This window comes from Euprymna scolopes, chromosome 8, assembly GCF_053919585.1.
Source record: "Euprymna scolopes isolate OS-2025 chromosome 8, ASM5391958v1, whole genome shotgun sequence".
In the NCBI taxonomy this organism is placed as follows: Eukaryota; Metazoa; Mollusca; class Cephalopoda; order Sepiida; family Sepiolidae; genus Euprymna; species Euprymna scolopes.
In genome coordinates this window covers 107,038,294-107,110,382 of record NC_136489.1, presented here as the reverse complement: position 1 = coordinate 107,110,382, position 72,089 = coordinate 107,038,294, and the positions used below count along the sequence as shown (strand labels likewise).

Below are 72,089 nucleotides of genomic sequence, written 5' to 3'. Positions count from 1 at the left end.
CCGTTAATAGTTTTTCTTTTTTTTTTGTTTTCGCTTTGGGTTTTTTTTTATGTACAGGGTTGGAATTCATTTTCTTTTTTGCCTGATGTCTTTCTAAAATAACAGAAAATACAAATCAATAAGAACTTTTAAAAAAAAGTGCATGGATAAATAAATCGAAAATAGTGGGTTGGAGAAGGGCCACGAGCATTACAACACTAAATAAATAAGCAGTTATTTTAATTACGGAAACGGGCAGCTCAAAATAAAAAAAAGATCGAAGCACGCAAAAGACATGGCAGAAAAAAGCGACCGAGAAAAGAGTGGATAAATACAGAGAGGGATTATATATATCTACTGGGAATTACAACTTTCTAGTATTTAGATACTTCTCTCTCTCTCTCTCTCTATATATATATATATATATATATATATATATATATATATATATATGTATATATATGTGTGTGTGTGTGTGTGTGTGTGTGTGTGTGTGTGTGTGCCCCGGATTATAACTATAAATAGTAATGTATATACGAAACTATTATATGTTGACTATAGTACTTTCGTGTGTGTATTCCCTTTTCTTTTCTAATCCTGTTTCTGTGTGCCTCGTTCTCTCTCTATCTTTCTTTCTTTCTCTCTGTCTCTGTCTCTTTCTCTGTCTGTCTGTCTGTCTGTCTGTCTGTCTGTCTGTCTCTCTCTCTCTCTCTCTCTCTCTCTCTATTATATTTATTATTCCTTCTAGGTGGGTAGTTCCATGACTTTTGCTGTCTCAGGTTTTCCGTTTTTCGTCTCTAGTTCTACACACCAGATTTCATTTGAATGGATATTTGCAGACCATGTTGGTAATGTCCATCACCATTATTAGTTTCTATTAGTGATTTATTTTTTATAAATAGCATAAACAAAAGCTAATATGTTGTTGCTCATGTGAGTGTGAACTTGCATCCTGAATTACACTTCCTGAATAGGTTTTCTAAGTAACAATGTAACTATGGTAAACAGTTGTAGTAATAGAGTGTCTCTCTGGAGAATGACACATTTTAAAATGAATTAGTTCCAAATCAATGGAATTTAATTACAAGACCTCGTAGCACTGGTACACTTTCGACATTTGAAAATGTGTCAAGTCACATTTATTTGTGTTAGCGACATAAGATTGGTGAAAACTCACAATCTTTACTGATTGGTTGATCTTATTTATTAAAAATGTGTAGGGAAAGTGATAAATTATGTCCGATCATGAAATGGATTACCATACTATCATATAGATTATTTTAACAATTCAATCCAATAAATGGTGCTTATATTTTATTATTATAAACTTTAAGCTATATATGGTGTTGATCCTGAATAACTAAAGTCAAATGAACTTCATATGGCGTAATATATTTTTGCAGATCCTGCTGGATGTCTTAATTTGTTTGTAACTGACATCATAACGGCTGGATCGTAGATTTCATGAAATTTACCTCACCTTATACCACAGAACGATGTGGCACAAAGTGTAGAAATAACACAGTCAAAGCATCAAGATTGTGCCCCAGAATACCTGAGCAGTTTCGTTGATATTCGCAATAAAAACGCCTCATGATACTGGAGAAAAAACAGCCCTAGGACTAAATATAAAGCCTGGGATAGTAGACACCCTAGGATTGAGTAGAATAATATATTTTTTTAACGGAACTCAGCAACTGGCACTACATCTGCTCACCAATCGCCTGGAACCAATCCGAGACTGGTATGAAGTGTTATAAAGAATTTTGACAAATTGTTTTTATACCAGGTTCGTTTTGCGAGCATTGTTGTAACTTAGGAACTTAGTGGAATTGCTTGTATTAAAGCACCGTCCTAAAACCCCAGAAAAGCAGGTCTGTTTAAAACGTCTCGTTTATCTTCGGACATCAGAGCTGTCGCTAATAAGTCCTGCATACGCAGGTAATTAAGACACTTAGAAATGAACTATTACACACTAGACGTAGACACATGACGATAGTAATTTACCTTTTAAATTATTTAATCTCTGGTCAAGTAATTCAACTCTTAAATTAAATCTTGTTTCACTTTTTTAAAATTTATATTGAATAAAGTTCAGTTTCGATATAAAACCTTGTTTATTTTTAAACATTCAATGCTTTTTTAACGTTTTATAACATTATTTTCGAAACGTTCTAATTCATTATCGGCAGTCTGTTTTTTTTTTTACCTAGGAGTCACCGCTTATCAAGGCACGGAGGGTACTCGAGGCTAAGGGTTACTGAGTGTACAATAGTCAATGGGATAACAAGGTAATCGTCAGTAGTGGAAATTTTGTAAATTGAATTACTTAAGATGACGGTTCATCATAAATTTGTTTAAGTTGGACTTGAAGACAACAAATTTTAGTCAGATGGAAAACAGGCAAACGTAAGAGAGTTCCACAGGCATGCAATTCTAAGAAATAAGCTTTGTTCATGGAATCTACGTTTTGGTTTAGGCATAGATAAAGAGTGGGGGAAATTCTTGACATTGGTTTCAGTTAGATGAGTGTTTTTCGTGAAAGTTTGGCGAAGGTGAGCCATAGATTAGAGCTCAGACGAACACGTACCATGGAAATAACGATAAAGCAGAGACAAGCTTGACAGATCTTCGTTGTACCTATATGCGTGACGTCGCCTTTCAATAAAAAGGCCTTCTTTACGGAGGTCGTGACCGTCATTGATATTACCTTATCCTTGCTTTGTTTTATTGCCACCCATTTCAGGTGTTCCGACCAGCTAATGATTTCAAGGTTATTTTTGTTTACTTTTATACCAGATCTTGGGGAAACTCTTTATCTGCATATTCTTGTCTTTTGCCACACTTAGCGATAGTGGGGATTAAGTAAATGCCAACGGTCATTTAAAGAACATAGAGGTAATTTGTATTTTATATTGTTTATTTATTTGTAAGTAACTGATCAGTACCTAACACGTCACCTGCCTTTGGTGAAGAGAAAGATAGGAACTTTACCACAGTACAAAAAAAGAACGTCTTCTCTGCGGAGTTAACGAAAGACGAAAGAATGTCGTGCACCTACCTTTTATCGCTTCTCATCCTCTTCTTTCTGTCACTTTAAAAGATCACATCCATAAAGCAGGTTTTGTTAAAAAGAAAATAAATCAAACGAAAGATACTGTCTCACAATTATTCAACATTTAGCACCTTCGCCTCCGCGTTGACGCTTTTAAATGCTAATTAAATAACAATTGTTATTTTCGCCTGAGTGAAGTGCGAAAGATGCTTAGAAACTGTGAAATTGATTCATGTGTTTTAGACAGGAACTCTTGCTTTCCAAACGAACCGATAAAAAATAAGTTAAACGTGTAGAAGTTTGATTCGATCGGTGTATAATTAAACATGTTCTTGTTATTATGTTGTTTAGCGTAATTATGACAACCTTTTCTGTTCGGGGAAATAAATATTCTTTTAACTGTCCCTTTCTCTCTCTTTATCTCTCTCTCCCTCTCTCTCTCTCTCTCTTTATCTCTCTTCCTCTGTCTGTATATCTGTATCTCTCTCTCTCTCTCTCTATATATATATATATGTATATATATATATGTATATATATATATGTATATATATATGTATATATATATATGTATATATATATATATATGTATGTATTATGAATTCGAGAGTAAACAGTTACATTTGGTCGCTACAAACAGCCATTTGTTTCAGTCAATGAGACTTCGTCAGGAGACCCTGAACCATATATTTTTTCTTATTGTGTCTATTTCTTTTTTATTAAACTCTCCACCCTCTAACCTTCAACTCTTTCTGACACGCGACTTGTTGTGTAAACAAACACATTTGCAACACCCTTTTTTCGACACGCAAAAATTATCTTATAAACAGACTAGTTTACCTCCTCCCAACCACTCATGCGATCTACTCTTCTGGTAAAATACGACCCACTTAAATTATTTCAAATTTATATTGCCGATAAATTCAGCTGCAGTAATTTTTGAACACTTTTCCAAAAAGCTTGTAATGCGATTTCTCTATTTTATCCTTCTTTTTTAGAGAACACGCAACTTTAGTTGTCAAAACAAATCTTTCTCTTTTACTATAGCGTTGAATAGTTTAGGGTCGCCTGACAAAGTTTCATTGACTGAAACCGATAGCTATTTGTAGCGACCAAATGTAACTGTTTATCCTCGAATAATAAAAAAAAAAGTTTGCTCTTGCTAACAACCTCGTTGTATTCATTAGTTCTTACTTTTGAACATCTCAAACATATATATATATATATATATATATATATATATATATATATATATATATATATATATATATATATATATATATATGACAGGAAAGAATAGACACTCAGGGGAACAGTTTGTTTTAATAAACATATAATTTATTGAACAAAATAAAAAAAATAATAAATGGTTAAAAATGAATTAACTAAATCATTGACAATTAATTGACATTCGCGCTTCTGTTTTTGATGCTAGAATCCTTCGAAGTATGGCATTGATCAGTTGACTAATATCATCTTAAGGAATTTCTTGCCATGTCTGACGCAATAATGCTAGAAGTTCACGCTTAGAAGATGTCTCTCTTTTCTTTTTGCGAAAGTTCCGGTCTAATATACCCGAAGGTTTTCAACTGGGTTCATATCCGGGGACTGATTTGACCATAGCAATTTATTAATCACATTTGGGGTCAAGCGATGTTGTGTCGCTTTAGCAGAGTGACAAGATGCTCCGTTTCTCATAAAAAGAGAGCTTACTTGATTCATTTTAGCACGTGAGAATATTGGAGGAGTCTTTTTTGGCTGCAGTTTTTTTTTTTTTAAGTCAAACTCTTTCTGAGGGGCCTCTTTAACCATGCCTTTCCACTGTGGTGAAATAATGCAAATCATGACTCATCAGAGAAAATGATATGGTCGAAAAAGTCATAGGTCTTTTTATCATCTCACGAGCCCAATCATTTCTGAGCTTGATATTGGCAGGATGAAGAAGAGGGTTTCTTTCTCGCAGCTCTTTCATAGTAGCCCAAATTTTAAAGATGCCTGACAGCTGCGCTGAAACTGACATCAGCTTGTGTTACAATATTTGATGTTTGCATCGAGAATCCTCCTTAACATTATTTTTTCACAAAATGTAAGGTTCTTTCAGAGGGTACGGGTCGCTATGGATGAGGTATCGTGCACTCTTTGTCCTCTCTTCTGAATTGTATGATCACTCTATAAACAATAGAACGGGGTAGTTTTCTGCTTATTTGCGTTGACTAAGATCATTTTCATGTTGGCCCACGATTCGACCTCGCAGAAATCCTGATAGGTGTGACGCTCGTTTGGTTCTTAGCATGCTTCAATGTGGTTAGATGCAATTTTAAAGAAATAAGAAGTTATTTCAATTTCCTATCTACATAAATGCACTGCATGTCAAATTATTAACGAGGCAACATTTTCTTTTACCAGTTTCTGAAACTTACCGGTAGTTTCGTATCAAAATCTTCGGAAACATTGTCAATGCTGAGCTGCGCGTACTGTGAAATTTTCATATTGTTCCGCGCAATGTAAACAACTTGCCATCATAATTGCTGAATCCACGGTATTTGGGGTGTGTCAAATTATTAACAAGGCAGTTTGTTTCGTCAATAAAGTGGGCCGCAAACATTGTTTGTGTAGTTCTGAAAAGAGTACTATTACAGAACAGTAAGCAAAAGGTAAAACTAGCCTCGAAATATCAACAATGAGAGGAAGGTACCATCAAATTGTGAGGAACTTTGTCAAGGATACTACAAATGTACGTAAGAGATCTGATAAATGTAAATCTAGATTTGTTTCACGCCGTTCTCTACTCCAAATTAAACGTGAAGTTGTTAAGAACCTTGGGCAGACAAGTCGGAAAGTCTTTGGCCAAGCCGGATTGAAGAATGTCTTAAAAAAGTACTCAATGTCGCCTTCTGAAATAAGTGGCAAAGTCTGTTAAAACAACATCACATACAAAACCGATGGAAATGGGCAGAGGACAACATAAAAACGGATATTTCCAAAGTTTTGTTCAGGGATGAAGTGCGTATCACACTTGATGACACAGATGGCTGGAACAATGAATAGGTTCTAGATGGACGACATCGTTATCAACGTTTAAGGGGGCAGCAAGGTGGTGGTGGTATAATGATTTGGGTTGGGATTATCGGAGGTATTTTAGTTGGCCCATGGAGAGTTCCAGAAGGCGTAAAAATGACGTCAAATGCTTACATAGCTTTTCTGAAGGAGCACTTTGAACCATGGCTGAGGAAACAAAGGTTGACGTTCAGAAGAACCATTATTTTTATGCAGGATAATGCTCCCTCGCATGCAGCAAACAAAAACAAAAAGTATTTGCAACAACTGGGATTCTCTGGGCTACGGAAGATGGAGGCGCCTGCGAATTCATCTGATTGGAACCCAATTGAGAACCTTAGGAGTATCATGAAGCAACGCCTCTATGCAGGTGGAGGCCAATTTAAGAGCAAAGATGAGTTGTGCGATGCTCTCTAAGAGGTATCGCGGGAATAACTGTTGACGAAATCACAAATTTGACTAATTCTGCAGAACAACGTTTTTTACAAGTCATTCATAAAAAAGGATCGTATATTCCCTACTAATTTAAGTCAACATAGAAACTGCTATGTAGTTATTGTGTTCTAAGCATTTTTCGTAGTTCATGTAATGTATCAAAATTATTTCAATAAACAAGTTATGGGTATATTATGTTTTTTCTCAACCTAGTTAATAACTTGAAACGCAGAAATCAACAGATATTCCTATCTTCTGCCATAGTTTCGCTAATACTGCTTTAAATACTTTTATTTTCTGACTGAAGGAGCTGAATAGTATTGTAAGCACTTTCTCAAAGTTTCATGGTTTTTATTCACTCGTCCCTTAAATATTTAAAAAATTGCAAACGCGTTAATAATTTGATACGCAGTGTAAGTGCATATCAATCTTAGGAAAAATATTAATCCTTCTGCCTATTTTTTGCTGTCATTATATATATATATATATATATATATATATATATATATATATATATATAGTAAGTTATGAAAATACATTATGAGAATTAAGCTAGACAATGTAATCTGCCTTCTATTTCCATAATTAGGTAACCGCATGGAATTCTTTTCTTTATAATCAGGAGCCCAAATTCTATGCATATGGCCGACACTTTTCTACAGGTATAAAACATCGATGCCTCGGTTTAACTTAATTATCATACAAATATTTTCAGAATGTGATGCCAAGTTTTATTATATTATCAAACACTGTAAAAGTATATACTGAAAATCGATACATAATATATCATGTTTTCTTAGATTGATATATGTGACTAGAGAATTATATATATACATATATATGTATATAAACAACTTCAATTATGAAAGTTACAGGAGTTATCTCTCCAGCATCATTTAATATTCTTTTTTAGTTAGTTACGTGAGATCAATTTTAAAATCAGAATATTTTTTAACTTGTTTTTCGAAACCATCCCATCAAAATTAAATCATATAACAATTCATTGATAAAATTAATCAACTTTTGGAATGAATAAAACTCGGATATTTATTGAAAGCTAAAATTTTATTCACATCAATTTTCTTCCTAAATATCATAATAATTTCTTAATATATTTGATATATTAATTGAAGCGTTAATTAGTGTAAATTAATTCATTTGTTTTTTATTGTTATTATATATCTATTGCTGTTTTCGTTTATTCATTGTTTAACTTTATTTTTATATGCATTTATTTTTCTTTAAATCAATCTATTTATCTCTATATATGTATCTTTCTATCTATTTATTTATTCATCCCTTTTCTGTATCTATCTATGTGTATGTGTTTACACGTATCTGTGCATATATATGCATATCTACCTTCGCATATATATGTGTTTCTTTATTTATTTATTAGTATTTATTTATTTTTGTCAAAACTATTCATGTTAAATCTAAAGGGATTTAAAAGTTATAACTATTTCGTTTAAATTTCCTCGAAAACCCACAAAATATATTTTAACCATAAATAGGACGTAATCTATCTTTTAAAAATCTATAAAGACTATAACCAAATAACTACGCGAGTATGAATATTAAACTACGTTTTTATCTATGATTAACTTAAAAGCATAGAAGCCTACCGCTAATTAATCATCAGTTTTCTAATATTCAAGTCGGTACAAATATTTTTTCCTAATGATTTAACTATACGCTTCACTACGCACCTTAATTATAATATCCTGTTTAGTATTAAGGATGATATAATAAACAAACTTGTACAAACACAAACTTTTCTCATATTTACCTTATACAATTAACTAAAGATATTTGTATAGTAAATCTTGTTATGATTCACCTTATTCATAGAAAACCGAATATTAATTTTTTTCAGGTTCAGGTTAATTGGAAAAAAACAAAGTATCAACGTTATTTTTATTTTTTTTTAAATTCCACTTTCACCCCATACATGGCACAGTGCAACTTTGATGTAGGGGGCTACTATCAGGGACACACGTTCTAGGGATATTATTAAAGGAGATAAGCAGCAATATGTCTGTTCAAATTACAGTTGGGAAAGAAGAATCCCGGATGGGAGTTCCAAAGTCTAGTAGTTTTGGATCAGAAGGCTTTCTTGCACTTAGCCATTTCTACTGTGTAATGGTGGGATTTAGCTGCTTCTCGGGTTTTTCGGGAGTGTTTACATCAGGGAGTTACAAGTGCTTGTAGTTCGTCAGAGCATTCACCATACTTGTAGAGCAGGCAGAGGGATGCAACATTTCGTCGATGAGACATATGGTGAAGCTTAGATAACAGTTCTACACCTGTCAGGTTTGCGATTCTCTTTTGAATGCTGTCCAGGAGTATAATCATATATATATATATATATATATATATATATATATATATATATATATATATATATATATATATGTATATATATATATATTAAGTAATGTGATTGATATTAAGTATCAATTATAATTAAGTAATTATTACCTATCGAGCTTATTATATATCTAAATTACAACGACCACTTTCTCTTTCCTGTATTTTAATTAAACTAGTAATTTCACTGTTACATTGAAATACACTCAGCTCTTTAGACTATTGTTCTAATCTCCTTTAAATTATATATATATATATATATATATATATATATATATATATTCTATTAAACAACCTACAATATACAGCATAATTTTACTTTATTTTGTCTTATTAATATTTATATGGGTTTGGAAAACCAGCATAGACGGCATTCTATGGTGAGCATTTTGTATGATTGCTTGCTTTTTATAAAGCAAATTCTCATTAGAAATTAACATATTGATAGATTCCAGATGCATGAATTACATTTTCCTCTTTTTGTGGTATATATTTATTAGTTTTGCATAATATTAACCACTTTAATTGATAGTGAATATTATTTTAACTAATTCCCTTACATGTTTAGCTAAATAAGTCGACGCTTTATCAAATATAGAATTCTACTTTGTTTTGAAGCGACACACACATATGTATACATGTATGATGTTGCCCGGGATTAAATGATGATCAATGAATGTTTCACACCCCCATACATTTTTTTATCATCGAAATCGGTGAAATCACCCATTTTTTTTAATCAAATCGATTGATTGCCTGTTCTAATTGGGGATCCATTTTCGTGAATCAGGTGGAAGCTTCGAGTGCCTCCCCGTACTGAATTAGTCCAAAATCCATTGTAGTCTACACTGCCATATAGACTACAATACATGGTAGACTAAGTTTCGGAAAAGTTAAAAGTTTAAAAGTAAGTATGATGCTTCAACCGTGCACCAAGAACAAACATTTATTTCGAACACACATCTTGTAAAAGAACCTACTGTTAATTTTATACGCCAGGCTTACCTACTCGTATGGTTATAAAATTCTCAAATGCACAAGTGATGCCAGGCTGTATTATGTGGTCAAATTGTCTGTTCCTTCTTTTATCGGATAATTTCGATTATCGATTATCGATATTTAATGAAGACAATTCGATATAAGACTTATCTAAGAACACTGCTAGGTACAGAAAGTACCTTCGTGTAAAGTTTCATAAAAATCGGCCGAGCTGTTTTCGACTCCATAGGAAACGAACTCACAGACACACAGATACATAATGTTCCTTTATATAAGTTTTTTATTAAGTTTAAGTGTAATATATATATATATATATATATATATATATATATATATATATAATAAAACTTACAATTAAATATACCAAAATGATCAAAGATGGTAAAATTAAAGTATATTATAAATATTAAAGAATTAATATTTATAAAATTATCTTAGCCAGATGTAAAAGCCCGATAAAACCAAATAGGAAATAGAGCTTATAATACGAGCAAACAGTTAATAAAACATGTTAACAACACTTTGAAATGAGTTAAAAACATATTTAATCTGAAAAGGAAACACTAGATAAGTGGATATATATATATATATATATATATATATATATATATATATATATATATAGATAGATATATATATTACATTTTTTTATTCCAAATTAACTTGCATCTTTTCTTCGTATTTCTTTATTTGTATTCAGCTATTAATTTGTTTGACACCTTGTTACATTATTTTAATTGTCGCGGTCTCATTGCTTTTCAGTAACCTTTCATTCCTAACTGTTTGCACTGCTCGCTTATATCAATTTTGTTGTTTCTTTTTTGGGAAACAAAGTGCGAAAATTATCAAAGAGAAAACGCCGGAAAATAAGTTCCCAAAAACGAAAGATGTCTGTACGCAGTTAAGATGCCGTCATATGTATTGATCTGCTTTGACGTGTCTACAAAGCATATCAACATCAACAATTTTGATAGGAACTATAAATGCGTGTATTCCTAGTTTAAAAGTCAAGTCTTTTAGTCTTGATATCTAGTAAGATTTTGCGTTTTAAAATGATCTCATGTGGTTCAGAAACCGTCTTAATGTTGTAAAAATCTTACAAAAGTATTAAAAGAAATATGATTAGATGCTAAAATTATGAATTTCAAAACATTATTAGAATGCGCGTATAACAACGTAGTATACGACGTTTGACAAGTAGCATATTATAACAGAAACCGTTGATGTTTCCAATAAATATTAGTGATAAATATTGAGCAGATAGTAAAAACCAACTGAGGGGTTATGCAATGTTTCCAATAATGAGTAATCAACAAACCATATAAACGTCATTATACATATGTGCGCGGGGTGTTTTAAATGGGGCCTTTAATTCTCTCTGTCGTCGCCGCTTATCTTTGCCGCGTTTCTTGATAACCTGTCTAGTCTAGTGGCTGTCGCTCGCCTTGTCTGTTTGCTATGACGAATGAAACATTTCATTCATGGAAGACAAAAGGAGACGTTTGCTAAGATTCTTCAATGTTTCTTTGGAGGCAATGTACTTAGCAGAACTAGACTAATGTTATCTTCGTCACTTTTCACACCTGAAACTTAATTTTCTAAGTCAATAAACAAATGATGCAGGCGGACAGACATCGGTAACATTCGTCTTAGATTATTCTATTCATGTGTCTCGGTTGCAATGAGTACCGGGAGAACTGAAGTTTTTACATTTTTCTTTTAGCTCGAAAACATGAGATCATTTGTTATTGTTCGAGTCTTTTGTCTACCGCGTTTGTTCTCTTCCGCTCCGAACCAATTACCCGGCATCCGTCTGTGGAAACGATTCTATTTATAGGCCAACTTAATCCTGATATTCACTAAATATGATCCTTATCAAATCAGCACTAGCTAAATTAATCACTACTGACGGTGGGTCCTTATGTAACAATTAGCCGATATCCCGACCTGGTTCCTACAGGATCCGCATGCCTCAATTCTAGGTTTATTACTAACCATAGTCCCCGAGGATTGTGTCACAAAAGTCTATTGCCCACTTGAGTATGGTGATCATGTGACTGGGAAGCTATCAACGATCACATGAGATGCCCCATGGGGAAATATTTTTCTCTTCCTGCGTAACAGTTCACAAATTACGTTACTGGATGTTTCAAAGCAGCAATTGAAGCGCATATTCTCACGCTGAAGTGTTATAGCAAACCCCACTCTCTTGAATGATTCACTTCTACTTGCACAGCTGCCATTATTCAAAGGCAGCAAGCATGTCGCAGAGTTATCCGACATAAGTCTAGTAGGAATAAATAAAAGTATATAAAAACTACAAACAATTGTAAGAGCGTTATTGCCGTTGCTAAGAGAAGACTGTAACCACGAGAAAACCTATCGAGGTGCAGATATTTTGAACTCATGATTTCTGGAAAATTTTAAACAGTCAACAATTTCTCCATCATCCAACAACACTGTTGTTTGCACTGAAACCGAGAAAGCTAATCTAATCTGCTTGCCCGACGTTTTGCTTCTAATTCCACTTTGGACCTAACTTAACATTCCCTCCCAGATTTTCTTGTGCAGACAGAAACCACGCTCGATTATCTGAAAATTATCGTTACTCAAGTCAATGATATAATAAAAATAACTAAACACCTCAAAGGTTTTATCCATCCCAGATATACTATTACAATGCTCCGGTGAGGGTGTCCTAATTATCTCCAAACTTTTCAAAAAAATACATAACCGAATCTTCATTTTCCGACTACTGGTAATTGCTTCTGTGATACCAGTCTACAGGAATTCCAGCGACAGAACTGCCACACTAAACTATTACCTCCCTGTATTCATTAAAATCTTTGAGCCCTTAATGAAACACTAGTTCACCGCCTAAACTTCTTTCAGACTAATAGTATGGATGTAAGCGAGCTCGTTCTACTGCAGATATCCTAACTTTAATCTCTAAACGTATATAGCACGCACTAGCTAAGGCATGGGAGGTTAGGACATTAGCCATATATATATATATATATATATATATATATATATATATAAAGAGAGAGAGAGAGAGAGAGAGAGAGATAAAGATAGATAGATAGATACCCAAGGCTTTGACAGAGTATGGCACAATGGTCTTATCATGAAAATCCAATCATCTGATATCATTAGACGAATATTAAACACAATCAAATCCTAAAATAAGACAGACAGCAAAATCCCAGACTAACACAGTAGAGATTATTAGATGCCGGAAGGATCTCTACTCGAATAGTTTCTTCCTTCGACCTGCTAGACATTGGCATTCCCTCCCGGATCTCTACTTCCCTGACTGAAGTGACAGAGGTTTAAGTGTAATGTGAACTCCCTTAACTCCCAACAGAGTATCCTGAAACTCCCTCAACTTCCAACATAGTAACCAGAGAATAATGTCCCAAATACTAGCCCCTTATATCCAACAAATGTGCATTGTTTGGGGTAAGTAAACAGTAAAAAGAAACATTATTATTATTATTATTATTATTATTATTATTATTATTATTATTATTATTATTATTATTATTATTATTATCGTCGTTATCATTGGCTCTCAAGGAGCTTTCACACAGATTATCAAAGATCTCATTGAGTACAGCCTGTGGTGTTACCTGGAAGCTGAGTGACAACAAGTCTCCCCAGATTTTCCAGTACTCTCCACCCCATTCAATGCGATTTGCAAATAAATTTGCATTATTGCAACAGCTGCTTGCAATTGATTTCTCGTTGGCAGTGGCTATTGGTCTTTACTGGCAATAAACCTCCCCAAGGCCCCCAGTTCTCTTCGCACTTATACAGTGGATGTCTGGCCAGTGTTCACTCCTCGGTCTTTCCTTCCTCCTTGACTACTTGGCTTTTTGGTTTCACTCTTTTGGGGATGGGGCCAGTGATGTGGTAATGGGGGATGGGGTGGGGTTAAAGAACTTATAGGTATGCAACTTCAATGTTCTTCACATCATTAGTACTTTTGCGCGCGTTTATTTTAATATACGAGTCAACCTAATTACGCTAGACTCAAATTGTCGAAGTGATGCTGAAATCCAGCAGCAATGTTTTGTAAAATAGCCGTCATTGGTGATATCTACTACCTAATTTTAATCCTAACCAAGATTTAATGCTTTTTTTTGGGGGGGGGTTAGAAATTTTGGAAAACATATGCACTTTCATTTATTTCAGCAGTTAACTGAAAAACAAATGATCTTTTAAAAGACAAATGGTTAGTATATCTCCAAACCTATTAAATCGTGTTATTTTAACAAAACGTATCAGAATAGAGTAATATTGTACGAAAATCGTGAGTTAGCCATTTGTTCTATTCATTTCTTTCTCAGTCCAGTCACGGCTGTCTCTTTCGCGATTTTGATCGGTTCTTTATGAAGAGAAAAACGAAGATACAAGATTGTCGGAAAAATTAATCTAATTGCAATTTGCCACAATCGCTTGTTGGGCTTCCAGATTTATAAAATCTTTCGATTAAATGATTCAGCTCGACAATGACATCCGACAACGCTTCGTGTTTTCCTTTGCGATATTAGTAATCACCCACCCCAATCTGTACGCGCAAATCGATCGACCGGTTAGCCATACCACATTCGTGGAGATATAATTATATCATCGTTTAGGATTTAACGACAATCATCGTTGCCACCGAGGTCTGAGCAGGTTTGACCAGAGAGATCGCCTTTCTCATCAACCGTAGCAGGGATCACATCAATGACCTTTTTTCTTCTGTCAATTTGCTTCCTTGTTTGACAATACAGGCATTTCTTCCGCTGTTTTTTTTTTATCGGAGGAAGAGAAGCACAGAAAAAGTGGGGAGAAGAAAAGGGGACTTTCTTTGTGCCACGCCAAAAATGTCAACGTATGTCGTTCATATCACCTACTTAATTATTTCGCTGTTCGCGTTTTTCGACTTCATCTGCTTGAGGCAGTCTTCCGGCTGGGCATGCACTGGTTCGTTACCTTCATAGTATGGAGACAGATAAGCCGCTGTGTTCTTTACGCACGCCCGTGGAAGCTGCAGGCGAAATAGACGGAGGTTTTCTTTAAGAACGTTCGCAAATATTTACCTGACACCCCTAATCCACGCTAAATGCCACTCCTAGGCATACCCAGGTTTCTGTGTACGTTCTAAATTATATGAACGTAATAAGGTCGATGAACCGAGATAAATTGCTGCTCTGAATTATATACTTAAATATCCAACGTAATAATTCCGTTATTTAATATGTCCACATGCATACATCTGCACGAATATACAAATAAGATGTCTGGATGCTTGCTCAATGCTTTCTTCAAGCGTCTCAGTTTGTCGTTACAGGGGTGCGTCAGAGTAAGCTAGAATCAGGAGACATCTCCTACAAATAAACCCTGCCGGACATTGAAAATAACATATTATTGGAAGCTCAAAATAAGATCTTTCTTAGCATGGCTACTATACACTGGATAATACGAGAAATTGTGCGCCTTCTTCTGTATAATGTTTCGCCTCAATAACCCAGCTGGATGTTTTACAAGACTGAATGGATTTTTTGCTGTGAAATCAAGTAAACATGAAAAGCTTAATAAAGATACATTGTCACATTGATGATTGGTCAACTGGGGAAAAGAAACTCGACGGTATTCGTTTCTTTACTGACTCGTCGCTTGAGATGGTAAAGGAAAACTTCAATGAAATAATTGTTTGTCTAAGTATCTCAAAGGGAAATCAAGTGTTAATCTATGAGGGTCCAACTGTTTTCTACTAATGTGTCCTGACGTAAAATAAAGCACAAAAAGCTAAGTAAAGAAAAACAAAGAAAATAAAGATGATTGGTGTGACAGAAAAAAATGTAATGTTTCATAACAGTCCTCATAAATGTGACTAATTTGTTTGTGCATCTTTTTCTTTTCTTTTTTACTTTTTCCCCACAGAAAAGGTGGGCCGTCGCTTAAGTTTAAGATACTACACTGATAATTCAAGATTTGTAGGGGGCAGTGTTGGTAAATAGTCATGTACCAAGATTTTTAGTCAACATATTTTAAAATAGTGTCACTGAAACTGAGAACAAGACAGATTTCAAAAAACAAACGGTCAGGTGAAAGGAGTATTATATGATTAGTTACTTTAAACGTCATGGTCCTCCAACGACGATTTTTTTCATTTAATCCTTGAGATAATCTGAAAGTTTGCATAAAATGTCAATCCGATAAAAAAAAACCCGGACTAACTACTATTTCAAATAAAAAAACATCATCACTAACACAAATTATCCTAAATGTAGAATTAACCCTCTGAGGTCTAAACATTTTTTGTGGGGAGGGGAATAAAAAATGATTTTTTACACCTATTATTTTAAAGTTTTGAAAAGGTTAATATATCATTGTATGTCGAATGTGTTTGACATTTTTAGCATACAAATAAGATTATCAAAATAAATGGTAAAATTTGACTAAATTGCATATTGTGATGGCGGCCATTTTGAATTTAAAATTCTTGACCACTCGCTCATGAAAGATTATTATTTTCTCATGCACATATTAGTCAATGAAATAATTTATTGTATATATATATATATATATATATATATATTTGTGTGTGTGTGTGTGTGTGTGTGTGTGTGTGTGTGTGTGGCGTTTGTTCTTATATTCCAAAAAAACGGAGTAGTTCCGCGTATAGAGTCGTTGTAGTCTTTTAATTCTGCCTTCTTTACACGCTGCTCTTCCTAAAAAAAATAATTGAAGAAACATATTTTTTTTTTGCCTGGAATGTTTTGTTTATGGTATTATTACTTCTTTTTACATTTTTGAAGGGGTGAATTTATCAAAAACTGAACGTAGTTTCTCGCAAACATTAAACCAACAGAAGATATGTTCGAGTAAGTATTAACATTCGGTTCTAACAGATATGAATTCTTCATTATCGGGTTCGCCACCATCTGCTTTTTTGATCGATCTTTTGAGCGCATTGATAAGTTACTTAATGAGGTTGTTTGATTTTTCGGTACCTCAGATCTTTCGATGTGGTTTCAAGTGAGGGCCACATCATGCCACCTCAAAGTAACGATAAAGTGTACCTGGATGCGCTGAAAAGTGTGGTAATCCCCTGTTGCAATCAGGTGGCCGCTGGCAGACCCTGGGTGTGGCAGCAGGACTCGGCGACGACCCACAAGTCCAAAGAGACCCAGCCTTGATTTCAGGAGTGCTACGACTTTGTACTATTCCCCCCCCTTTTCCCCAACTTGAACCCGCTGGACTATTTCATCTGGTCATAGGTCGAAAACTTCGTCAACATGAGTTCCCACAACACCAAAACTGATCTGATCGCCGCCATCCTCTGAGTATTCGCCGAGCTCTTGTCGGCGTTTGTGGAAAAGTTCTGAACTCGTATCAAGGCGGTGCTTGAGGCTGAAAGCAGCTCAATAAGATAGATGCCAGCTCTACTATCTAATCAAAATGAATTGATTTTTTTTTCAATACAATTTTTTTAAACAAAGCTATTGTGTTATTTTCTTTAGGGTGACAAATTTATCCTTCCCCTTTGTATTAGAATATTATCGAAATAATCTATTTCAATGTAGAGGTCTTCTAACAGTATATCTATCGTTTGTCGGAAAATTACGTGTGCCACTGTGACGTGTGCGACAGTGCTGCCCTGTTATTTTAAATAATCCTTTCTGTGTATTTATGGTAAATAATTTGGCATACTTGTCTTCAGGGAGATTTGAAAATCTGCCAAATATCGTTAGAAATATCAATCTTATTTTTAAAAACAATTGTTTGCTGCTGGAGGTGCATACGTTATTTCTTTTAAACATTCATTAAGACTGGTAGAAGAATCAGCGCAAATTCTGATTATATTTTTCTTACTTTACATACACATTAGTCGTTATTCAAGTTCTGTCGTGCATTTTTCTTTAATATCCTGCTTAAAACTGTGTTGTTTTTAGGTTTAAAAAACTGGTATTATATTTACTTTCAAGTCGAAGTTTACCTTAGTTTTAGAACAAAGTTCGTCTTTCTGGAAAAATGTCTGGAATTTTTCTTTTAACATTTTTAGCGAATCTGAATTTGTAGTAATACCATCTATTTTATTGAAGGAAATATTTATGCACATGTTGCATCGAATTGCTCCATCTAGTTTGTTTTCAATCTATTCTGTGAATTTCGCATGAGAAAAACGTTAATATTTCCGTTAAAGGAAACATTTAGGCAAGTTTCACCTATAAAGTTTACATAATTTTATTAAGTTAACTGTGTTTGATATTTTATTGTTTCCAAGTCTTAGCATTAATTATAGGTAAGTCCGTCCTAGAGTCTATCTTGGATTTTATTTATTTATTTTTTATCATTTAGATCGATACTTATATAGTTCCTTTGGACTTTTTTAGTTGTTGTCTGTTTAGCCGTGTACTGTATACGTTTTTACTTTTTTATTTTATTTTTACCCTTTGTATTTTTTGCTTTCTATATACAGTCGGTGAGTTCATGTCCTTCGAATCCAAGAATATAACCATTTTGTTTTAAAATGAACAGTCCTTATATAAATATAAGTTATCACAGCCGTAGCACATGTTATTTTAAAATGAGTCTCATTTTGTTACATTGTGCCTTATTAATTATCGCGTCAATATTTGCTAGATCGGGTTTTGCGATGTTCACTCTTAAGTTCAGAATACTTTTTCATTCTTCTGTTAAATTCTGAAGAGTAACCTTTTGTTACTGTTCCATATTTGTTAGAAAGCGGGTTCTCATTTCTTCACATATGGACATTAAGCCTCGTATGAATATCAAATATTTGGTTATCCTGACGCTCCGCACTTCTTTGTTTACCTTGGAAGTGACGTCACACAAATCTTATAATACGGATGGCTTAAATTGTAAAAATAATTTGTTTTATTTTTCTTTCATTTTGAGCTCCTTTTTTCTCCCGTTTAACATTTTTTTCTCCCATTTCTTATTTTGAGCGGAGAATTTATTTTATTTTCATTTTGAGCTCTGTTTCCGATTCGACGTTACATTTTATAGGTACACCTGCAGTCCTGCACTTTACGACCCGAGCTATTTTTAACGCTATTATTTAGAAACCTATTATTTAACATGGGGAAGGGAGGGTTATTGTAACTATTCTGTACTTTCACCTAACAATTCAATTAAAAAAAAAGGTAAATATGAAGAATTACTCCACCCTCGAAAATTCCTTTAAAATTACAGCTCTTATATGTTTTCGGGGTCGCTGAAAACGAAAATAACTTTTAAAATTACGGCAAATGAGTAGTTTCCAAGACATGAAGAAATGTTAGTTTTAAAAAGTGGGTGATCACTTTTCTATAATAATTTAACGTAAAATGATTTTTTTTTTTTTGGGGGGGGGCTTCCTTTCTACCATCGGAAAATTCTTTAAAATTACCTGTTTACATTTGGTGGGAAGCGGTGTAAAATAATAAACAGTTCTTCTGCTTGGTTAATGTCGGCACGTTACTTATGTTAAAACGGTTTATTAAACTGCATAAGCACCTGTTAAAAACTATATAAGTAAAACAAATTATTTTTTACTTGTAAACTGGTTTATTAATTGTAGAAAACAAAAACAAACGGGAGAAAAAAGAAGCTCAAATTGAAAGAAAAATAAAACAAATTATTTTTACAATTGTAGCCATCCGTATTATAAGATTTGTATTACGTCACTTCCAAGATAAACAAAGAAGTGCGGAGCGTCAGGATAACCAAATACTTTAACACGTTGAACGTTATTTCGTTTTACGGGATTTTTCAAAGTATTTATTAACTGAACCGGTCTGTATTGTGTAACCTTTCGACTCTTATTTAGACATGTTTAGGGATAACCAAAAGTCTCAGGGAGCAAGGTCTATCGGTAAAGTGAGGAATATCTTGATGCCCATTCTGGTCAAATAATTTGATCTTCTCTGACCACCTTTGGAATAAACTTTGCGCAAAGTTTCTGCATCCTCAGTCCCTCGCGAATAATTGTGTGAACAGTTTCCACACTGACATAAAACTGTGCACTTATTGTCTCTATAGACACACGACAGTCCTTACCCATGAAATTCCTCATTTGACTAATCAACTATGGTGTTCTAAATAATCGGTAATTATTTTATTTGACCAATAAACTCTGCTTTGCTATCGAGTATTAAACTGCAAGCTTGGTTCTTCAGATATATCCGTTAAGATTTGTATTGATTTTGGAAGGTCACACCACTAGGCGCCTTGTCAGAAAAAAGTTTACATATTTTTCATGTTCTACTGACCCGTAATCTCTTAATAGGAATCGCTTTTTTCTCGTTATCCAGGGTTTTACTGTGGTTTTCAAATAGGTTTTGCTTCGAATGCAACTTATTTTTGTATGTAAATGCAATTGCCGACTGAATTGATTAGCGACTTTTCTGAAAAGAATTTGAGTACGCTGAATCATGTCCTATTTCGCCAAACTGTTCTGGCTGTTTTTCAAATCGTTTTTTTTTTTTTTTTTTTTTTTGTCGTTCGATATTTTTTTCAAATTATTTTTCCCCGGTATTCTATTTTTTAATGCTGTTTAAAACTTGCGCAAGTTTTTTCCTCGATTTTTTCGCCTCGTCTTTTCGTAATTTCTCTTGTTGTTTTACAAATTCTATTAAATAGTTTCTGAAATCCTCCATTAACTTACTCGATTTAATTCTTTAAATTTGTTGTTAGTTTGTAATAAATTTGAATGCTCGTCGCCAATTCGCTCCTTCACGTAAAAAGACCGAAGAACAGAGAAAATCTAGATAACTACTTAATACGGCTGTGGAACAAGAACAAGGTGTATTTACAATAGCTGGTTTTAGCTACAAGCCTATATATAGACTACGCACTCTCCTGCGAACTCCGTGTACTTTTATATTTTCGGTTAACTGGATGAGCCATGGCACAATAATACGTGCGTATTAAATTGAAAATTAGAGAGAATCGAGAGTTACCAAACTGCCGAAAACAAGATTATTTATAATTATATACTAATATAAATAAGTTAGAAATATATATATTATTTACTATAATAATTATTAAATACCTGCAGACACTAGTGTTTCATGCTTTCGGGAATCATCGTTACAGGATATCACGATTAACGCCAGTCGAGAGATTCGAACCCCAGCATGTATGGTTTCATTGGCAAGGATTGGAACCATTCGGCTACCGTCAACCGCGATAGATACAGTTGAATTGAAACATTTATTCTTATTAAGTATATATATATATATATATATATATATATATATATATATATATATATATATATATATATATTGTGATACATTTATTAAAATCTACAATAAATTATTTTATTGATTTTTAGCCGAGAGGAGATATATTTTCAGTGTATTTTATTCACTGTATCATTTTTGCGCCAAAAGGATCCAATTCACGTCTGCTCAGTCACATTTTGTAAACAAAACAGAAAAAAGGAGGAGGAGGAGGAGGCCTGCGAGCAGGAGGAGAAGGGAGAGACATGGATATTTTGAACGAAGAGTGGAAAAGGAGAGAGAAAAGAAAGATTGAGAGAAATAAACCGTATATATAGAGAAAAACTGTGTAGAGAAAGAGAGAGATAGATAGATTGTAGATAGAGAGAGAGAGGAGCCTGAAAACAGTTGTCAAAAGGCAGTGGAGCTTCGCACTTCAAAGCGACAAGACGTAAGTCAGCGAAGGTCGGGTTGGCGAAGCCGGCAAAAGGCGACGACGGCGTGGTAGCGGCGTCACGGACATAAATATAAACGACACAAGCCGATTATCTGCGGTCAAAGTTAGAATATTGGCTGAACAAAAGAATGAATCCAGCGAAGGAAGGATGAAACTTTTACTATAAATCAAGGGCTTCGGTGAGCTTCGGAAACGAATATTTGGAGCAATTAACACGCACGCGCGTAATGAAACATAAATCATCCGAGGGACAAACATATGAAAATTAACCTGCGGGCGCATAACGAAATATAAACAATTTACAGGAAAGAAATATATAAAACAAAAGAGACAAAAGAAAGGTCACATTTCAAAGGACATTAAGTGAGTTTTTCAATTAAAACTTTCATTTCTCCAACATCTCTCTCTTACCCTAGAACCTGTATCTAATTCAGCAGATGATTTCTTGTTTTATGTGAACATTAACTGTTGATATATTTTTCTCTCGGAATTGAATTTGAATCATTAAATCATTTCATTTAGTTAGGCATATTTCATTTTCTTTTCTTGAATTGAATTTTATTTTGTTTTTATATAAATAAAAGTTCGACGATGTTTGTCCTCGTTATTTCTTATGTGATTTCGTTGTCCAGTACATTTCATTTTATTGTTGTCTTCGGGACGGTTGTCCCATTCCCATAACAACGCATTATCAAGGAACCTGGGAAACTTTATTTTTTTTTTTATATATTTCGTTACGTCACCCATCTCTACCGTCCCCAGTAGTACTGGGACACGTCGTAACAAATCTCGGGTAGGTCAATATATATATATATATATATATATATATATATATATATATATATATATATATAGAGAGAGAGAGAGAGAGAGAGAGAGAGAGAGAGATTGATAGATAGATACAGATATAGATATAGATATACCTATATATATATATATATATATATATATTGACCTACCCGAGATTTTTTGGGTCAGTATATGTTATAGCTAGCTATGGAATTGTGAGTATACAGAATTAATGTATAAATGTGCATGAGAGTATACAGGATTAATGCATAAACGCACAAAATTGAATGCACGCGCGCACGAAAACAAACGTGACGACCAGACCCCGCCATTATTATCATTAGTTTCTTTTTTTTTACGACTTTTCACTTTGAAAAATATTCGCCTCCCTCCGTCATTGTTTTGTATTTATTTATTTACAACTTTTTAAAAGGTGTATTTGCATTTAACTACCCGCGCTTTTTTTAAATAGTATTTTCAAGGTAAATTCAAGCTTTACGATATTTGTTTAGTAAATTGTTAGGTGAAAGTACAGAATAATTACAAAACACTCAAATGCCCCAATGTAAAATAATAGGTTCCTAAATAATGACGTTATTGTTTCAGCGCGGGTTGTTAAATGCAAATTTACCTGTTTTGTCTCATCGTTACTTGTTGTTAATGAATAAATCTCGCCTATGTCGTCGGTATGTATCAAGTATTTGCGCGAAACCTGAGATTCTAAACCGGACTCTAAAACCGAAGATGAAATATGTTTTAATCACGCACGAATATACGGCAAGAAAAATATTCTTTTAAAATTACGTAAATCGAGCATTTTTTAAAATTATTTCTTTCAAACAATTGCATTATCTTATTTGCTGTTAATTAATAAATCTCGCCTATATCGTGTGTATATATCAAGTGTTTGCGCAAAAGCGGAGATCTTAAACAGGACTCTTAAACCTAAATCACCAAAGCAAACAAGCAGGACGATTGAGGTTATATATATATATATATATATATATATATATATATATATATATATAATTTAAAGGAGGTTAGAACAATAGTCTAAAGAGCTGAGTGTATTTTAATGTAACAGTGAAATTACTAATTTAATTAAAATACAGGAAATAGAAAGTGCTCGTTGTAATTTAGATATATAATAAGCTCGATAGTTAAATGTCCTAGAGCTAATTCAATATTAAGTAATGTGATTGATAATTTAAAATTTAAAAATCAAATTTTAATTAAATTAAAAATCCGTTTCATAAGAAGGAACAACAACAAAATCAATTATCTGTACGATCGTTTCGGAAAACAATGCTTTTTATTGTGGTATACATCAAATTATGTACAATAATTATATATAGTTTTTGATAAGCAAGGTCTCCTCATTCAGCAAATTTTGAAGGGTTTTTATTGAATTTAAAAGACACCATAAATAAACCTAGCATTAAAGGTAAGGCAGATGAATCTGAAAAATTGAAATAAACGTCTGGATTTAAAATTTATAAGAAAATTAATATGGGTTAGAGATAGAAATAAGTAGAGAAAAATATATATTTTTGAATTTACATAATAAATTTGCTTTAAAAATATATAGAGATATTTACCTTTTAATTTTTCGTTTTTTGAAATCAGGAACTGTGGTTAAAATAGTCATTTAGATGTTTGCTACAGCTTTTTATCTTATTGAATGATGAATTTTAAAAGGGGGGACGCTCGTGCATTAAATTGTTTCCGTTAGCGTATTTTTGATTTAAAGACTCTACGGTTTATATCTAGAGAATATTATTATAACATATTTTAAGGGGAGATAAGTGTCATGTTTTCTTTACTTTATGTATTTGACGGGTGTAAGGGAGATAATTAGTCTAACTTAATTTATTAAAAAAATAATAATAATAATAATAAAAATAATAATAATTGTAATCTATTTTTACTAATAAGTAATTTTTAATGATTTAAGGTGGTTTATATTTATTAAATTTAAACCAATGTTTATGACTACATGTCATAAGCTCCTGTCTTGAATTTAATAGTTTGGTTGTATTTTTTATATCTTCATATTTTAAAATTTTTAGGGTCTCTTTTGTACATAGTGCACAAAATTTATCTCCTGGTTTATATGATTTGCAAGTCTCAATTATTTGCCATTTTAAGTTGAAAGAAATATTGCTGTTTTTTAGTTGCCAAATATAATTGGATAGAGTAGTTTGGTTTGACAGAGAGTTATTTTTAAAAGAATGTTTGTGCGTTGAAATGTTATGTTTTATTAGGCCAGATGTGGAACCAAAATATATTACCTCTTGCTTGTTGCGATTATTTTTCGTTAGGTCTGTTGTTGGATTATTATATGGTGGGTTGATTAGTAATTGATCGATAGATTGGTTTAAGTTGGTGTTATTATTTTATCTGGTAGTTGAGTTATGGCTGTTAATAGGTTCATGTAGATTTGGAGTTTTTGATACTGTGCAGCTATAGATAACATTTTTAATTTTACATGAGCCTTGTAGGGGACATTTATTTTTTCTTCTACAGTTACAGTCCGATGCATTTTGTATAGTTGTATTTTGTAGTTTATTAATTTTCTTATTATTAGAGCTAATTATTTTCTGATGAAGGTTAGGCATAGTAGAGTAAGAGACTTTAATTGTGTTCTTATTGAAAATTTTATTATATCTATGGGGGGCTTTAAAGTTCTTATCTAATATTTTAAAAAATTCTCTGGCTATGTTTGTTTCTAGGTTTTTGGAATATGGTGGGTTGAACCATAGGATCTCCTTGTGTCTTTTCTTACGTTTACGGGTTTTGGTTTGCTGTTTATTTGTATTATTATCTAATATTTGTGGTTTGGTTTTATCTTTTTTTGTCTCTTGGTTATTTTTCTTAACTCGTATACGGGAAGACATTGCCATATTATATGTTATTACGCTCTTAATAGGTTTATTTTCAATGCAGTTTATGTTTCTATCATTTTCATTTATGAATTTAATTTGTGAATTATATCCAGAGTATTTAAGGGCCTCATTATAATATTTTTCATTTTTGGTAAATATTGATTTAGTAGAAGACAGTCTAGAAATTCTTAAAGCGATATTGGGAACTATTGATTTTAATATTGATTTAGGGTGGTTTGATTGATTGTGGACATATAGTAGTGATTGGTTAGGTTTATGATAGGGTTCAAAGGTAGTATTCTCAAGATTTAAGGTTATGTCTAAGAAATTAATAATTTTGTTATTAGGGTCGATTTTTATACTAAGTCCATAATTTTTAAATAATTTATGTAGAGCTTTAATTGCTTTTTCATAATTTTTATTAGTAGAATTAGTTATGAAAAGTGCATCATCTCTATATAGTCCTCCTTCAAGTTTGAATTGTTTATGGAGTATACAATGTATTTAATTTAAAAGGAAAAGGCCAACTAGATCAGTGACCTGAGTCGAATCCATCGATCCCATTAAAATGTTGAAGTGGTTAGGGGTATTTTTCCTGGTCCAATATTTATTATCAAATGTTATTAAATACTCTCTAGCTATAAGTATTAGTTTAATTTCGTCTTGAGTTATATTAGTTAATTTTCGTGCCATTAACAGAGATTTATTAAGTAGGATAGGTGATATAGATTGGTAATATGATTCAATGTCAAAAGAAAGAAATTCAATCTTATTTTTATTTTGAATGTTAGAAAACCAGTCGATTACTTGGTTGGAAGATTGCCATAGTGGGTATTTTATCATGGATTTAATTTTGGGGATAATTCTATCTAATATGTTTTTACTAACCAGTCCTATATCTGATTTCGAGGGGCAAATGAGTCTAATAGTAGGGTTAATATTAAAGCTGTGTTTGTGGTCTTTTAAAGTAAATCTCGGGGTACCTGGTACCGTTATTTCTGTGTATGTATCTATTTTAAGTTTAGTTAAAATGTTTTTTGCATCATTATTTATTTTATTTAGTGCTGATTTATTTGTAGTTTTATAATTTTTATTAAGTTCCTTATATATTAGATTTTTATATTGTATATATTCCATTGTGTAGACATTTCCAGTTTTATCTGCCGGTACTATGAGTTTAATTTGGTGGCTTATAGAAATAGATTTTGAAAATTTATTTATTTTTTTAAGTGTTGGAGTCATATATTTTTTATTTTTCTTAAATTTAATATTTTTAATCAGGTTGATTAAGTCATTTTCAAAAGACAAAAAAAGATAAAAATCAAACCACAAATATTAGATAATAATACAAATAAACAGCAAACCAAAACCCGTACGTAAGATTAGACACAAGGAGATCCTATGGTTCAACCCACCATATTCCAAAAACCTAGAAACAAACATAGCCAGAGAATTTTTTAAAATATTAGATAAGAACTTTAAAGCCCCCCCATAGATATAATAAAATTTTCAATAAGAACACAATTAAAGTCTCTTACTCTACTATGCCTTACCTTCATCAGAAAATAATTAGCTCTAATAATAAGAAAATTAATAAACTACAAAATACAACTATACAAAATACATCGGACTGTAACTGTAGAAGAAAAAATAAATGTCCCCTACAAGGCCCATGCAAAATTAAAAATGTTATCTATAGCTGCACAGTATCAAAAACTCCAAATCTACATGAACCTATTAACAGCCATAACTCAACTACCAGATTAAATAATAACACCAACTTAAACCAATCTATCGATCAATTACTAATCAACCCACCATATAATAATCCAACAACAGACCTAACGAAAAATAATCGCAACAAGCAAGAGGTAATATATTTTGGTTCCACATCTGGCCTAATAAAACATAACATTTCAACGCACAAACATTCTTTTAAAAATAACTCTCTGTCAAACCAAACTACTCTATCCAACTATATTTGGCGACTAAAAAAAACAGCAATATTTCTTTCAACTTAAAATGGCAAATAATTGAGACTTGCAAATCATATAAACCAGGAGATAAATTTTGTGCACTATGTACAAAAGAGACCCTAAAAATTTTAAAATATGAAGATATAAAAAATACAACCAAATTATTAAATTCAAGACAGGAGCTTATGACATGTAGTCATAAACGTTGGTTTAAATTTAATAAATATAAACCACCTTAAATCATTAAAAATTACTTATTAGTAAAAATAGATTACAATTATTATTTTTTTTATTATTATTATTTTTTTAATAAATTAAGTTAGACTAAATATCTCCCTTACACCCGTCAAATAAATAAAGTAAAGAAAACATGCCAATTATCTCCCCTTAAAATATGTAATAATAATATTCTCTAGATATAAACCGCAGTGTCTTTAAATCAAAAATACGCTAGCGGAAACAATATATTGCACGAGCGTCCCTCCCCTTTTAAAATTCATCATTCAATCAGATAAAAAGCTACAGCAAACATCTAAATGACTATTTTAACCACAGTTCCTGATTTCAAAAAACGAAAAATTAAAAGGTAAATATCTCTATATATTTTTAAAGCAAATTTATTATGTAAATTCAAAAATATATATTTTTCTCTACCTGTTTCTATCTCTAACCCATATTAATTTTCTTATAAATTTTAAATCCAGACGTTTATTTCAATTTTTCAGATTCATCTGCCTTACTTTTAATGCTAGGTTTATTTATGGTGTCTTTTAAATTCAATAAAAACCCTTCAAAATTTGCTGATGAGGAGACCTTGCTTATCAAAAAACTATATATAATTATTGTACATAATTTGATGTATACCACAATAAAAGGCATTGTTTTCCGAAACGATCGCACAGATAATTGATTTTGTTGTTGTTCCTTCTTATGAAACGGATTTTTAATTTAATTAAAATTTGATTTTTAAATTTTAAAGTATCAATCACATTAATATATATATATATATGTGTGTGTGTGTGTGTGTGTGTGTGTGTGTGTGTGTGTGTGTGTGTGTGTGTGTGCGATAGAAAAGCAAAACAATTATTTTAAAGAAAAGGAGGAAACATCACACAAGAGTTGTTCGGATGTAAGATAGTCTTCAGAACGGCCAATCTCACGTTTTATTTTTTCTTCTCGTGTTTAATTGTTTTTCCTGTCGATCTGTGTCATTTATTAGGTATCCACCGCAATATATATATATATATATATATGTATGTGTGTGTGGGGTGGGTGATATTTTAGCAAAATCAAGACAACAAAATATAAATAAAGAATATAATATAGGGTATTACCTTATATATTACAATTGTTTCCTAACAATTTGGACAAATTTAAGCATTATATTTTAAAAACTTCCAAATTTAGCTACTGTGTCTATGTATGTATGTATGTATGTATGTATGTATGTATGTCAGGTCATGTCATATGCTACTGGTACGATGTAACCCAGTACTACCTGCCTCATGGTCGGGTCACCGGCGACTAAACTGGTTCCCCCACCAGACATGTTTGGTGAGGAGGGTGGCTAATCTCCCTAGAGGATTAAAAACAAGATCTTCCAAAGGGCGAATTAACTCTTTTTCTGGGTCAACGGCCAACTAGCACAGTGTATATTTGTGTGTGTGTGTATATGTGTATTGGGGTGGAGAGGGATTCCTTAAGCCGTGGTGAAGGCAACCTTTCTAGGAGAAGCAAATCTCTGATTTAAAAAACAAAGCGGGAGACCAGTACCCGCATTAAGCTGGTCTGCAGTTTAATTTGTTGCTGGCTACCTTGCTCTTGCTTGTTGCTGGATCTCAACATTTTGAACCTAGAGAGAGACTTAGCTGTCGTACAAAGCTAAGACTCTGTAACATCATCTTTGTATAGATACTCCCTCAGGCATTTGGGCTCATGGACTTTAAATGTCTGATGGAGTGGCACTCGTCTGACAAGACGTTGCAATCATCATCATATCATCATGTATGTATGTATGTATGGAGCTGAAGAATTGGTGTGGGCGTGTTTTAACAGCACACAAATACTCTAGCGTCATATATAGCTTCTCCCAATCTAATGATTCCCGCGCGCACGTCGTGAGTTCTGGCACGCTAACGGGGCTCTGGTGAATGGCAAGTGTTCAGCACCAGAAAACTGAATCCCCACTGCCTTGTGGGATAATGTTTTTTGACCAAAGGTTAAGGGTGAGGCAACCCTAACAGAAACCTCCAGAGAAGCTTAGGCCCTGTTGACTACGGCATTCATGACCCACCGGCGTGTGAACCATGCTCTGGTGCCCAGCTACCTAAGTCCCAGTCATAGGTAAATGACATTAGCGGGGTAGAAGAAGAACTTGTAAGCCGTGGTGGAGGCAATCCTTCTAGGAGAGGACAACTTTTACGAGAAATCTGCGGTCAAAGCAATTACCAGTCATCTTGCAATGGCTTGTCACTGGGTTATTGTTGCGGAGACTTAGAGAGAGGCACTCGTGTTGTACAACCACTTGTCACTTTAATACAACCATGTACAGATGTTACTTGAGATCTATCTTTTATCGCTTAACTTTTTCTATATTATCTTTACCTGTTGTTTATTTCTATCGCAAGTCCTATGGCGATTGAGGAGTGGCAACGTGTACAGACGTGACCAGTTGGAGGTACACAGTCACAAATCTGCACAGAGGCGACAGGAACCCAATCTTAACATCGTTGTTCTGCCTTCACATGACAGAGGCCAACTCAGTTGGGGGTTCCTGTGACTGAGCAGCCCTATTCAGGGAGAGCACGACTCACTCACTGTCTTGGGAAAGTGCTAGAAAAGGTGCACTAAAGATTCTCTGTCATACTATCACTGGTTAGTTTCATGCGGCTAACGGTGTTTCATGTAAGCAGGAAGAAAACAAAAATGCATCTCCAAAAAGGAGTCAAATTCAATTCATGTTGTTTCTTGATAAAGCGTCATGCAACCGTCCAAAGCCCAGAATAGCGCTTGTCACTGCAGAGCTACGGAGACTTGATACAGATATTGCTGCTCTGTCAGAGACCCATCTCTCAGTAGAAGATCAAATGACAGAGGTGCCATCAGGCTACACTCTCTTCTGGTATCCGTAGAAATGGTGGAGTCGGTTTTGCGATTAAAACATCCTTGGTTGATACTATGGACTTTCCTTCCGGTATCTGTGATCGCATTATGAAACGTCGTGTTCCTTTCTCACGCAACAGATTCATCACTATTCTTTAGGTCTATGCACCAATCCTGCAAGCGAATGAAGGTGACGTGTTTCTATGAGTCTCTGCGCTCTGCTGTTGCATCTACACCAATTAATGAAAAACTTGTTATTCTTGGTGATTTCAATGCCCGTGTTGGGAAAGACTATGAGACCTGGAGTGCTCTTGGCCGCTATGGTATCGGTACCATAAATGCTAATGGCCTTAAGCTACTAGAGCAGTGTTCAGAATTTAATCTTGCTATCTGTAACACTTTTTCGCCGTAAACTAAAGCACAAAACTACTTGGATACATCCACGTTCAAAGCACTTCATTATAACTCGAAAACGCGACCTTCCAGATGCATATACTGTTGGTGTCATGCGCAGTGCTGAATGTGACACCGATCATAAGTTGGCGAGAGGAAAGTTTAATTTACGAATCTGTAAGAAAGTTCGTCATAGTGGTCTTAAGGTGCCTAGCCGTATTGATGTCGCCAAGTTAAAGTTGCCTGAAGTTCAAAAGAGTATGACGGAAAAGCTCGATAATTTTGCATTTGATTGTAAATTGCGTTTATTCTGCTGGTGCTGAAGTTCTTGGCTTCAAGGGTGATAAGAACAAGGACTGGTTTGACGACAACAATCTTAAAATTAATCAGTTGCTGATGAATAAACATAAAATGTATGCATCTTTACTTCGTGAAGATCATTCTGATCATACAACTAATGTGCGATAATACAAAGAGGTCAAAGCCACATTGCAAAGCTAAAAAAAATAAAAATTAATATATAAGATTAAAGAAATTAACATGCATCTCTTAACTCTTTATAGCAAGATGCATTATGTTGAATTGATGTTTTAACGTGTCTAAAATAAAAGGCTTACCAATTAAGCGGTCTACAGGAAAACTTAAAATACCTGAATTTTTTCTCAACTGGTTTCCAATAATAGGTTATTATATTTAATATAAACATGATATATTTTTATTTCTAAATTCTGTTCTAATATTATAGACCTTAAAACTGTCTTAAGATGCATATTTTTTTTTTTTTTGTACAATTCGAATATTTATTTCCGAATCCGATACAATTACCGCTTCCGTATTAAATTCCTGATTCCAATACAATTACCGATTTCGATTCTTTATAAATCTCCAAATATTTACTCCTAAAATCGCTATTTTTCCTGTTTACTGTAAAAACGCATATTAAATGTGCATATATTTTCTCAGAAGTAAAATGCACACTTTGGGGAGGGGGCTACAACTTTTAGTTCTACTGGTAGTTTAAAATTTATAAATATTTAATTGTTATCATTATTACTACAAACAATGAAGGTTTTGCATTAAACAAAACTGAATAAAATAAAAACAATTAAAACAACGTTGTTTGTTTTGCAATGGAAAATAGGCACAATTTATTATACTTTAATAGTTTTTAGCATTTTTATGTACATCTATATCAAAAACACTTGTAAAACGTTTTTTAATTTTTTATTTCCATACTCTGTGGACCAGGCGCGAACGCAGACCCCACCATTTTAATGAACCACCGTTCTGCCAGATAAAGCATACTCATTCCTCTGTTTCGTGTTTTGATGTGATGTTTTGAATATAATAAACTGGTTGTAACCAAAGTTTCATTTCATTCGGAAAACACAATAAGAAACAGGGCCTAATTAGAGTTGGGGTCCGTTTTTTTGGTCACCCTATACATATGTAATTATGCATATATATATATATATATATAGATATATATATATATATATATATATATGGAATCTCTTTAAAAATAATCGGGGATGAAGACACGATGAAAAGTTCGAGTAGACAAATCTTGTATTGGAGAGAGTGAGTAAAATTCAATTCATGGAATTGAAAGATATTACGCCAGGAGGTATGTGAAGTCAATTTTTTAAAATAAAGAGTTCAAATGGAGAAGAGATAAAAAGTAGATAGCTATATATGAAGTCATGAAAAAACATTGGTAAATTAATCTCCCATGTCAACTTCAAATTATAACAATCAGTTCAAATTATATATATATATATATATATATATATATATATATATTAAGTAATGTGATTGATAATTTAAAATTTAAAAATCAAGTTATAATTTAATTAAAAATCCGTTTCATAAGAAGGAACAACAAAAAAATCAATTATCTGTACGATCGTTTCGGAAAACAATGCTTTTTATTGTGGTATACATCAAGTTACGTACAATAATTATTGTACGTAACTTGATGTATACCACAATAAAAAGCATTGTTTTCCGAAACGATCGTACAGATAATTGATTTTGTTGTTGTTCCTTCTTATGAAACGGATTTTTAATTAAATTATAACTTGATTTTTAAATTTTAAATTATCAATCACATTACTTAATATTGAATTAGCTCTAGGACATTTAACTATCGAACTTATTATATATCTAAATTACAACGAGCACTTTCTCTTTCCTGTATTTTAATTAAACTAGTAATTTCACTGCTACATTAAAATACACTCAGCTCTTTAGACTATTGTTCTAATCTCCTTTATATATATTTATATATATATATATATATATATATATATATATATATATATATATAATCTGAAGAGAGCTTTATAAGTATATCTTAAACGGTCCTTATTATCGGGCTTTAAACCGACGGTACCAATCACTTGTCGCATTTAACAACTTTCCATATATATATATATATATATATATATATATATATATATATATATATATAATCTGGACAAATTAAAATATCATATTAACGCCCGTTTTACGACCGGGTTAAGTCGGTCGACTCCCCCCCCCGCAAGTATATATATAAACAAATTGTGTGTCTACAACCGTCCATACAATGGTAGTGCTATAAGTGTATGGATCCTGTTCCATGCGATGCCTTCATTTATTATGATGAAACTTTCGCTTAGAGTTGAATATTGATTATTGTTCGGGATATTTTATGCTATGAATACAATAAGGTCTACATTACAGAATATTTATATGTTGTAAAATAGAGTAAGACAACAAAAGAAAGTGTAAGATGATTACGATATAGTTGCTTGTTTATGAGAGGAAAAATTATCATAAGATTTAGCGTAAGAAAGAGTACTACTGGCTTTAGTCCGTTGTAATGATGAAACTCTAGAATTTGAGAAAAATTGTGCAAAACATTTTCAATACAATTGTTTGTTTTTTTATGAAAATTCGCACGCGGCCATTTGAAATATTAAGCCGCAATATTACTTGAAACAAATAAAAAAAAAAAATTAGAAATAAAAATGTGTATTTTGTTGCTTTTTTTTGTTTTGTTTTTGGTTCGTTTTTTTTTTTTTTTTTTTTTTACACGATGCCATATAATGTGTACAGATGAAAAGAAACCTCTTCTGTGCCCGGAAGCCATCGACAACGCGCGTGAAAGCCGCAGGGTAGACAGAGACATGTTCTATTAGATTTAGCTGTGCCCAACGCCAACAAACAACGCCGTACAATCGTAACACAAAGTCCATATTCCATTTGTTTGTTTTTTTCTTCTGTTTCTTCCTCTGTTTTTTCTGATGCCTAATTTTGGAAAAAAAATTGAATCAGTTTGTTTTCAGAAAATATATGCAATGTAATATGTCTACGAATTTTAATAAAACCATTATATATATATATATATATATATATATATATATATATATATATATATATATATATATATAGTGAACATATTCATATTTATATAATTATATGTGTAGGTGTTATGTGTGGATATGAAAATTTACCTTTTTCATATTTCGTTATTATTATACAAAAGAGCAGATTTGAGTCCACGTATGTCCTTTAAATCTCGGTTTGTTGAAAAAAATTTCCTTCGATTCAGAACAAAATAATTTCATGACGGGAAATAATCCTTTTTAAATTCAACATTTAAAGGACATACATTGGCTCACTTTTGCCTTTCTGTTGAATGTGCAGTAAATTTGATAACTAAATATATAACATTATAGACACACAAACACACACATATTTGTATATATATATATATATATATATATATATATATGACTACTTCATTTTATCACATAAATTAATATACGAAAGTATAATGTTATGCGTAAACTTTAAATATTGACTTCAATATTGCTCAATACATACTTAGAGTTAGGTAGTAATTATAAAAATATATATGGCAATTAAGCTACACAGAACATGCCGTGTTTCATCCTATATATATATATATATATATATGTGTGTGTGTGTGTGTGTGTGTGTGTGTGTGTGTGTGTGTGTGTGTGTGTGTGTGTATGTGTTAGCTTCACTCTCATTCAACCATTATAATGTTCTATTCCTAATCTTGGGCATAAGTTTATCGTCTTTAGAATTTGTCAAGATACTTTTGAAGATATATCTAGTAAACAATCCTTGAATAGGCGTGCATATACATCTAATATATAAATGGCTTTTTGTTTGTTTATCTGTCGGTCTGTCTGTTTGCCTGCCTCAATATTTTCAAACTCTATCTTCCTCCGAAACTAAAAGTCGTAAAACGGCACTACGGCCTCAAATGATTGGGTTTTTTACGACCGTTCTTTTATGGGTAAAAACTGAAAAATCGTAAAACAATTTGACATTCATCTTAGTTTATATTTATGTTTTATTTTATAAACGATTTGTAAGCGTTTCACCTTGGGACAGTTGTAATGTCGCTAGCTTTGTATGCTACAGTTTCGATTCTAACTGATGGCACTTAATTACTTTTTACTTCTGAAATCACGACTCTATAATAATATATATGAAATCTGGACAAATTAAAACATCATATTTAAGCGTATTTTATGTTCGGGTAAAGCCGGCCGACCCCCCTCCCACTAGTGCATACATACTTATATACTCTCTTTTGTGTTTTATTTTACTTCAGTCGAATTTCTCAGAAATCAAGGGGCCCACAACCTGGGGCTAACACTTGAAGTCTATATGAGATACATAGATATTCGAATGTTCCATTAAAGTTCTTTATCTCTCAAACACTGAGTTAGTAAAGAAATTGAGAACATAATTTTCCACTCCACTATTAACCAGTTTTATACATTGTAGTATATCTTTCATGTTGGTCTCATGGTCTTACTGGATTCCAGGACAAGAATTTATCTAGTCTGGTGGAGTATCCAGCTTCGTGCTATTACTTGAGGTAATATCACTTGGAGAAGGTGCACCATTCCTCGGAAAAGCTGTGGGGTAGTCGTAGTGAGGAGATCTTTTTTGGGCTGCGAATACTATGTGATTTTGAATATTTGGTCAGCGTTTACTTCTATTGAGAAAGTATCCTCATGCCAGATTTTTCTGACAAACCCCTGTACAGAGAGACCATAGACACTCGAGGATAGTGTCTAGTAGGCATTCAAGTTCTCTCCAAAGTAGGCATTCAAGTTCTCTCCAGTAGGCATTCAAGTTCTCTCCAGTAGGCATTCAAGTTCTCTCAGTAGGCATTCAAGTTCTCTCAGTAGGCATTCAAGTTCTCTCCAGTAGGCATTCAAGTTCTTTCCAGTAGGCATTCAAGTTCTCTCCAGTAGGCATTCAAGTTCTCTCCAGTAGGCATTTAAGTATATATATATATACATGTATGTATGCATGTATGAGTGAAATTTTTGAGTGTTATAGAAACCGACATGTTATCAGTTATTACATTCACATAATTTCCGTTTAAAGTAAAATTGTCGCAGACATATAGGACGCCATTAAGAATTATTTCGATTCTTATAAAATGTTGGTCTTCGTTCCGTAAAACAAATATAAGATTTAAACAAGAATATCTTCATAAAGAATTATTTAAACTATGTTTTTCAACATTTGAATAATAATTTTGATGAGTTTATTAAAAAAAATTAAGAGAAGCAATGAAAAACGCATTTATTTCAATTTGTTTGAACCATTTAGTCATTTACAACAGATGGAATCCTTTTCTTAGTTAAAGGCATATATATATATATATATATATATATATATATATATATATATACATATATATATATACATACATATATATATATATATATATATAATAAAATAAAAATTACAATTAAATTTACCAAAAGGATACAAGATGGTTAAACTAAATAAGACTATATTATAAATATTAAAGAATCAATATTTATAAAGTAATCTCAACCAGATGTAAAACCTCGATAAAACCAAGTAGGAGATAGAGCTTATAATAAGAGCAAATAGTTAATAAAACATGTTAAAAAACACTTTGAAAAAGAGTAAAAAACATATTTAAACTGAAAAGGAAAAGCTTAATAAGTAGATAGTCCTTAATCCGTGGAGTTTCGAAGAAATACTTTCCTTCTCATCAGAGGGTAGGAATTAGCAAAATGCGGGATCGGATTTTGCCTACAAAAGTATTTGATGAAACTGCAAGTAAGTCAAAGATCTTACTTGATAACAAAAAGTGAAGTAGAGGGAATATGGTGGAAAAAAAAGGTGATTTCACGTGAATGGATGCAAAATCCGATCCCGTATGTTGCTAATTCCTACCCGTGTAGAGTGACTTTTAAGCTGGTGCCAAAATATGGAAAAAGAAATCGGTAATAAACAGATTATCTTAAAAAAAACAAAGTAAAGTCGAATTCATGCTTGTTTGTTTGTTTGTTCAACAAATAATAACAATAATAATAATAATAATAATAATATATGTGGTGTGTGTGTATGTGTGTGTGTGTATGTGTGTGTGTGTTTTACGAAATTTCATCAGATGTCATGTTGACTTGAAATTGATTAAGATTTTTGGAAAAATTGGGATCAACCGAAATAATTTCTCCAGTAATGATTTTATATAGACACAATTTATCACGATTATGTAGGCACGTTTTAAAAATCAGAAAAATGTTACAGTTATACAAGGAGTAAAAAAAATATCGTTGTGTTTGTAATTTAAACATTGGTTTTATCAACTCTCCGAAAACAATATTGAAATGTAACCGCCATATAAATACGTTTGAAATAACATTGTCAACATTATTTAGCATCATTCAAATTCAGAGCGAGTCAGAACGTCAGCTAGAATCATTCCAGAAGATTACGTACATCAACACGTCTCCAGATGAGCATGTGTATACGAATATTTTGATTTTTATACGTCGTTCTTTGACGAAAACGTTCGTCATTCTAAGAACATGACACTAAAATAAAGTGATTACGTTCTTCTACATTTGGATACTAAAATTACTTTTAACAAAAACCTTTGCCTAATGTCTAAAGTTTGAATGTCATTTAAAAGTAAAAAAATATTATCTGACAGATAAAACTTTGTTACTAATACAATAAATATAAATTACCTACTAAAAACTAAATAGAAATAATAAATTAATCATCTCAAATAGCATACATATCGAATCAATAAAACCCAACATATTTATCGGCGATATATATATATGTGTGTGTGTGTGTGTGTGTTTGTGTGTGTGTGCTATATAGTGGTTTTCCAACCTGTATGCAGAGATATATACTTGTGACAGAGTTCACCTCAATGTATATATATGTCATAACTATTAATGTCTATAGTGGTTCTTCACTATTTGAACCCTAAGTTATGTTTTGCTGTTTATTTATGTTCCAATGTTATAATCGTCTAAATGTTCATTTGTGTGTGTGTGTGTGTGTGTGTGTGTGTGTGTGTGTGTGTGTGTGTGTGTGTGTGTGAAATATGTACTTTTCAACTACATCGATCTGGGTTCATCTTCGAGGGGAAGCTGGAACCTGTTGGAATGAATAATTTATTCCAAAAACAATAATTGCCTTTTTTTTTTATATTAGTTCTAATTTCACTTTTCAGGGTGTCGACTGCGGAGGAATATGGAAAATGAGTTCTTTTTGCCATGTTGGGTTCTTCTTAATTCTATTAATTTGAACATGTAACCGAGAAATCAATCTCAACAATAAAAACAGCATAGTATCCAGGAATTAATTATTAATTTTCGAGACCCGTCATTTGCCTCCCAAAGTTTTTTTTTTTTTGGGGGGGGGGGGCAACCGTTAGACCCAATCGGCAATTTCAAACTTCAATTATTCGTCTCAGCTAACTAGAACAACGTAACTCACACGTACTTCCGTCAGCTGATCAGATGCTTCCGGTTACACGTGTCTATTTTATAGCGCAATTATTTTTTGACCACTTTTATTATTCATATCTCATCTGTAGTTGAATTCCATTTTTTTTTATTTCACATACAGGGCTCAACTTTGTTTATCTTAAAGAGACTTATTATTATGAATATAATTAATTATTTTTATACGTACGTACACTTTTGCAATCATTAATGCATTACATAAAAAATGGAGATGTGTAAAAGATATTCTCGTAAACTAACGAACAGATGATGATGAATATTGGAATATATATTCTAAATAAAAGAGTTGAAAACACTGGTACATATATTTTTTTTTAACTATACAATTCAGGTGGTGCGCCAACCAATTTTACACTGCACCCCACAAAAATATTTTTAAATAATATATATATATATATATATATATATATATATATATATATATATATATACAAAAGAATAATATAGAAAATAATCTATATCAGATTTATATTTATATTAAGCAATACATTTTTAAAAGAATCGGTGGCAGCGTGAGTGCTAATATGATTATGTGCTTGGATAAATCCATAACTCTTGAGCTTATAAATTTTAAAATATGAAATCTAGGCAGCAAAATAATAAAGTGGACACATTGTTATTTTTGTGTCAATTTTACAATTTGTACACACACACGCATGTGCGCGCACACACACACACACACACACACACACATATATATATATATATATATATATATACTTACTAGAATTTCAACCCGGCGTTGCCCGGGTGTTTGGATGTGTATGTTGAGCAGAAAAAAAGGAGTAGTGGGAAGGCAGGTTCGAACCCGTACTGTGAAGAACGAAAAGAACGGGGAAAAATCTGACGTCTTTGCTATTACGACCACCGCGAAACCGGAAGTGGCGTAAGTTTAAATTAAGGCTAGTCAATCTAAAGGAGATGATGACTTTCAAAATTATCGGCGGAAAAAGCGACCCCCCTGTAGAAAAGTTCCCAGTTGAAGGTGAAAATATTAATGTTTTAGCCAATTTTTCGATATTTGTCGTCTGAAAAGTCAAACTTTAAACGATACTGATCTCGATAAAATCTGTCGCCTCAGTCGAAAGATTTAGGACAACATGCAAACATACATACATACATACATTTATATATTGGTAACAAAAATTTTCGATCCAAACCGATTAAAAAGGTTGCCCTATCTCTGAATATCCTTTATGTAAACTTTCAAATATTTAGGCCAGAGATTGTCTGAGTAATTCGGTAGAGACCGCAGAGGTCAATTTTTTTTAACTTTGACCCCTATTATGACCCCTTAACATTTGTTGTTTTGGGCTCAAAACAAGTTATTAAGTTAGATCCATTCCCAGGAACCTCTATCTAAAATTTCATGTGTTTAGACCCAAAATTGGCGGAGGAGTTTGGTAGAGTTCTCAAAGGTCAAATCGTTGAACTTTGACCCCTTTAACAGACATATTTCTCAAATCTCAGTACTGTCTATCTCAAATTTCGAGTCTGTAGACTTAAAATTGACAGTTATTGTGTAGGGAAATGTACACAGAAACACAGACACACATACAGGCACGTTAACTTTTATATGCATACATATATATATATATATATATATATATATATATATATATATATATGGCGAGAGAAAAAAGAAAAGAAAGAAAGAGAGGAGGAGGAGAGAGGATTACTCTTGTGGCTGGGCCATGCTAAACGAATGATATCTTTGCCAACTGGGAGATGCTATGAGAATGTCTGCAACGAAACGTAAAGTCAAGCGACACTGACTGGTTGGAAGTCCATGATTGATGACTGCAGCTTCTGAAGAAGTGCTGTAAAGGTTTGATCCAAAACGTGGGATGAAGTGGGGCCAGCAGTTCGGAGAGTGTGCAATAGAGCTCTCCTATATTTGCCACCTATATTTGCGACAAGTGCAACAGAGCCTGCTGATCCAGGATAGGCATGTATAATCACAGATATCGCTCATATGAGGCGCATAACTCTATTGTCTCCTGAAGGAGTTGTATGCCAATGTATTGCAGTATATATATATATAAATATATATATATATATATATATATATATATATAACCGAAAAAAAGAAGGAAACAAAATTTAGCCTATCGCAGAGTAATAAAAATGTATAAAACCTTAAGTACCTTTGGTAACAGAAAGGCAAATAGATAAGAGGAAGGTAACCTAGCCATACATATCTAAAAACCCAATATATAGTCTAAAGAAGCTTTGAACAAAAAAATGAAAAAAAATAAAAATTAAGAATGTAGTTTAAATTCCCGAAAAAAAGGAAACTAAATTTAACCTATCGCAGACTAAGCACCTACATAATCCGACTTCTAATAATTACAAAAGAGAATTCAATTATATGAGGATGAAAAAAAAGTATTGACTAAAATTGTTAAATAGAACTAGACCTAACACTTGCATGAGCTGATTTCTCAAAAGTCTTCGATTATAAAATAGACTTTAATTATATAAAGATTTAAAAGGATGAAAAAGAAAACCTTAACTAACTTTTTATATATAGTAAAGAGTATTCTACATGCAGAAAAATGTTGAAATAAGCACATGCAAACATGCAAATTACCGGAAACCTATATAATAATTAATTTCTTTTTGATAATATTTGCAGACAATGTATTGTTTGAACAAGCTATACAACAACTATTGAATATAATAAAGCATTTATTCAGGAAATAATATTAAATACTAGTACATAAATAAAACGTCATTTTTCAAAACTATTATATAAGTATTAAGAAATGCCATTGGATATCATGCTAACTTAAACTTGATTTAGATTTTTCCAAGAGATATCATACATTGAAATAATTTCTCTATAAAGGATCGTATATTTACATGATGTACAACAAACATGGAGACACTTTTTGAAAAATTAACACAATGATACAATTATACAATAAGTAAAGAACATTATGTTTATCATTTAATTTTGATTTTTATCGACGCTCTGAAAACTATTGAAATGCAACGGCAATATTGAATTACGTTTGAAAGAACATTTCCAACGTTATTAAATATCATTCGAATTAAAGACGAGTTAAACCATCAGCAGGACGCATTCCGGAAGCCTAGGTAGATCAAAAGTCTCCAGTAGAAAATGGGTATTATAATGTTATAATCGTTATATGTCGTTCTTTGGTTTACGTTCTTGTAAATTTGGACAATAAATTTAATTTTAATTCAAACATATTTTACTCATAGCTTAACTGCTATTACGTCTCTAGAAGACACCTTATATACACATCTCTATTTTTCTCTCTCTTTATATATATATATATATATATATATATATATATATATATATATATATGCATACACATGAAGCCTTTTAACATGGAAACATAAGTTTAAATACATGGCTGTGAAATGTAAAAAACACTTGGAAGAACTTGTTTTTTACCGACAATACATTTATACTTGTTAATACTTATATACAAATGTATATATATATATATATATATATATAGTAATTTATAAAATATATATGACGATTAAGCTACACTGAATATTCCGCGTTTCATCCACCCTATGACTCTTCAGGCTTATGCGCATAAGCCTGAAGAGTCCTAGAGTGGATGAAACGCGGAATATTCCGTGTAGCTTTATCGCCATATATATTTTATAAATTACTAATTAGCTCTACCTACGTATTGAGCACTTTTGAAGTAAATACTTAAAGTTTATGCATAAATCTATACTTTTGTATATTAATTTTATGTGAGTAAATTAAGTAGTTATATATACATATATATATTTTTATATATATATATGTCAGTGTACGCGCGCCTGTGTGTGTAAATATGAAAGCATTTCTGTATATATATTCGTATAGTTGTACATGTATAATATTGTTATCTAGAACATAACATTATAACGAATTTTGCAGGTGACATCGCAGATAACATAAATTGCATCATTTTATCAACGCCAGACGTATATCATTGACTTATTCCTGGTACTCCTATTGCAAAAGCCGTCGTTAAATTTTAAATTCATTAGATTTTTGTCGATTATTTAGATATATTTCGAATATCATATTTCGTCTTGAGGTTTTATCTTAAATGTAACCGAAGACAGAATTATACGATTTCAATTTTTTTCTTCTTGTTTTGTGTCTTACAAGTTTTTACAATTTTTGTTTTCGGCCGCAATACATCACAATAATTGCCGACAATTAATGGGGATGTGTTAAATTGGAAATGCAGATTTTCGGTGCATTGCGTGTCACGAATTGAGATGACTTGGCTGTTTTGAAGTATCGGCTTTCATATGAAGTGATGACAACAGGTGACGAGTTAGATGACAACTTCAATGACCCTTATGCAGCCTTTCTATTTCTCCTTGGCCGCCATCTTATATAGCGATCTAAGTAACCGTTTTTCAATAAGCACGGAATTTCATAATAATCAAGTTAAGGGGTTTTAGAGACTGATTCAGTTTTTACGTCACAAACAAAGAAGTTAACTTTATCAATACGCTGGACTCAGAAGTTAGACACCATGAAATCTGGAGCAAAATGGCCGGTTAATTTCAATTCAGATGTCATAATCTTTTTCATTCTAATTTATATATATATATATATATATATATATATATATATATATATAGATATAGATATATATAGATATATATAGATATGTATAGAGAGCGGTTTAATTTCGCTAAATATAGAGATAGAAAGTGTGAGAGAGAGCAAGAGAGAGAGGGGGAAAATGAAAGAGAGATATATGCACGCAAATATATATATATTGCCGACTTGGTAGTCGCGAACGAAACAATATTGGATTGTATACCTTGTGAAAACAATAAATTGCGAATATAGATAACTTAACTAATTGAGAGCACTAAATTGTCGTAGCCTGCCTACTGAAAGCGGTTTCATTTTATTTTATTAACAATTTGAAGTTATTTTGGAGTGGAATTTGAAGCTCATGTTCTATAATCATAAAAATATTAAATATATCAATTTATATGTTTATTAATAAACAGATCCACCGTACCTATATATATATTTTTTTTTACCGGACTCATTATATAAACAAAGAAAATTTGTCCAGAAAAATGCCTAATACACAACCTCCCTTTCGCATCCTTGAACAAAATAAATCAGGAACTGGACAAATTGGAAAACACCGGTATACTGTCTAAAGTTGAATGCCGTGATGGGCTGCGCCGGCAGTTTACGTAAAAAAAAGGTTGGACTGGACTCAAATGGTTGTTAGAAGATTCCACTATCCAAAATGGCGGCAAATCTTTTCTAAGATCGAGTTTATCGATGCTTATTTACAAATTCCTGTAAACGGCAAAAGCGTTAACCTCCTCTGTCTTAATACCCACCAGGGTTTGTACAGACACGAAAGGCACGCGCTGGGGGTCCAGGTAGCACCTGCTATATTCCAGGATTTCCTGGATACTATGCTGTTTTTATTGTTGAGATTGATTTCTCGATTACATGTTCAATTGATCGTCCCTTTTATTGAAGACGTTTAACTACAGGACGGCTGATTGCGATGGGCTTCGCAGCTTCCTATATGACATTCCATGGGATCCAATTTCGTGTCTATCTTTAAATCCTGCTGCTATGAATGTTACTGATTGGCTTCTTCCTGTAATTAACACCGTCATTCCTGATTGTCAGTTTGAAACCAAACCTAATTCTCCTCCCTGATTTGAATCTGTTTGTGTTACTTCTATTGCCTATTGTAATCATTCTTTCAATTAGTACCACTGATTGTTCTAAGCCTTCTAGACAATCCTATAGAAAGCCTAGTAATACTTGCAAGAAAACAATTTCTGGGGCAAAGTCTAACTACTCTGCCATATTCGTGACTTTATCTCATTCTGAAAAGTTGACATTTGTGATTTTTGGAGAATCTATACGACACCTTTGCTATTCTCCCTTTTTTAATGGTTTTCAGGTCATTTCATCTGCTAAGTATTAGGATGATATTTTTGCTCGTCTTTTCGCTGACAATACGTCTATCGATGATTCTAGTGCTGTTGTTCCAGATTTTTCTTTGAAAATTGATCAGACTGTTCATTCTGTAATTATCATGCCTAAGATGGTTGTTAGAATTTTTTCTGCTTTTGTATATGATTCCTGCTATCGTTCCTAAACGTTAGGTTCCTGAACTTTGTTCTTTCTTCTCAAAATTATTAAATCTCTATTTGTCTCTTTCTATTTCTATTCTTGTTAGGGGTCATCTATTGTATTTACCTTTAAAATGCTGATGATCCAACTAAATATCGTGCCGATAGTCTTCTCTTTGTTATTAGCAAAGTTACTTAGAGGTTCGTCAACAGCAGGCTTGTTCATTTTTGGAAAGGCTGTTCAGTATGGCATTCCTGGTTTTAGTTCAACAATTGATATACTAATATTTTACCTGAACGGATCTGTCGGTTTATGGGTGATTTGGGTGAGGGTAGGGTTATTGCGCTTGACATTTCAAAAGTGTTTGACAGAGTGCAGAATCCTGATCTTCTCCATAAGCTTCGAGGTTATGGCATTGGTGGTAGAGTTCTTGACGTTGTTAGATCTCTTGGGTCTTGATCAAAGCTTGGATATAAGTATTGATGGAGTATTTTCATTTTCTTTTCCTATCAATTTTGGTGTTCCGCAAGACCCTATTCTAGGTCTATCTCTGTTTCCTTTATATATAAACTATCATGGCTACCCGGCGTTATTCGAGACTGTAGAAACAATGAGAAAATTGAATTTGATTTTGAATACATTTGTTATTCTCAGGAGAGAGGATTTGTAATGTCTATGTATCATTTTCTATTTTGAGCAAAATAATATTTTACCTACCAAGGACGGGTATTACACGTATGAAATAATTGTATCTTACCTAGCGTAGGTAATTTACAGCATGTATATGAAATAAGTTTACCTTTGCAAGGACGGGTAATATACAACATATATTTAAAATAATTTATCTATATTAAGAGGGGTAATTTAAATGCATATATGAAACAATTTCACATACTTTTTGACCCCAAAATGGACATTACTCTGTCCAACCCAAACCCCAAAAGAGAACTCAAGAACACGTTTAAATTAACCTAATCATGCTTCTTTCAAACAACTACTACAACCATCACATCATTCCCGGGTGATAAAATAAATTTATATATATATATATATATATATATATATATATATATATATATATATATATATATATATATATATATATAGATCGACCCCTACAGAAACTGGTCTAGTAAACTTTCATAAAAAAACAACAATATGTATGTATTAATCACATTTTGAGATCGTAAACTCTTTCAGTCATATCCAGAATCGACTTCACAAATAAAGTAATTTTGAGATAGAAAATTGTTTAAGTCATTTCCGGTACAAACTTTATATTCTTGTTGGTGTTTCGCAAGACTCTATTCTAGGTCCATCTCTTTTTCCTTTATATATAAATGGATTCCCAGAGAATATTATTCAGAAAGTTAACATGACACCGCCTTTTATTCTAGTGTTGCTTCTCGCCCATTTTTCTCGGATCAGCTTAAATATGCAATTCATCTATAAGATGAATCTGTTCTAATGTAGAATTGGGATGAGAAATGGATTATTTCGTTTAATCCTGTTGAGAAGCAACTATTATTCTTCAATAGTCGGCGTGTCGCTTTTCGTCTTCAGATTCTTAAGGATACCTCTGAAAGCGACTCTAAAACTTTCCTCGTCAAATCTTTCTTTGATTCCATATATTAAACCCATTGCTCTTTTTACTTCTCCTAAAATCAGTTTTCTCTATACTTTTTTCTCACATTTGGCCTGGTGAATTTGTGTCCAATTTCAGACTGCTTGATTATTTGAAGAAACGTGTGTATAATATGATTGGTCCCACTTTCTTCTTCACTGCAACCTCTCTTTCACAGACGCGATTTTGCTAGTCTCAGTTTTTTTTCTATAAATATGGTGTGTATTCAGATATGACACATGCTCCTCAGAATTGTCTGATCTATTCCATGCATCCTTTGTTCTAGCTCGTTTGACTCGTTGGTTTAATACCTTCTTGTAATACAACTTCCTATCCCAGCAGCGTCTTTCCACTGACTGACAGATTGTTGAACTCTCGTCATATTCACTGTTTTCTTTCTACCCTTGATATTTTCCGGATCAATAGGCATTGTATTAATTTTCCAGTTCAATAGGCATTGTATTCATTGGCTTCGGCTCTTGTTAACTCATTACATCAAATGGCTTAATGCCTTGTCTCGAGCGAGCAAAAAAGTGCTTTGTTCCAAGTTGGCAAGTCAAGTATGTTGTCTATTCTCACTCAGAGACGTCTGCGTTGCCTCCGTCATTTGTGCAGGTTGGAAGACAGTCGCACTCCAACAGAAGGCCTATACGGCGAGCTCATCTCTTAAACGCGGCCAACCGACCAACCGACCAACCGACCAACCGACCCTTCAGTACAAGGACACCTACAACAGAAACCTGAAGATTGATGTTATTCAACCGGCATATCTCCAGTCAGAGACATCCGATCGCACCACGTGACGAGCAAAGCTAAAACAGGGCGTCAAATTGGCAAAAGAAAAGAAAGACAATGTGAAGAAAATTTGACATGCAGGTTACAAGGGACACAGTCTACCCCTGCCGCCCGAACCATCCTTACCACTGACTAAACCTGTAGAAAGTGCAAACGAAGCTTCCAATCCAGAATTGGAATCTGTAACTATATCATCGCTGTAGTGGACCAGACGAGGTTCAGAACGGCAATGTCTAATGAGACAGAGTGCTGACATCAACATCATTGTGTATATATATATATATATATATATATATATATATATATATATATATGTGTGTGTGTGTGTGTGTGTGTGTGTGTGTGTGTGTGTGTGTGTGTGTGTGTGAATGTGCTTCTGTGTAAGTAGATAGAAAGAGTCATAGATTAATGTGCCTATCTACGGATAATGTCTATATCATGTATGTTATCATAGTATTCCAAACCATTCAAATGATTCATCTTCTCTGGTGATGGATAGATAAAATGCTTGATCTATCGGAAAGAAAAAGTACATTTCGTCAATAGCGAAACGATTTTTGCAAGTATTTGCATTGTAACAAAATTTGTCGAGCGAGAAGTTCGCACTTTAAATACTTTTTTAGTGATCACTTGTTATTGTTTTTTGTTTTGTTTTTTATTTAAACGATCTGTCTTTTTCCGATCCGTTTAAACAGTTCGCGCTTTGTTTTTACGGGACTTCAAAGCCGGAGCAGGAAGGCATCTCACCGGAGCCATTGTGTGAATATATAAATGTGAAAACAAAAAGTGAATAAAGTTAGGAAGTTAATTTGAGAAAAATCGAAACGAATCGAAAGACAAAGGTAAAGAAGTACATAATGTTTTTAGAATATTAAAAGCGTGGCTGAGAGTGGCTATAATTGGAACATTAGAATGCGAGGATCTCGGGAAAAAAGGGCGGCAAATTATTTACATTCCGTACCGTGAAGACGCCCGGAAGTTCGGATGTATTTACAAATCGGATTTCCTTAGATTTTTTCTTGCTTTCTGTTATTCAGCGTTCGTTAACTAGTCAGTAGTAGCCCTCTTTCTCTTATTATCTCTAATTTCCCTCCCTATCTATTTCTCTCTAGCTCTCTTTCTCTCTCTATCTCTCTCTGTATATATTCATATATATATATATTTATATATATTTATTTATATATTAATTATATATATATATTATGTATATATATATATTTATATGTATTTATATATATGTATATATATATTATATATATATATATATATATATATATATATATATATATATATAAATATATATATATATATATATATATATATACATGTTTATGTAAATGCAGTCATATCTTAAAGATTTAACTTGCTCTCTTATGATTGAGTACTATCAACGACCCTTGTTGAAATTCAATTATTTTCAATTTTGGGATATCTTTCCACCGAAAAACTATATATATACATATATATATATATATATATATATATATATATATATATATATATATATATATATAATGTGTAAATGTATGCTGTTATTTTTTTCAGTAGCTTTATTTAAATTTTATTTTCAGGTGTGTGTACATACATATATATATATATATATATATATATATATATATATATATATATATAGTGCGTTATTAAAGTGCATTCATTATTTCAACTTTGAGTATTCATTTTAGGCTATCACTTCAAGTGTAATAATTTATAATTACCCACATATGTTTAGCTTACAACATTTCTTGGATGAGGTGGTCATTTATTGGAAATCTATGTATTAAAGGAAGGAAATATTTAATAATCATTCATACTCCTTTGTACAACAATAATTTTTTTGTAATTCTACATACTTTAAATGAGTAAATACATATATATATATATATACATATATATATATAAATATATAAATATATATATATATGTATATATATGTATTTACTCATTTAAAGTATGTAGAATTATATATATATATATATATATATATATATATATATATATATATATATATATATATATATATGGGGCGTGGAGACATGACATTAAAGAATATACATCCATAGATACAGGTTATTTCAATAAACATGTAATTTATAGAACACAATAAAAAATTAATAGTCAAAAATTTACTAACAAATACTTTAGTGGTTTTAATGCTAGGACCATCTCGGCATGGCATTAATCAGTTGGCGAATATAATCTTTAGGAATTACTTGCCATGTCTGGCACAATAATGCTAAAATTTCAGGCTTAGAAGATGGCTTCCATTTCTATTTTCGGAGATTTCAGGCAAGTATGCCCGAAAAATTTTCAATTAGGTTCATATCCGACGACTTCATTAACCATGAAAGTTTATTAATCCCTTTTTCTCAACCAATGTTGTGTCGTCCTACGCGAGTGATAAAGACCTGCGTCTTTCATAAATAGAATTTTAATGAGATATCATGTTATTGCACCACTATTCTTATATGTAAAGATAAATAAACATATATTAATCTTAGAAAAATAGTGTGTGTGTTTTTTTACATAAGAGTAACCACTTATCATTGAATAATAACTTGGTTCATTTTATCACTTGAGGATATTGGTAGGAGTTTTTCACGTAATATTGAAACACAGTAAGCAGAATTAATGTTTTCTTTGGAGCACACCAAGTCCGAGTGACCATTACTCTAAATTGCACTCCACACCATAACCGAGAACCTCCTCATGTTTCAGCATTGCCAGCGTTTTCTTTTTTCTTTTTTAAATCTTGCTCAAAATCTTGCTGAGAGAACCTCCGTATCAATGTCATTTCACTATTGAGAAATAATAATGAAAATCCTGACTCATCAGAGAAAATGACATCGGCTCAAAAGATCATAGGTCTCTACACTATCGCACGGGCAGAATCTTTACTGCGCTTCATATTGACAGGACGAAGAAGAGATTTCCTTCTCGCAGCTCAACAATAGTAACCCAGCTTGTGAAGATGCATGATGTCTGCTCTGGGACTGAGACCAGCTCGTGTTGCAATATCAGCGGTTTGGTACCGAGGATCCTTTTTAACATATCTTTTCTCGGAAAGCAAGGTTCTTTCAGACGGTCCGGGCACACTTGGATGAGTTTTTGCACACTCTTTATCCTCTCTTGTGAATTACACTCTATTAACAGTAGAAAGAGGTATTGAAAGATTTCATGCTCTTTTGTGTTGACTAATACTACCTTCATGTTGATCCACGATTCGTAGAAATTTTGATACGCCTGATGCTATTTTGGTTAGGGGTGTGCTTCAATGTTGTTAAATACAATTTTAATGAGATATCATAAAATATTTCATCACTATTCTTATCTGTAAATATGAATAAGCATGTATTAATCTTAGAAAAATAGTTTTTTTTACATAGCAGTCACCACTTATCAAGGCCCTGGGGCAACTCGAGGATGAGGGTTACTCAGTGTACAGTAATCAAAGGGGTAATATCGTAGTAGTCGTTATTTATGGAAATTTGGTAGACGACATTACTTAAGGGGGCTGTTTATCGAGAATTTGTTTGTGTTGGACTTGAAAACAACCAAGTTATAGTCAGCTGGGAAACAGGCAAACGGAACAGAGTTCCACATGCGTGCTGTTCTAAGAAAGAACCATTGTTTATGGAATCTACGTTTTGATTTAGGCATGGTTAAAGAGTGGGGAAAGTTATTGACAGTGGTTTCAGCTAGACGGGTGTTTTTCGAGAAAGATTGGCCACGGGGGACCAGAGCTCGGACCCCAGACGAGCACTTGCCGTGGAAGTAACGATATAATAAAGACAGGCTCGCAACGTTCCTTCTGTGGGAAAGAGGTTGCAGGGAAGAGAAAAGGGCATCTCCCACTAAGTTACGAAGTCTATTTTGTACTCTGTTAAGGCAGGATAAGCGGCTTCTAGAAGCTCCTTCCCAGATGTTGCAACAGTACTCCAGCCCTGGACGTACTTGGCTTTTATATAGATAGAGAATTGCATCAGCAGTGAGATATCTACTGGATCGGAAGAAAGATTCCACCATTCTTCAAGCGACCTTGGCAATAGATTTGATGTACGTGTTCCATTTCAGATTAGGAGTAAAGGTCAAGCCAAGAAGCTTGTCAAAACATGAAACTTCTCCAAAACGAGAACCCTCTATTTCAATTGATGTCAGATGGAGATCAGAGCGTTGATGATGTAAAAATAGGAGTAGTGTCTATTCTTTTCTGCCATGCTTGTATATAAACGCACCTATGAAAACATTTTAGATGGAAGATCGTTTTTATTATTATTATTATTATTGGTAGTAGTAGTAGTAGTAGTAGTAGTAGTAGTAGTAGTAGTAGTCGTAGTAGTAGTAGTAGTTTTGTTGCGTAGGGGACATATATAAGAGAATGACAAGAGATTCATATTGAAGAGAAACGGCGAGGACATATATATAACAATGATGAGGGGAGAGACATTTATATAGTTCTGGGATGTTTCCTCTTAACACATAAAGCGAGGAGAGATACATATTCTTGGAAGAGTTACACAATGTTCATAATAAGATGTTTGACGCATTACTTTTGGGGTTTTGAATGATGACATATGACAACAGTTTTACAATCCAAAATTGATGATGATTCTTTGTTCATTGGACCGGTCGAATGATGATGACGCCAGGAATTCACATTTGTTCTACATAGTTTAATCTTTCTGTCCTTCGCTTTCAAAGGGGCAGCTGACCACTGACTGCCAACTGACTGATTTTCCTGATCTCTGCTGACTAGCAGACTCAACTGTTCTGCCTCAACTGCTCTGATCTGACTAACTCTAGCTCCTATATTGAGAATCCCCTTTTTGCTATGCCATCAGAAGTGTGTTTCCAAAACGTGACCAATTCACGTGGCTACGCACACGTTTTTTAAACACACTTTTGACAACAAAGAATTCTCAACTAACCTATTTTTACCTAACCTATTTTTTAACAATACATTTTTAATTTGTATTGTTCATTCTTTTTAGCTGGCATTTAAATATTCAGTTTTATAAAAGAATGAACAATCAATTCTTTTTTCAATATAAACAATATCAAACTATTTATGATAGAATTTAACAATAGGACTTTTTAACATTCCGATTTCTAATATTCTATTTCTTAACCTTGCTTACAAGGTTCGAGTCTCGGCTTATCCTAATCTCATTTTCACTTATCTAATGTCCTTTTTATTTACATGAAAAGGGGCAACCCTTTTTCCTGTAACATTTTTAACATTGTTATCATCGTAATCATTATTATTGTCATTATTTAGTTGTCGCACAGGTTGTCATCAAAGATTTCTCTTTGATAACACCTTGTGGTGTTTTCTGGTGCCTGGGTGACAAAATGTCTCCCCCAGATTTCCAGTACTCCTCACTTCTTTCGATAACCTTTCGTGTTCCCTAGAGTCTGAATGGCAATAAAGTCTTCTCAAATTTTCAGTACTCTTCGATTCTTTTGAAAGCCTTTTAATTTGCGTTATCGCAACAGCCGTTTATCATTTATTTCTCGTTGGTAGTGGCCATTGTTCAAAATTTGAATTTGGGTGACATTAAGCCTCGCCAAAGTCCAAAGCTTCTTCGCACTAATCTAGTAGAGGTCTGATTAGTCCTTTCTCTCATCGGTTTTTCTATCCTCCTTGACCCACCTTGACTATTCAGTGTAGTGCTAGTTGATACCGGCACTGGGGTGGGGGTGGGCTACTTAAATTTATACAGTCTTTGTAATTTTTATGGTGTTTCTTTGTGTTTTACTTCTATAATAGTTTTTCTGTGTCCGGCTTGTCTCTTTAGCTAATATATATTAGTATCTACATTTTTGCAGGTGTCTTTAATGATTTGGACGTTTTCATTATTGGTAGTCTTATATATTTTCAGCCATCCCTCTGCTTCCAATCTAGATCATTCTTTGTCCAATGTTTTCGGGATTATTCCTAGTGCATTCTTTCTTTTTTTTTGGTGCTATCATTACTTTCTTTATCTTTCATATCTCTTAGTTCGCTGATCAGTTCCATGTATTGGCTCAACTTTTTCATCTCCTTGGTATGAACCCTTTGGTCTGCCGGAACAGCGAAATCATCGATCTGACAGGCTATTTTCTTCTTTTAACTATTTTCGTTTGAATCAGCTTGTCTGTTTGTATATCCAGACCCAATAGGATTTTGTAACTTTTAGTTTCCAGTACTTGTGCCGGTTTGTTCTTGTACCATTTGTATGGGTGTTCAAGATGCAGTTGCTTTCATAAATCCCAGTGTACCCCGTTCCCAATTTGATCGTGTCTATTCTTAAATTGCGTATGTGTGGGGGGGAGGTGATGCATTCTCTTATTATATGATTTTTCGTTTCGCCCCTTTGTCCAGAGTCTGCATTTGCTGGTTTCTTGCGTTTTTTTTTTATCCTTGCTTTGATGTGGTTTGTTCTAATCGCATTATTTTGTGCGGCTGTTATCAAAGATTCAGTTTCTCTATCAAGGCTTTCTTTTTCGTCGCAATATCAAGGTGTTTTCATTAGTCTCATCTTTTGTTATCCCTATGAATTATCTGTGTAGTTGTTTCCCTTCCCATTTTTCTTCTCGTTTTATTCCTTGCCTCTCTATTTTATATGTTCTTCAGTTTTTTAATGTCTCCTGACTACAATAATTTTCCTTTCAGTACTCTGCATTATGTAGTTTTCTCATTCATGTTCTGTGTCATATATATAGTCTTCTATACTAATTACTCGTCTTTTCCATTCCATATAGAGTTAGTAAGCATCATTCTTTAGGTGTAATGTACTGTGCATTACCATATGCTTTCTGATCGAGATGTCTCAGTGTTTCTGTGACCCAACTCATAAACGGTCAAAAGAATCTCATTTGTGACATTGCCATGTTCGTATGTATTCTATTAGGTTTCTACTGCATAGTTTAGATGATAGGGATTTTTTTATAAGGAATTCCTGCCCAATTTTCTCTTTTATTACTGCTGCTTTGATAGTGTCTGCTATTAGGACTTTTAAATATAAGGTCTCATCCTCACCTAGTTTCCTCCTCTCTGATTGCTTGGATAGTTCAATACCTTCCGTGACCTCTAATTTCCCCTTCTGCTTACTAGCAATGCACGGTTTCAATACAAAATTATTCAGTTACATTGACTGATAATTCTAATTGTGTTTATTAGCAATCATCTTTCCTTCGTAGTTTTGGCAAACAGTTTTATGTCGCCCATATACAGAGAGGAGGACACTAGGTGAGGATGAGACCTACAAATATTTAAAAGTTCTACTGTTTGAATAGTAGTTTAATTACATTTTTACGATATCTTCTATTTATTAGAATATTAAAACACAGTTCTCAATTCGCACTAATTTGCGGTGTATTTATTAAACGGCTTTACTTATTTAGTCCATGTCTTGTATTACAGAACATTTATTCTATTTCATTCAGTTTATTAAATATTTTTTTACACTTAAAGTTATGAGTTGTTTCTTTTATGAATGGATCGCATTTTTGTCGACACTTTGTTTCGTATTTTTTTTTTTAAATGGAGCTTTAAAAAAACGTTTACAAATAAATGCTAAAAGGCATTATTATTCAAATGACTTTATGAATTAATTTAACAAAAGAAAATAAAACACATTAACAAATAAATATTACAAGAGGCAAAAAGTACTTTATTTTTTGTTTTGTTTTGTTTTACGGCATATCAAGCCTTTCGGGGCTATTTAATGCCGAATCCAGTAATTTTGTAACAATTTTTAAGCTTAATGATGTTTATATATTAAAAGTAGTTATTAATGATGTTTGGTTGGTTTGCATTGTTTTCCGAGGGATGGGGGACAGTCAGCATTTTCTAATACACCACCACAGGACATAAAAAATGTATTTACATAATTCACCAAAGGAAATAAAACATGTTTACATGGGGTATTTTTTTCATTATTTTGTCATAATTACAGCATGTTTCGTACACTCGTTATTATTATTTGTACACAAAAGGAGTTCTCATACAGGCCATCAACAGAGATTAATTATTGACAACAACCGGTTGTCTTTCCTGGAGTCTGAGTAACAACATGTCTCACCAGACTTTCAGTACTCTTCATCTTTTTCGATTAGCTTTGTACATGAATTTGCGTTGCCGCAACAGGCATTTGCCATTAACTTCTTGCTGGCAATGATCGTTGGTTTTCACTGGAATTTAGGTTGATAATAAGCTTCTCCAAAGTCCCAATTTCCTTCGCACCTATCCAGCGGAGGTCTGGTTAGTGCTTTTCTTCCTCAGTTGTTCCAACCCCCATTTACCCTTCACGGCGATTTGGTGTAGTGGTAGTTGATGTTAACTTACAATTATATGGTTTCAGTTTTCTTGATTGCTTGTGCTGTTTTTTTATCTTTTTGTTTTACATCTGTTGCAGTTTTTATATGACCGGTTAGCTCGTGTGTATTAGTTTCTGCATTCAAGGGTTTTCTTTAATATTTCAGCCGTTTTTATTATTGTTTTCCATTGTATCTGCTCAGCCATTCCTCTGATTCCAATCCCTCCTATTCTTTTTTCAATTTCTTTTTCGATATTACTATTATTGGTGTTACTTTGACTTTCTTCATCTTCCATATCCCTTTCAGCTCTCTGGCCAGTTTCATGTATGTCTTTAAATGTACCCTTTATATTCACTCTGTAGTTTGCTGGAACGTCGAAGTCTATGATTCGATGATTTTATATGTTTGTATATCCATGTCCAATAGGATTTTGTGATTTTCGTTTTTTAAGAACTGCTGTCAGTTTGTGATTGTACCATTAATTATTATTGGCTTACATGAAGTTTTCACACAGGTCATCAACGATCTTATTGAAAACAGCGTGTTGTGTTCCCTGGAAGCTGAGTGACAGCAAGTCTACCCAGATTTCCAGTACTCTCCACCTCTTTCGATAACATTTGCAAATAAATTTGCGTTATCGCAACAGTTGCTTGCCATTGATTTCTGGTTTGACGTGGCCGGTGGTCTTCACTGGAATTTGAGTGAGAATAAGGAGGGTCGCCAAGGTCCCAGTTCTTCTTGCACTTATGCAGTGGAGGTCTGGTCAGTGCTCACTCCTCGATCTTTCCTTCTCCCTAGACTCTACTTGGCTAATCGGTCTCACTCTTTGAGGTGGGGCAGTGATGTGGTAATGGGCGATGGGGTTAGGGTTAGAGAACTTATAGATATGAAGCTTCCGTGTTCTTGGTTCCATGTAGCTCTTCATGTTTTGTCTCTGCAGCAGTCTGTCTGGCCTGCGCTTTGGTTCATGTGTGTTAGTCTTCACGTCCAAGGGTTTTCCTTAATATTTCAGCAGTGTTCATTATTGCTGTTCATTGTATTTTTCCAGCCATTCCTCTGATTCCAATTTCTCCTATATTATTTTCTAAATATTAATTTACTTGTCTGACCTCCACTGTCACAAAAAACATTATCACAAACATTAATTAATGAGAAACGAATTACCTCCCTTTATTGTAGTTCTTTATCAGTTCAAAATCTTTAAAAGCATTTCCTTTCCAACATTTTTCAAAACAAAAAAAAAAAAACAGGTTTGTCTGTATACACTTTGAAATTGCCTATTTTATTTTATAATTTTAAAAAAAGTTGTGCTGAGATGAGACTGTACACTTTTGTTTATTATAGATTATTTTTAAAATTAAACATAATGTGAAAGAATTGATATTTTTTTCTTTATAATTTATAATAATAAAAGTTAATCAGAAAAAAAATGTGTTGTATGTTGAATTAAAATTAATTCTAAAAATGTAATTTTTTAAAATTTATTCTTGTTATCTTTAAAAGGTTAAAAAAGAATTTACTAAATAATTAATTTAAATTCGTCGTTTTTTGTTTGATTTTACTTTTTTTATTCATTTTATTTATAATGTGTTTTAAAAATTTTAACTACCGTTGAATTTTCACGGGTTCTGGTGGTTATTATTATTATTATTATTATTATTATTATTATTATTATTATTATTATTATTATTATTGTTATTGTTATTGTTATTGTTATTGTTATTATTATTATTATTATTATTATTATTATTATTATTATAATAAAGAAGGCATTTCGTATCTTCCATAAATACAATAATGACCTTAAATCAGCTACTCCATATCTATCACAATAGCACTGCCTAATTAAAATATTGATTCAGAACTATATTTTCTGCTGTTGTTTTAACTATAAATCTTCTATAATCAAGCATGCACATCATACTTGGGTTTATAGAGGTGAGTCTCATGTTCCAATCGACAAACTGCATCGATAAAAAAACTGAGTATTTCAAATCTCGCCCATCGTAGAGAAATACTTAATTTAGATATCGATATCTAATTTGCATTAAACATACATTTACAAATCCCTTACAACTGTGACAACCTATACAAGATTGTCTCTCATCCCAATCAGAAAACTACATCGATCATAAACTTTGTTAACTCATACTGGTCATAAGAAAGCGAGACAAGCGTAGTGACTCGTTAGACTGTTAGAATGTTTAAATTAAATATATCATAAGAAGTAAAACATACACACACATGTTGTGGCATCTGCCAAAGTGTATGCTAAAACAAGAAGAGAGATTGCCTACGAAATCTCCATCTAAAAGATAGATTACTAGAGACTTTTGAAAGATAATGCGACTTAAATTCCAAAGATGCCTAATGATATTGTGGGCTAGAATCAATAGTGTTGTTGTTGTTTTTTTTTGTTTTTTTTTCGATAACGGACAATGTTTTGTAACGATAATCGGTGGGAGTGTGCGCTATTTAGACACAAGTTATTACACTGGTTATTGTCAGTTCGCAATTCTGGATGACTACTGGTGAGTAAATGATAATAAACCGAGAAGAAAATTCATAGAAAAAGAAAAGGAAAGCGAAAATAACAGTAAATATAACTACACTGTTATGACTTAAATGTATGAATTAAAGCACTTATTCGTAAGCCGGAAAAAATTCTTATAAATGATTTCAGTCTGAAACTTCCACACGTGACTTGTCAATTTATCTGCTGTTATCTCAAGATGGCCGCTCACAATTAATATTTTGCTGTTCTCGCGTGAAGACACGATAAGTGTAATCGCAGCGTTAAAACAGGGGAGAGGCAACTGTGTCTTTGCAGAAAAAGAAAGTTTGATAACGTTATCGTCCTAACATAGGCAATCTGACAGCCAGGAAAAACATGTTTGGCGGCACCTGAATTAATTGGTCTCGTAAACAAATAGTTGTGTGGGTTTGTGGAGAAGGGAATAGCAGAAGAAGAGCATAATCTTTACATTTAGTGAAATTATACGGAGAAAACTTGACTACTGCAAATAAAATTTCTACGATGATCAATAATCATTGTTAGATTTCATGATTCGTTTGCGAATTTTTATTAGATAAGTAAAATAATTGTAGAATTCCTAGAAAAAAAAACCGAAAAAATTTCTAAAAAAAAATAGGAGAAAATGAAATCAGGGGGACGATTGAGAAGATACAACAGATAACAATAATGGGAAAAAGGTGAAATTTTAAGGAAAATATGCGAATGTGAAAAGCAATCTACATAAAATACATACACTTACTTGAACACTGCGATAGAAATAAAGCAAAAACAGAGAAGAGTACGACACCACATAACCAAGAATACCAAAACCGTTATTTAACTATGACACTTTTCTAAAGAAACAGTGGTGTCTACACCGGTAAGTGTCACGCCAAAGAGTAGTAAATGAGGAACACTACTAAGATCTTCTTTGAAAAGGTGCGTAGAACACTTAAGTCTTGGGGAAGCTATTTGTAATCCAACCCCAAGCAAATATTAATTGATTTTGCCAGCGATAAATCAAAGGGAAGCGGCTGATGTGATAACGTGAAGTTATCGGTGATGTGATCGAAGGAGTTGGGAAGCGATAAACATTTGAGAAGGCTTGTCACTCAGACTCTATGGAACATCACACCTTATTGTCAGTGGGTGATCACTTGTTACGGTCCTAATAATAATAATAATAATAATAATAATAATAATAATAAAAATAATAATAATAACAACAATAATAATAACAATAATAATAATAGTAATAATAATAGTAATAATAATAATAACAATAATAATAATAGTAATAATAATAACAATAATAATAATAATAATAAACATAATAATAACAACAATAATAATAATAATAATAATAACAATAATAATAATAACAATAATAATAGTAATAATAATAATAGTAATAATAATAATAACGATAATAATAATGATAATAATAATAACAATAATAATAATAGTAATAATAACAATAATAATAATAATAATGACAATAATAATAATAATTATGATAGTAATAATAATAATAATAATAATAATAATAATAATAATGAATAACTGAGAAAAAAAAGAAAACTACACGAAACCAAACTAAATAGTCGAAGTCTGCTTAAAGGAATGAACACGTTGGCAGTGTCACTAATAGGATACTCTTGACTGTTTATAAGCTGGACCAAAGAAGAACTAAGGAATCTTGACCAGAAGACCAGAAAACTCATAGCGATGCATAATGCACTACACCAGAAGGATTATACTGACCGACTCTGCGTGAAAAGCAAAGACAGAGGAAGAGGGCTGGTCGGTCGAAAAGTTGTGTGAATAACAACAAAAAAAAACGATTAGAGAATAATAATGCAGAACACCGAAAGAATAATTACTGCAGCAAAAGACACATAAGAAACAAAAAAGATAGAAAAGGAGACGAGAATTAAGGCGGGAAAAGAAAAATAAGAAGAGAAACAGCTACATGGACGATTCATAAGAATGAGAAAAGAGAAGACTAACGAAAACACTTGGAAATGCCTACAAAAAGGAAACCTTAACAGGGAAACTGAATCACTAATAACAACTGCACAAGATAACTCAATTAGAACCAATCACATAATGCAAAGATGAAGAGGACACAAGAAAACAGCAAATTCAGACTCTGTGGACGAAGAGATGAAACAATAAACCACATAATAAGTGAATGCAGCAAACTAACCCAAGAAGAATATAAAATAGACACGATCAAGTGAGGAAGGCAGTACATTGGCAATTATGCAAACAAATGCATCTTGAGAACATGATATAAATGAATGATATAAACATAAACCAGCAGCAGAACTGAAAAAAGATCTTATGGAACATGCATATGCAAATTGATAAAGCCATGAAGCAAGAAGACCGGATATCATAATAGTTAACAAGAAGGAAATGTCCTGCCAGATTGTAGACTTTGCCGTTCCAGCAGGCCACAGAATGAAGAGCAAGGAGACTGAAAAGCGGAGCAAATACACGGAAGTAGCCAGAGAGCTCAAAGGGATCTGGAGAATGAAGAAAGTAAAGATGACACCACTAATAGTAGGAGCACTAGGAACGATACCAAAAAACTTTGAAAAAAGATTGCGAGAGATTGGAATCCGAGGTATGGCAGAAATGATACAACAAATTTCAATACTAAAAACTGCAGAGATATTAAGGATAACACTTAAATGTGGAGACTAACACTACACATAAACGACTACAGATACAAACACGAAGGAACATCACATGGAATCATGAAAATAGAAACTGTATAATTGAAAAATACCGCACCCCGGGTTTTTTTTTTGTATCACCATAAATGAACACCACACCAAATAATGAGAGTCAAGGAGAATGAAAGACTGAGGAGAGAAAGCGCTAACCAAACCTCCGTTGGATGAATGCAAAGAAGACTGGGAACTTGAGGAGGCTTATTGCCACTCGAATCCCAGTGAAGACCAATGGTCGCAATCAATAAGGAATCAATGGTAAGCGACTGTTGGGATAAGATTATCAAGAGGTGGAGAGTACTGAAAATATTGGAAGACTTGTTGTCACTCAGACTCCAGGGGGCAGTACAAGTTTTTCTCAAAGAGCAATTATTATTATTATTATTAATAATAATAATAATAATAATAATAATAATAATAATAATAATAATAATAATATACATGTATGCATGCGTGTATGTTTGTACTAGCAAAGGTCTGTGACTTCCACCCCTATCATTACACTCTAACTCACCGACGACTTGACATTAATTTTAACACAAGTCCTAATAGAGAAGACTTAACACATGTGATGCAACCAAAATCTTTAAAAGAATGGAACGAAATGTGAGTTTATGTCTTTTTTAAAAACAAAAAAAAATTCATTATTACTTCGAATTTATTTCAGGAAGCAGTCTCTGTTGCGATATAAATGTATAATTATGCCTGTTCAGTCAAACTTTACTAATGAAAATCCTCTAAAACCAATGCGAAAAATAGCCAGGCGGGCGACAGGCGAATTATATAGCTAAATGTTACTTATTTATAACAGGAAGCAATCCTTTCTGCGATATGAACGTAGAAATTTGCTTCACCTTAGAACGAGGGAATTAAATACTGCCACAGCAGCAGGGGAAATTGCCTACCTCGTTTTCTTCCCATCCAACATTTCTAGCGGCTAAGAAGTATGGTGTAAGATAGATCTATCATCAAACGCCTTCTTTCAGAGCATTGCTACCGACTTTTACTAAGTAGAATACTTAGTTGAAATATTTTTAATTTTTTATTTATTTATGTTTTATTTTATTTTTTACCTTCTGTTTAGGACTCGTATGTATGTGTGATAGTGGACGATACCTCCTGTATACATTTGAGCTAAACACTATCCCTGCCTCAGAACAACAGGTAAAACAAGTCTGGGGCCGGTGTTGTCACAAACATAAACATACGAAAAATGTAAATTACAAATAATCCAAACCATGGGGCCCAGAAGAAAGATCTAGGTGCCATGATCGACAGGCGTTCCTTCGGTAGCCAGCATGGAGGGGCCCTGTCGTCATCCTGTGAATGTTGGCCAACTCTTTAATTTCAGAAACTCAAATAACATGGATGCTGAACAGGTAAGCATAACCTCATATTTAGGGAACAAAATGATACTGAACAAACACTGCACAGCCGTGATAATCATCAAAATGAAAAAAAAAAAACGAAGAAAGAAATGGACAACAAAAGAGAATAGACTCGTAATCGAATGCTATTGTAGAAGTCATCCTAAATATAAATATTGAGGTTATCGGAAACGAATGAAAGAACTATGGGACCTATTCAGTGACTACCATGCGACAGAACAAAGAATTGCGGACCAAGGAAGACTGATACTCAAGAAAGGTTGGCTCTCTAAACTAGAACTAGCAGTAATTCACAGAAAAATAAATGATGAAACTAAACAAGAAACATCCCCCAACGGAACTGCACGTAGAGCAACCCCACAAGTTGAAGCCTCACAAGTAAAAACACCAAAGGCCCAGGACCTGCGAAGACCGAAGTCTACAAACGTTGAAACCGAGAACAATGAAACAGAAATAACAGAGAATGAAGCAAATAAAATAACACAGTTCATGAACGAGGAAAAAACAAAGCTCCTATCGTTAAGGAACCAAGAACAGAAGAAATTAAAAACAGAAACAGAGAAGGTTAACAAGCTCCTCCCACACATTCCAACAAACACAATCACAGACTTAAACAACCTTATTTACGCAGACGCCAAAATGGTAAGTATGAATCTCAAATCAGAAAAAAACAACAGGGGACAAGAGGACCGACAGAACCTGGATGGGGAAAAAGACTAGAAACCCAAATACACAAACATAAAAAAGAAACCAAAATGATCAACAGGAAGAAAGCAATGTGCGAAACTGGCATTGAACCTACCGTTTCTTTTGATAAGTTCGATCCTGGATATGACCTTAAACTATATCTGTTGGTGAGGCCCCAGCTTGCGGGCTTTGGAGAGTGTGGAGCCACCCCTTAATTGCCATTGCTCTAAGGCCCACTCTGGCCCGGAGTGGTAGTACCTGTTAGGGTCCCAACTATGGGTTAAATTGAAACTTACTTGAAAAAAAAACAAATATATATTCTTAAAAACTGTTCCTTCAAAATCACTGGATCTGGCATTAAATGACCTGAAAAGGGTTGATATGCTATAAAACAGAAACAACCAACCAACCAACCAACCAACCTAGATGAATTCGCGATTACCGGATATCCAAATTTGACATCAAAATCTGGCTCCCAAAGTCATCATGGGCATGGGATATATGTCTACATTAAAGATGGCTTTCCATGTTGTAGGGACATATCCAGAGAAGATCCTAATGTGTCGTATATTTGCTTCAGAGTAACACTTGCTCACAGCACAGCAATCATATTTGCTCTTTATCAACACCATAACAGCCGAGTTACTATCAGTGAAAGTATCACTAAAAAAAGTGTACTATATTCTGTCTACCCACCTCTTGGTTAACATTCACGTCTGCTAAGACTTCAATGTTCAGAACGTTGAATAGCCATTCCACTCAAACAAGACGGATGATAAGGGGAAGTACTGTCATGATTTCTCGATTGCCTTAGACCTAACGCAAATTGTTCAAGAACCCACCCATATACCAGACCTTCTTGAGCGCTGTCTTACAATTTGCCCTGGCATGTGCCCATCTTTCGTTCTGTCTCCATTGCGATCTTCCGATCACTCAATTGTCTCAGTTAAGATAAAAATAAAACGTAATAAGTCCTCTGATATACCTTTCCATCGTACTGTGTATAGGGTTCAAGGGTTTAATTGATGACTTCCCAACATTCATATCAGATATAGCTCTGCATTCAATATTCAAAATGAATATGCCCTCTAAATTATTAAAGGGCGCATTCATTATGGCTGAATGGTTAACTGTAGGTATAGACCGTTCATACCTTCCATAAAATCCAACAGGCAGCCGTGGTTCACTTCAGTATGCACCGCCACCATTGCGCACAGAAATCACTACATCCATTGCTTCCAGCGTAATAGATGCTGTGAAACTAAAGCCAGCGTTAGGACTGGCAACAACCATTGTAAATGAGTAATAAAAAATGCAAGAGAATCGTATTCTCAGCACGTCAAGTTTAAAGTAGCGATGCAGCGGCTTGGCTCCCATCAGTTTTGACGAATAACAAACTGGGTACTGAACAGGAGCGTGTCCTCTATCCCTACCATTATCAATGACGTTAAGGTAATCTCGTTAGCACTTGACAAGGCAAAACATTTTGCCAAGAACTTTGCAGCAAATTCTATCCTTTGCGATCAGGACTGCATACCCCTCGTATTCCCTCCTGTGACTGAAAACACACTTAACGACATACACATGTCTGTAGGGGATGTTGCCAAGCTTATCAACAACCTCGATTCGAGTAAAGCAACTGGCCCTAACGGCATTCCAGTCATAGTGCTCCAAAAGCTTCATGAAACTACTTTGCATACTTATCAAACTGTTTAAACGTTGCCTTCAAGGGAAATGCATCGCAACACCTTAGAACACTTCATCAGTCTACTTTCTATTTTAAAAATTCCAGTGATCGATCATCTTCCTCTCAGTACAGACAAATCGGTGTCCTGTGCAACATGAGTAAGAAACTGTGATAAACAGAAAAGTGGTCAACCACCTCGGCAAAAATAACCTGATCAGTGACATGCAATATAGTTTGTGTTCTGTAACATCTACAACTGATGTACTAACTGTTATATCACACAGCATTAGCGAATCGCTCGATACAGGATTTGTCTCTGGAGCAATATTGACATATCAAAGGCTTTTGATAGAGCGTGGCATAAAGATCTATTTCACAAGTTCGCCAGCTATGGAATAGCTGGGAATGTCCTCTCAAATATAAAATCTATTCTCTCTGACAGGCTTATAAGAGTAGTCGTTGATGGGCAGAAATCAGAAACTCACTATATTAACGCTGGCCTCCCACAGGGTCTCATACTGGATCCAACCTTGTTCCTAGTCTTCATCAATGATCTCCCAAATCACATTCTTAGGTCATTCGTGAGACATGTATGCAGACGACACGACAATCTATGGCATAACCAAAATCGATAGATCATCCCTCAGAAGTGTATTCTCACGTTTGAGAAAAGATCTGCACATTAAACGTGAGTTTTTACGTTAATCGTGAAAAATAACAACTTTATAGTTAAATAATTAGAGATTTAGAAAGAATCGGAATCGAAATTTAAGACGGAATCGGTAATTGTATCGGAATCGGAAAAAATATTGGAAACGTCCAGCCCCTAATTGCAACCCAATTTCCAGTGAAAACCAATGGTCACTGCCAATGAGAAATCAATGGTAAGAGGCTATTCCGATAACGCAAATTCATCTGCAAAGGTTATCGAAAATAGCGAAAGTACTGGAAATCCGAGGAGACTTGTTGTCACTCAGACTCCAACTAACATCACAAGCTTTTCGCAAAGAGACATCTTTGATGATGTCTTCTGTGACTACTCCTACTAAGTAAATAATAACAGTGGGAGCACTAGGAACAATCCAGAAAAGAAAAAAAAAACGTTGAAAAAAAAAACGAATGGGTAAGATTAGAATCAAAACGATTGCTGATAAGATACAACGGATAAAAACAATAATGAAAACAGCAGAAATATTAAGGAAAACATTTGAATGCAGAAACTAATGCACATTATCTAAGCGCACTTGCCAGGTTCATAGAAACTGCTAATAAGTAAAACATAAAAGGGCACCACATGAAATCAAGAAAACTGAAACTATTATTTATGCCTCTCCCTCCTCCAAAAATTTATTGACATCAACTAGCATTACACGAAATAGTCAAGGAGGCTCAATAATGATGAGAAGAACAAAGAAGGAAAACACTTACCAGACCTCGACTGGATGAGTGCGAAATACGATACATAAAAAAAGTCAGGAGGAGGGGTTTCTAATACAAACTTAGTTAAGGAGCACTTGAGGTGTAATCAGGTGAAAATAAAGAATTAACATATACGAGGGGCGTGCAATAAGTAATGCCCCTTACCCACTTTCAGTTGTCTGATCTAGCTGAAATTTTGCATGTGCAATGATTTATATCTCTACGGATCATGTGGCAAATTACAGCTCTGAACTAATTGTGGTTTCTCTTTTACAGGTGTTTGAACTGAGTCACGTGTGAAATGGAGCCTGTTGAATGTCGAGCAGTGCTCCGGTTTTTGTATTTGAAAGGACGCACACCACAGGAGACTTTTGATGAAATGAAAGAAACTTATGGTGATAATGCCCCATCAGATGACCTTGTAAAACGCTGACATCGTGAATTCAAACATGGCCGGAAGTCTGTGGAAACAGCTCTCAGACCTGGCCGCCCCCCTTCTGCCATCGATGAGGCATTTGTCCGTCAAGTTGAGGCTGCCATTTTGGAAGAGCGGCGCATTACTATTCGCCAAATAGCCCAAGATGTCAAGATTAGTACAGGGTCTGTAGAAACTATCATTCATGATCATTTGCATATGAATAAGGTGTCGGCCAGATGGATTCCCAGGTTGCTCACACCATTACAGAAGCGAGAACGCGTCAAGTGCCTGAGGATGAATTTGGAGATGTGCCAAGAAGATGAGTCAAAGTTTTTCAAAATGCTGATTACACAGGATGAACCCTGAGTCCATCACAATGATCCAGAGACCAAAGCCCAGTCAATGCAGTGGAAGCAGTTGGACTCAACACCTCAAAAGAAGGCAAGGGTGCATCCCTCCGCTGGTAAGGTCATACTCACAGTCTTCTGGGACCTGGACAGAGTAGAGATGACATATTTCCTGGCAAAGGGTACCACAATTACAGGAACCTATTATGCTTCATTTTTGAGGAAATTAATGGAAGCTATCAAAATCAAGAGGCTGGGTAAGATCAGCAAAGGTGCCCTCCTCCTGCAGGACAACGCTCCGATTCACAACTCGCATGTCGCCAGATCAGAATCACGGGCGTGTGTTTATGAAATCCTTCCCCATCCTCCCAACTTTCCTGGCCTTGAACCCTCTGTATTTCATCTCTTCCCAGCCATAAAGTTGTTTTTCAAAGGAAAGCGTTTCCCAGATGATGCAGCCTTCATTTTTGAAGTCACGTCCTGGTTGGAGGACCAACCTAGGATGTTCTACAAAAACGGTCTCCAGAGCTGTATCAAACGATGGGAGAAATGCATAACTCTGGGTGGTTCCTATTTAGAGAAAGACTAATAACTGTGCTCAGTTTCGTTGCTCTACTGCTATGGGAAGTGTGTTAGGGGCATTAATTATTGCACGCCCCTCGTAGGAATGCCATAAAGAGGAAATTTGGAAGTAAGGCGATTTACCTGTAAAACACATTTTAGGATACTAAAAGTTCAAGATATGATAGCCAAGCCGGAACTAATTAATTTTGTATTTAGAGGTTTCACTTTATAGATAAATAATTTTTTTTATGGCTCAATTTTGTTTCTCGTCATATTATTTATAAACTGCGTGTTTATGCATTTTTGATTATATTTTTACGGCGTCCTCTTATTGCCCCGCAATTGAAGGCCGCTGCCCCCCCCCTCTTATAAGACCATTTGCTCACGGTTGCGAACCTCTATTTACTATCTTTACAACTGAAAATGTCTACTGTTTTCTCCTACAGCTTTGCAATAAGATGAAATAATTATATTATTTATTGTTCGATGCAATAAGCTATAATATCCTTTTTTATTATATGACCACTTTCTCCAGCTTTTTTTTACTTCAGTTTCCTCTTATGCTCATTTATTTACCCTCTTTTCTTTTGAAATGTCTTTATTTTCATCTCTTTACTCTCTATCTCTTTCTCTCTCTCTCGCTATCTTGTTTTTTTTCTTTTCTTTTATTATTTAAGCGCCTTCCATTTTTCACTGACCCATTTGTACGTTTTCTTCTCCTCCTATTCCTATTTCTGATACGGTTTTTGCCTCGTCTTATTGGTTCGTCTTCTATCTTTTCATCTTCTTTTTTTCTTTTTGTCCTCTTCCCTTGCTTTTCTTTTTTCTATCTTTTCTTTTCCTTTTTAACACTTATTTTTATCTTGATTTTCTCCTTTGCTTGTTCCACCTCCTTGTCCACCTTCTTCTTCGCCTTGCTCTTGTTCTCATTTTGTTCTTCTACTTTTTATTCCTCGACTATTTTTCTCCTTTTTCATTCTATTAACTCTACTGGATTCTTCTTTATCGCTTGCTCATTCTTTTTTTAGTTATCCTTCTTTCATATTCGTCGTCGCTTTCTTCTCGCTTTTTCTTCAACATTTATTTCCCTCTATTTTTCAATAGTTCTTTCTTTTTTCGTCGTTTCTTCTCTTTATTTTCTTTTTGTTCTTCTCTCCTTTTCTTTTTCCATCTTTTTCGTTGACTATTCTTTTTCTACTTCTTTCTTCTTTTATCTTTTGTTTTTATCTTCTCTTTTTTCTTCTTTTCCGTTGTTTCTTCTTCCCTTTATTCTTCTTTTTCTTCTTCTTCTTCCTCCGCTCTCTTCTACTACTGCTACTATTAATGCTAATTATCTTACTACTACTACTACTACTACTAATAATAATAATAATAATAATAATAATAATAATAATAATAATAATAATAATAATAATAATTTTCTTCTCGCATCGTCTTTCTTCTTCTCTGCGTTGTATATTGAACTTTCCTCCTCCTACTACCATTCCTCGTCATCAGTAGTATCCTTAAGCACAACGACACAATAAAGATCTGATTCCGATAATCCAGCTTAGTTCAAAATCTCCACTTAATAAATAGTCAGTTTAGCTCAAGCTACTCAATTTATCGATTTATAGATATTTTGGAAATCCAATTACGTCTGATTTTAATTTTTTGTTCAAAATATCTCAAATCGTGAGAAATATTACGATAAGTATTTCATATCAGAATTTGTACCGTGTTCTACATTCCTTTCAGTTTTCTGACAAATTACGAATATTTTTTCTGTGTTTCCATCTCTTTGATCTTCAAGTAAGTCAAGACGAAATTGGTACAGAGTTCATAGATTTAGATAACAGCTCTAGTAAATATTAAAATAAAAACTATTAATTATTTGCATCATTCGTTCTGTGCTAAATGACGCTACTGTAGACGATAACGACACAGATCGGTGTTTTTTCGTAGTGTGATAGTGTGGTCTGTTTCAATTTCACTAAAGATGTGTTAATAATCTTCACATAGTCACTCATGTGAGTACCTGATTCTCACTAAACTCCGCATCTGGCATAAACAGAATCAGGCAAATCAAAATTCATAACATACAAGTCTAGTTTACTAACATCGCGATATTCTTATATAATCACCTAAAAAGAATGGTTACCTAAAAGCAATAACTCTTTTGTTTTAATTCGACACAAACAACGCACAAGCAACTGAAAAGTAAAAGGTTATCTGATTAAGGGGTCATACAAACTAGAGTAGAGTTTTGTGCAACGAAGTATTTCACAGTAAATCAAAATTTCTGCATGTTAGTATTGTTAGGGAATCAGGAAGTAGGGACGGAGTTCCAAAATTCGATGAAAAACGCTATTAAAATAGAAATCATTTCAGCATCTGGGAAAAATTCACGGAAGAATTATGATTGCGCTGATTGACATGTTAGTCGGGAGTATCTACGTCTGCAGGGCACCATTGTTCATCGGACTATATTCCATTAAAGTACTTATACAATATGCACAACGATGCAATGATGCGGCAATTAAACAGTGGCTAAATATTGAGAGATATTGTAGGGTCTATTATATCAAATGTTCTTTTTGGACGCTGTTTAGGGAGAGGAAGCGGGTAGTTAGCGCACCCACCTAGATGTGACAACAATACGCCATGCATGGGCGAATGGTGGTTTTGTACATCTGTAGGATACGCGTCTGTGTGAGAATTTTTTTTTTTTACCATTTTAGAGAGAGCTCTCATTCATTGAATCAGTCTTCCCCATGTCTTGTTAAGTATATATTCCAATTTATATTACTTGTCAATGTCAGATAGAGCAGTTTGAACAATGGATTCTCATATATAGCCTTGACAATCAGTGTATGAAAAGGGTTCCAATAATTGTTAAAAAGAAAAGGACTTTTGTTTATGTAGCATTAAATGTTACCTACTGCTTATAGCTCTATTTAACTAATAATTTCCTGAGGGATCGGCAATTATCTTTGATATGTATGTGTTAGTTTTGCATACATGTCCAGAATAGTGCGTGTTATAATCAGTAAATATGCCCATATCAAGCACAGTTGGGCCAGGCATGTCATTCACGAACAAGGGAATGGTAAAGGTCCAAGAATGTACTCCAGGCCCATATACATATTTGTGTCATTTTTTTCAGATATAAGACCACCATGAACAACATGGATGTTTCTTTTGTCTAAGAAGGATCCGACTATGTAACATATAATCACATCAATACCCAGCGAACTCATTTTCCTGACAGTGCATCGATGTCAGAACATATCAAAGGATCGGTATACACTAAGCACTATCGTCCTATATTAACCAGCCTTGTCTTTTTTTTCCTTTTTTTACATAGGCGATCAAGGCCGATAGGCCACTCAAGGATAAGGATTAAAGAGAGTAGAGTAGTCAAAAGGACAATATAGTAATCGATAGTAATGAACGTTCGGTAAATTTGTTAACTTAAGTGAAACGGCTCATCAGAAACTTGTTCACGTTGGACTTGAAGACAACCATATTATAGACAGCTGGGAAGCAGGAAAACGGAAGACAATTCCACAGGCGTGCAGTTCTAAGAAAGAAGCTTTGATCATGGAATCTATGTTTAGGTTTAGGCACAGATAAAGAGTGGAGAAAATTATTGATAATGTTTTCAGCTAGTCTAGTGTTTCTTGTGAAAGTTTGGCGAGGGGGGACCATAGATTGAAGCTCAGTCGAACACTTTCCATGAAAATAACGATAAAGCAGAGACAAACTCGCAAAATCTCTTCTGTGAGGTACAGGTTGCAGCGAAAAGAAAAGGACATCTCCCACCAGGCCAGGAAGTCTATTTTGAACCCTATCAAGGCAGGACAAGTCTTTTCTAGCAGCTCCTGCCCATATGTGACAACAGTATTCGCAGTAAAAAGTGCCTGCTTAAATCGATATTGTTGATCTGAAAGAAGTTTAGCACTAACGAGGTAGCGAACTATTGTTAGACTGATGAATGATTCAAAGGTTTAGGATAGAACGCGATGAGACTGAAGGGGATTTATTTTGGGGGCTAGTTCCTTCACAGGAATTATTTTACACTGGTTCCATAAAAATAATTGTTCAGCTATCAAGAAAGAAAAAAATTGACAAGGCATTTGTTTCAGAGTTTGAAGAAGATTGGACTGTCTAAGAAGAGCTTCGATGCCTCCGTTCAGTCTCGAAAGATAAAGGATAGAACCTACAGGGATAACTGCGCATGTAATTGTGTTGCAAGGGTTGCACAATCACCAACCACACATCTCCTGAATCGGCACTGCTTGAGTCCAGTGGCAAGGAGAAGTCTACGACGACTGGAAACAAGGCCGAGATAAGCGGAGAGCACATACAGCACCTGGAAGTCCCAAATGGTCACCAATCTAGTACTAGCCAGGCTCATCGTTGCTTAACTTCGGTGATCTGACGGGAATCGGTGTGTCAAACATGATTATGTCGTATAAGTAGAGCAGTTCTGCATTAACTAACAGGACCTGTACGAAAATGGACCAAAATTGAAGACGTGTTCATCGCCTACGTGTGGAACGCGCAGTCCCTTCAAGTATAACTTAATCTTTAGCCTCTTAGCTAGCCGAGTGAGTGTTCCACTCTTCTCCGACTAGGACGCCTCCAAAAAACGCCACCCCCTCCTAAGTGCAATTTTTCTTTTCACCCCTTCCTCTAAATTTCACCCATCTTGAAGAGAAAGAAATCAATCACTAACACCTTCTCATCCACCAATTTTTCTTTTCTCCATTTTATCTCACCTAGAGGGTATCCTCACTTAGAGACTGTCCCGCAGGAGCTAAGGTTCTTTTACAACCCAAGAAGAATGGGATGTCTATTAACTAGACGGGGTTGGGAGGCTCCTACTAACCACTTCTATATTTTTTCTTCCCACTTCCTCAACACAAATGAACTTTTGT

At 33.7% G+C, this 72,089-nt stretch overlaps 1 pseudogene; it reads right to left on the bottom strand.

The window, feature by feature from the left end:
- Positions 1-71,509: 71,509 nt before the first annotated feature.
- Positions 71,510-71,627, bottom strand: LOC145284136 (5S ribosomal RNA; annotated as a pseudogene).
- Between the last annotated feature and the right edge of the window lie 462 nt (positions 71,628-72,089).